The sequence below is a fragment of the Macadamia integrifolia genome, chromosome 14, assembly GCF_013358625.1.
Source record: "Macadamia integrifolia cultivar HAES 741 chromosome 14, SCU_Mint_v3, whole genome shotgun sequence".
NCBI classification, from domain to species: domain Eukaryota; kingdom Viridiplantae; phylum Streptophyta; class Magnoliopsida; order Proteales; family Proteaceae; genus Macadamia; species Macadamia integrifolia.
This window is the reverse complement of record NC_056570.1, coordinates 18,729,729-18,801,817: the sequence shown is the minus strand read 5'-3', so window position 1 is coordinate 18,801,817 and position 72,089 is coordinate 18,729,729. Positions and strand designations below refer to the sequence as shown.

Sequence of the window (72,089 nt, the reverse complement as noted above, 5' to 3'; positions counted from 1 at the left end):
GATCAGTGATGGGCTCCAGGCTTGGGCCTATTGGCCCAACCCCTCTGCTCCCATCACAGATATCAGAAAACTTCTCATTCAGGTCACCACCAAAATATGTCAAAGCGGGTCAATCTTCAAAACGGGTCAAGAATTCGAGACAAACTTAACAGCAGATATTTGTTTGGAGGCCCTTCAACAAGGAGCCATGCCAACAGCTCCTTCCCATAACAATAATAATTATTCCCATGTCAGGCTAATTCTATATATAACACAAAACATCCTAGTGAGTCACAAAAGAAACCAAAATTTGAAGAACAGACTAAATAATTTCCAATGATGCAAAATAAGATTTACCACTCATGACTCCTTCCAGGGTTACAACAAATACAACATTAATATTAATCCAGACTAATAAAGATGCCAACCATCCAGAAAGACATTATGAAGTGTCAAGCCTCAAATTCATTACCAAAAAAAATCTCAACAAATTAACTTTCAACAGTACAACAGTCAGGCAAACCATTTTGCTAGGAATAAGAAATATCACTCCCCGGATAACAGGGAGGAATCAAAAAGGACCAGAAAGTATACAATTTCCAACATCTCCCAATGCCAACCAACTACCCCACCCCAGGAGGGAAAGACCCCTCCAATGCAAACCATCAAGTTGAACAAAAAATTCCCCGAAATCATATAGGGTTGTAATTATAGGCCCAGGTTTTATTTCAAGAAGATAATCCACAACTTCCTTTGAGTTTCAACCAAAAACTCGGTATCATGAGTAGCCTCCAAGAGAGGTAGTTGTACCCAAAGCCACAGGAAGAAAGAGGATGCAACTAACACAATCAACCTGATTCTGTTGATCTACAATTACCCCTAGAACCAGTACAGCAGTAAATAATGTGAAATAATCCAAGAAAACAAGGAAGAATAAAGAGGACGAAATTTATATCAGATATAACACAGAATTAATGAAGAAAATCAGACCTGCAGAATGAACAATACTAGAAAGAGACATATTAGATAGAACAGCATGATGATCTCCAACGAGAGCAACCACAACAACCTTTTTATTAAAACACCAATCTCTATCATTGCAACCTAGTGATCAAAGGTTTGAATTGCGAAACAGCCTCTCCGCGAAGCAGGGGTGATTCTGCCTACATTATGACCCTCCCCAGATCCTACAGTGGCAGGAGCCTCATGCACTAGGTACGTCCCCCCCCCCTTTTTTTTTTTAATTCCTCATTGATTCTCATGTTTGTTGCTTACACTGCAATTTCGAGTCAATCGGTTTTGAAAGAGTTTCCTCCATTTTTTCCTTGCGGTTTACCACTACTAGTAAGTAGGAGCTTCCTCCATTCTTGCCTTGGGGTTTACCGCTACTAGTAAGTATCGTGGGTTGCAGATGATGATTCAACTTCAAAATAAAATATGAAACCCATATGTAGATCAAAGAGGTTCCAGCACAAATATTCAAGCCAAATAGGTTATATGGGTCATGGGCTGGGATTTTTATGTTTTCTATTGTAATGAGACTAATCTGAAGACCCATAAATGAGAGATAAATGGCTCGTACAAATTTAACTAGTTAGTTGTATCTAGTCTTCTAAAGTTGTAAAATCTTGGGGATGTCAATAGGTATTTCATTAATAGTTATGAAAGACCTTGAAAATGTAAAATTAATTAAATTTCTTCAAAAGAGTCCCAATGAAAGTCCTTAGAAATGTACAAACCATTAAGTATAGATGGAAGACCCAATGACAATGAGGGTCTAGAACTCTCCAAACGAGACTATAAAAGGACTGCATGTAAGCTTTTTGGAAAAAAAGAGTTAAGAATTTGAATGAAATTTGGTTTTTACCATTCTTCTATGAGAGACAGACTACAGTGAGATGATGTTCCTGGTGAGATGATAGAGTGGTTAGAGAGAATCTAGCATAGGCTTGGGTGAGACTCTTCAAGTCATATTGATGTAGGGAGGGTTCCTGGACAACTAGGTTTCCTACAAGGGGGTCAATCCACTAGAGTAAGGAATACTCAATAGGTCTTGAATTGGGTTGGGTTCAAAGTTGCTCAGCAAAGTACAGATTTAACATGCAAGATAATAGACTAATTAACAAGGCAGCATCCGTCAATAATAATCTAAGCATGAAAAACACTTAAACTACCTAAGCGTCAAATGGGGGTATGGGGAAGGGAACATGGCAGCAAATATGTATTACGTTTAGCACAAATCAATCAAGACACTAGGCATAGTAAGCAACCCACGCAGTTCTCTAAAATCAGTCAACTAATAAGGTAAAACAGCAAGGATTTTTTTTTAGGATAACAGAAAATAGATGGCTTGAAAAACAGAGATTAATTTCAGGTTTCAGTGAGGAGATAATGGGGATAATAGGCAGTTAATGGATGTTGAACAGGGGGGTTTTACTTACCTTCTTGCTATCCTAATTTGCGGAGAACTGGAGAAGCCGAAGTCCTCCAAAACAGAGGTGCAGTCCACCTTATTTGACAAGGTTCAGCTTGATGATGTAGTGCTCAGCAACAGCCCAACTTGTTGAAGAGGAACTCAGCAGCAACCCAAGTGGGATCTATTCGATGGAGGTGATCTCCAGTTACTATGAACAATGGCTACAATAGTGCAACAGCAACAGAGAGGACAGAAACAGCAAAAGAGAGAGATGAAAGTCGAGAAAGAGAGAGACGTGAAAGGGAGAGAGACGAGATAGAGAGAGAATTGCGAGAGAGGGAGAGACGCTGCTTTTGGCTTTCTTTCATTCAATAATTTTGGAACAGTGGCCAATGGCCTTACATAAATAAGAGACTAATTACTAAAAAGAAAAGAATATTCTAGGAATGCCATTTCATAAACAAAGAAACTTTCTAAAAAGAAATCAATAGGATATTTACTTAGTTTCCTAATTGACTTAAAGACTCAAATAAACAAAATCCTAAGAAATAAAACTACTAACATATCAAATTTGGGTGGGGGCCACACAATCTTGGCAAAATCCTAGGAAATAAAACTACTAACATATCAGATTTGGTGGGGGCTACACAATCTTGGTAAAGAAAGGAAGGAGAGGACTCGATCCAGCGCTGGGAAGGCTGGATCGAGCCTTCCTTTTCTTTCTTTTTTTTTTTTCTTCCTCCTTCTAATCCTCCAACCACAAAGAAGGTTGTGTCTTCTTCTTCCTTTGGCTGTATGTCTTGATGTCCCCATCACATATCTTCTTACTTCTTTCTTTGTGATTAAAATTTCTCAATTCTGGTAGTGTTCTCACCTCCCTAAGATCTGTCTATTGGGGATTTTGATTTGGTTGCAACGACATAACCAAATCCCATTAAACCCTATCTTATTCAATTTGCAAACAGGCCCTCCTTCATTAAATCGATTCTTAATCTTCATCTTTTTATTTTGAGAATTACACCCATTAAAATAATTGCTTCCAATTAGGCTCCTACTCTATTATATTTACTCATTAGGCATCACAATTGTTAATCATATTTACAAAATTGCCACTATCTTTAATTGTTAAACCATTTAGCACTCATATGGGCCCATAGTGACCCATAATCAAGGTTATTGAACCCGGGATAACATCACCTCGCTTTATTTCTCAAACAATATAAACACCACACACTCGGCAACAACAATCCCTTTCCCCCCAATTCATAATATATTCACTTGATTTAAAATTTTTGATTGTGAAAGATTTTTGCTACATAAATACCACCAGTCTCAAATACAAACAACCACATACATAGACGTACATTAATAATTAGTGAACTGGAAATCCAACAGACTATTATTGCCCAGAAAGTAACGATGCAAACATAGGGTCTTCCATCTTTTCAAGCCAAGATGAAAGGAATGGGGAGGGAATGTACTAGAATTAGCTGCCAGATCACAGACTATCCTTTTTTTTTTGTCAATGTGTTGAGCAGCATACTGTATATTGTCATTGGTGCCAATACAAGAGCAAATGCTTGTGGTTCAGTTCATGGGGTTCAGTTATTGGGCCAAGTTTATGTTTAGTTGATAATGGTTCGATGGTTTAACCAAGGGACAATTCAATTATATGGTTCAGCCTAGTTGAGTCACTTTGGTTCAATTATATGATGTCAGCAGCCCATTACCATTTCATCAACTTATACATGAAGAACCATAGACTGCTGCCCAAGTGATAAACGCATGCATTACAAAAAGTGAAGCAAAGCTGATTGGTAAATGATATAATGGAGCAGCAGTACAATGGGAATTCTACATGTGATATTGAATAGAAGTAGTTCTTTACAACAAAGGATATTTTAGCATGGTTCAAGATCTCGGCGAGATCCTTCTAATATCTCGTTTTTTCAAAAAGGTGACGAGATGCATGCCGAGATATAAATTGTACAAAAACTCGACCGAGATCTCGAGATCTCGCCAAATCTCGCCTCTCTCTCTCTCTCTACTTTTTTGAAGAAAAAACACTAAGGAGCAAAGATTTTAATGTTTTTGCCTGAGGATCTCCATTCTTACACTCATTGAAACTTAAAGAGTAGAGAATATTACCTCCTCATCCACATTTAGAGTTGCTTTCTTATATATGATGTCTTTTAAATTCTTATGATTATGTTGTGTCATGTGTTGACTATCAAATGTTGATTGTGGAATAGAGCACACTAGCCTAAGGTCCGAAGAGTCGGAGACTACTTACATAAGGTATGAAGTCAAAGTACAATTTTAGGTTTGAGTTTTAAAAAATTGATGTTTCCATTGTGTTTAAAAGGCCTAAAATAGGGTAAATACCAACTTTCAGGGGGCTACAAAGACCATAGCCGCCGAGACCAACCACCGAGTCGACCGGGAAAAAATACAAGATCTCGGCGAGATCTAGCGAGATCCCTCTTTTTTGAAATAGTAAGATGGGGAGCAAGAGCAAGATTTTAAACCTTGTATTTAAGTCCAAGTATCGGCAACTTATTTGTTCACCTACTAATCGATAGAAGGGTTTGAAAATAAAATGAGATCTTTATATCATTCGTGGGTAGCTATTTCAGCAAGCAAGAAGTTAGATCTCAAGGACTTTGAGCTAGCAGCTAGAGTACATGAAAGAGTAAAGTCCTAAACTAATTACTACGGTTGAAATTGATAAGAAGAAAGGCAGCCAGACAGTTTTGAGTGGGTATCTCTCCCTCACTCTCAGTTGAACCTGGACACCAAGTTGCCGATTTAGGAGTATAGGAGCAGTTCCAAACCATCTGAAAACTCCCTGTGCATGTACAGCTGAGCTGCAAATAAAAAATAGAGAGATAAAGAAGTTTCGGAAAAAAGAATATAGCAGTCCAAGAAGAGAAGAATTTCAGTAGAGATGGGACTTCTCTCTTGTGCGTGAACTCCTCTTAAGAACCTAGTTGGTGATAGAGAATGAGAGAAAGATCAAGAGAGTCGGCTTTGCTGGAATACATCACATGCGATATAAAAGGCCTCCTAGGAGCAGACCCGTTTGACGCTCACCACCAGTTGCAGAACCGAGTTGCAATTGAGAAAAATAAAAAAGGCTGAGAGAGATAGAGCAGCACAATTGAGAGATACTGAGAATATCCAAAAGATTAGGAGGATGCTGCTACTGTGATATAAGAGGTTCTCTATATACCAGAATCAGTTGAGATTATAAAACAGCATGGTTGAAAGAAAAATAGCAATGAATTGAGTCGAAAACTGTTGCTGCCGTACTTCTCTTTCATATTGCTATTTCTGAACACAAGATCAGAATCTTATTGGCACTACCTAATGAAGATCTGAAGCAGGTAGAAGGATGTGCTATGTGTGTTGCTGTTTACGATTGTTTATGCCGTATTATCTCCAGATGTTGTGAGTATATACAGATTTTAATTTGAGTTCATATTAAAGGAGTTACAGCAGGTTCAGGTAAAAAAGTGTGATTCATTATTTTATGCACTTGAGTCAATTTCAGCAAGGTTTATCGGATTTATATATTCTGATTATCGACTACTGTTCTGCGGATATTAGAGTAGTTATCTACATGTCTGAATTTATTGATCTCTTATTGCACTGAAAGGAGGGCAGCAAGGTTGGGTTTCACAGTATTAGTTTATTGTTCATGTGAAGCTGTTCTCTGTAAAGCAATATTACAGGAAGTTGTCTGCTCGTTTTTAGATTGACATCAGTTTACTGGAGCTTGAAGGACCAAGGATTGAGTTGTGGTTGTTATACCTTGTCTGAGAAGGTGTTCACTGACTTAAGACAAAAGAAGTCAGAAAGGGTACCCTATTTTTTGTTAAATATTTTGGTTGTCATTGAATGTAAGTTTGCTCTGGGGGTTAAGAGTAGACTTGACGTTTTTAGGGTGTGTTTGATTGTGTAAATCCCCGGATTTACTTTCCATAGAATCGCAATCTGTGATTTTGTTTGGTTTGCCTAGAATTAAATTCATTAGGGAACCAAGTAATTCCAAAGAATCACCTTTTTTCTGAAAGAAAGTCATACAAACCTGAGCTTATCTCTATACATATTCTCAGATATGAAAGACTATTTTAGGCCATCATATAAAAAGATTAGTTCTGTAATGAATGACAAAAGTCGAGATAGCTCTGTTCGTTTATCCACAGCTCTACCTTCAACCTTTGGCCTACCAAGGAAGCCAATCTCCATCTCCCGGTTTCTCAAGCTCTTCAGCATCTCCTCCAACCGACCTCCTTCAAGGTAGAGTGATGAATCTCTCTCTCACTTGCAGACATCTTACAGAAGTGATATGCTCTTTGCATTTTCAAAATTTAGGTATTTTTCTGATATGAAAGGGCATATTTCTGATAAGAATTACTATGGGGGTTTTCCCCCCCTATTTTAAGAGCTAGGGTTTGGTAGGAGGGAGGATCACAATTCTCTAGTCTCTTCCCCTTCCTATGAGACGTTGAAGCTTTGCCATTGAAGTGTCCAACCAAATCCACAAGACAAGGAAGCTACCACCTAAAGAAGACCTAGAAGCAAAGAGATCAGTTTTGAAGAGCTAACCAAGCAGTTGTCCAAGAAGAATCACTTCACAGAATCAAGATAACCAAACAGTTTTCCAGGAAGAATCATGTCACAGCCTCAAGGTAACCAAACAATTTTTCTGGTACGAAGATTGTTCAATAGAATGTCTCTCAATCGAAAAATGCCCAAATTCGATAATGCGCCAATAGATTTGCGCAACCAAACAAGCCCTTAGGAGTTCTTTGTAAACCTAATTTTCGGTGTAAGCGTTCTAGTGTGGGTGTGTGACAAGCGTAGTTGGGATTATAGCTCCAAACAGAGTCGGTATTGTGTTGAATCTAGTAATGGGGTCGATGTTCCCGTGTAGTAGGTGCTACCAAGGTTATTAAGGCGGTGAGGTGATTGAGGCGTTTGAGGGTCTTTCGGAGCGTTTTGGCGATAAGGCATCACCTTATTGAATGAAGCATTCCTGTGTTATTTTTTTTATAAAACCATTCTATCTGACTCAAATCCTAGTTGAATCTTACTACTCATATCCTGAATAAATATTAAAGGTTCATACTTCATACCAATGCAAGATATTCATCAAGAAAACAAATAAAGTGAATAAACTAAGTTCATCTTCATCAATCATCAATCAACAATCATCATCATAACATATTAACATATAATATAAATACATAATTATGAAACGAAATTATAAATATAAAGAAAATAAGATTTAAAATATACAAGTATTTTGAGAGAAGAAAGGAGAAGATAGAACTCCAATCACTGGTTGAATTGAGAGAAACATGCAAGAACAGAAATATAAAGTAAGGGACAGAAACAGAAGGTAATGGCAGAATTCAGAATTCATATAACTTCATAAAAATTGGCTTTAGTAGTTAGTTCCTTAAGACCTCCATGTCCATTTGTTAAAAAAAAAACGATAGAGCACTGAGCTCTCACCGTAGGATGAAGAAGAAAGAGCTCGCCATAGGATGAAGAAGAAAGAAGGAAAAAAAAAAGTCAAAGCATTGAGCTCTCACCGTATGATGAAGAAGAATGAAGACAAAAGAAGGGAGAAAAATGAAGAAGAAAGAAGAAGAAAAAAAAAAAAAACCAGCACTCACCAGTCACCATAGCATGAAGAATGAAGACGAAAGAAGAGAAAAAAAAAAAATACAACATACCTGGAGAGGGGGGTACGAAGCTTCGCCGGAGGCAGCCGGAGAAGGATCCTTGCCGCCATAGTAAGAATCGAAGGAGGAAGGCTCATCGTTGGCTAGTAAACTATTGAGAAACCCTTGCATTTGTGAATGTGAAATTGTGAATCGTGTTTTTCTTTTAGTTGAGTTTTAGATTTTAGTTTTAATAGACTTGATCCCATGCATCTCAAATGTATTCTTCTTCATACACTTGCCAATCATGAAATAATATTTGGAATCTATGTAAATCAGTTTTAAAAATCAAGTTATTTTTAAAATGTACACAAGGCATCATAAGGCGTACATAAGGCGAACATAAGGCGCATAAAGTGACGCCTTATTGGTTAAGGCGGTCCCCTTATGAACTACAACTAAAGCGGCCTACAGCCTTACCCTCTTGGAACCGCCTTGGCGTCTAGGTGTCGCCGTCACCTTACCAGCGCCTTGGTGCCGCCTTAATAACTATGGGTGCTACAAGAATCTAGGGGTGGGTGCTCCTATGTCGTAGGTGCTATACGAATTGGGGGTTAGTGCTCATGTGTAATGGGTGCAATACGACTTGGAAGTTGTGCTCTTGACCATGGGTGCAGTCGAAGGAATTGTCTTGTGCATTATACTAAGGCCGGATCTAGGTTGTAGATCAAGACATCATTTGCACCGTGGATGTAGGCACATTGCTAAACCATGTATTACCTTGTGGTATTGTTTGTTATTTTTCAAATAGTGACCAACTAGTGTGTACGAGAGTGCACATGAGACCCCCCCCCTTTTACGGATGCATTGTGTATAAAATCAGGCTTCAAACAGCACAAAAACCACATGCTTGACCAACTGGAAGGGAACAAATTTCATTTTCATGCAATATGTACAAAATTCAAAATTTAAAAGATGAGACATATACCACAAATGCAATAATATACCTTCTTGTAAAGACGTTGGACAAGCTCCCGTGATGAAGGAGCAGCCAAGCTATCCATCTGAACAGTCATCATCCATCAAATATATGCACGATGCAGTTTTTACCTGCAAAAAAAAAACATTTAACACCCAGCAAATATCATTAAATCCTGCACAAAACATGCATTCATCACAAAATCTCAAATGAAACAAAGGGTAAGGAAGCAAAAATTTATGTGCACACAAATGGAAAACATGCAAGATTTTTGAAATAATAATTATTGCCCTATACTTATTGGGGGGACAACTGATGATGACTACATGTGAGATTTTTTAGGCATTTACACCTAGAAGACAACTGCTGATGACATGGAATGTATTGAAGTAGCAGATCATGGCAGTTGGCCAATGTGCTAAGGAAGATCCACCACTTACATAAGAAGATATAGCTTGACAATCTCATTCTAAAGCATTTTCTGCCATAAAAGCAAGTACTCAGACTTACTTCTTTAATGAATATTGTCATCGATCTTGTGGAACCAATCATTAGTACCTTCCTATTATTGCTAAAGTAGCAAGAAAGAGATATTGTTAACTTATGAGGGAGCTAAACTCAACTTCCAATGAACTAAATACCTTAAAGAAAATTTTTCTCTTCCCTGACAACCCCGAAAGGATAGAAAAAATTTTCTACGGCTTCATCATATCTGTCACAATTTCAAGCAGTCGATATTCAGATAATGGCTCCCACTCCCACAGCTACATTCCCAATTGAAAAGGTATTCCTCCGAAGGGGTTAAATTTGCTTTAATTATAGTAAGATTTGTATACACACATACATACATACATATATATATATACATACATATATATATATATGATACATGGCATATTCCTTTGACATATCAGACAAGAGTTTTTGAGTAGTTTCTCTTTTCCCCCACTTGCATATTTGGAATACAAAATTGATTCCAAAGCAACCTATCTTCCTTTTACAGTTCAACATTTTTCCATATTAGATGATACACCATATACATCTTTTACTCTACTAATACCCATTATCCATGAAAGATCCAGATCAGAAGCAGAATAAAGAAAGAACGATAGAAATTAATGCTATATAACTTCTTAAAGCCTTGTCCAACCTTAATTAGTCTGCTACTGAAATCCTATTTTGCCATTACAACTCTATTAACAATAAGAGTTTCGACTAGATTATTTTATCAAACCTATGGCATCAAAATTGTACAACGATTTCCTAACATACACAACCAGACAGGCTTCACCAGACAACATAATTTGAATATGATTCAGCCAAATATGATAATCTGGATAAGGTTCAAATAATGATAATGGGAATAATGGAGATCTTTTTTTAGCTGTGGAATGGTTTCGATCAAGGAAACGAATAACTATCAGCTAGGCCATGGTCAAACAACAAAATTCATCTCAGCCCAGCAGAAATGGATCCAAATCGGAAAAATACTGACCAAAAACCAGTACTTAACAACAAATTTGTACAAATAGAAAACTTTCAGAAGAATTCAAAAGGCAAGGTAACAAATTTACGGCTCGATGAAATTAAACAAAATTAAATTTGATATTTCAACGTTTTCTTTTCTTTCTTTTTTCCCCCTTCATTTCCTAGCGATGTTGATTTCCCCAAAGTTCCTAAACACTGTCAGGTGGGAGTGGGAAAAAGAAAATCAATAATCCTACAAATTTCCTTCAAAAACGAAAATCCTAAAACGTAGCAAACACTAGATCGGATCCATTGCAACAGTTATTTATCTAAGCCTTAGACGAGATAAAAGAGAGATCGAGGAAGAAACTCACCTTTTGAGTCAGATCTACGGAGATCTGCAACTCCGGTGCAAAGGTCGATCGATTCCTCTGCCGGTCGAAAAGCTTTTTCTTTCTTTATTTTCCTGGTTCCTCAGAGACCAAAAATCCCCGAGGGAGAGATTGAATTTGGGGAACGAATCTAGGGCTTCAAGGTGTTTTGTCCATTGATCCACAAGCTTTTCTCGCTTTAGGTCCAGGCGGCGACGAGGCGACCATGACTGGCTGACTTATCTATATTTAATCTTTTTCCCTTTTTTTTTCCCCTTCTCTCTCTCTCTCTTGATTTATGGGACGAGAAGAGTCGGACTTCTCAACAGGAGATGACTATGCAAGGGTATCTTCGTAATTTGAGAGTTCGATGAAGTTTGAACTTTGACCCTTGTGGAGTCCGCTAACACAATGTCCAGCTTGTTGGGCCAATGTAACACGTAAGATGATCGTCAGCATAGTTACAAAAATCGGATTGAATCGGGTCGGATTGGATCGGATTGGTATATTTCGAGATTTTTTTTTTTTGTTAACCGAGGTATCGGGCAGCAACTTATTGTCACGATTTCCACTTAAATTGTAGATTTATTGATGGAGAATCAAACTTGGGATCAAACATCTATTCACATAATCCCCAATTCGTCTTATTCATCTAGGCAACGTATGGATGGATGATCGATCTTGACCGTCTAATGTGGATCCATTGATATGATAAGGTAATGGTTTGAAATACAAATTTTATTTTGAAAAACTGGGTAAATTCATCCGATATCAGTTTGTATCAGTATTGGTATCGATTGAGGGGGATTATAAGTTTTAAAACCTTGATCGCCAACTGCTTTTCTCAACGGTGACCGTTGGATTAGGATAAGTTGCGCCGATTAGAATATACAGTCCTGGTTGACTTTAAGAATAAAAATAAGAAAAAGAAAAGAATAAAAATGGCTGGATCTTCACTCTTGAGGCTTTTTCTTTTTTTAGAATCAAAACCGAACTGATTCAGTGCTTCGGCCATATTTTTATATCTTCATCGAGAAAAAAAAACCTCATTTGTTAGGTTCATGACCTATCAAAAAAATTTCAAATATTAAAAAATAGTAGAATTTATCATCACATCCACATTGATTAAAATAATATAATTTTATCGGGTTTCTTTTGATTACAAATAATAAATTTGTTCGGTTTTAGTAATGAAATTAAAATCAAACCAAAAAAAATTCCAAGTTTTTAAATCATAACAATTCAATTAAAACGACCAATTTCAATTTCGATTTTCGATTTCACTTGTAAATTGACACCCTTATTAGTTAACGGTTTAGGAAAGCAAAACTATTACTACATGAACATAGGAATTAACTAGGGATGGGGGTAAGTGTTGTTTTGTTTACCCTAATTTTGGTTGACATAATCAAAGAAACATTATTGGTATTTAGGGAGGAGGTTAGGTATGCCGCCGACTTTTCTGGAGCTAGCTGCTTAACCAATTGTAGCACTGAATGGAAGAGACATAAGAAAAGTTTCTAATGAAAGTAAGAGGGAGAGAGAGAGAGAGATTTGGACATATCGCTAACATACCCAGCCCTGTCCCTTGGATTTATTAGAATTAAAGTTTAAAAGGTTTAGCGGACTAAAATTGATGACTTGACAATCCATAAATAAGGAGGCAACTTGGAAGATAATTCCAAAGGGTTCAACGTCGAGCCACATCAGAACCAATTGATTTGTATAACAGAGAAAAATAAATTAAACATATTTTAATTAAAACCCTTATGAGATGATTAATTCTTTTTTATTAACTATTAAGGTTAGTTTGATCTTACAAATATTTCAAGAACATTAAGGCTTCTCACAATCAATTGGGTTGAAGAAAAGTCTATAGTTTTGTACTTTTATTTGAAAGGAAAGTAGTCATCACCAAGGGGGAGAACAAAAGAGCTAGATGACTTGATGGTAAAGAAACCATTGGGATTACCTACATGGGGTTGGGTTTTCTTTACTAATTATCGGGTTTGATCATCTCTAGATTGTTACATGTGTTAAGATTTTTTTGACACCACTCGTAGTAAGTTGACGATTCTTTAGCATACGCTTTGTATCTTCCTACCTCATTTTTGTTTTATCCTTCACAGATTAAAAATTATAAGCTATTAGGTTGAATAGGCACATATATTTTCTATAAGAATTTTGGACTAACGATACAATTTGGTGAGGCTCCAAATCATTATATTTTTGCAGTGTGTGAATTAATGATCATTCCCCACATGTGTAGTTATCCAACAATATCTGGATACACTTTGCACACTGCACACCCTAACACCAGTACTTTCGACACTTTTCTAGATCAAATGCATTTGCTCAAAACACATCGTTATGCTGTCATTTGCACACAAACTCTTCAAAATATATTGTTATGTTGTTAGATTGAAGTCCATCCTTTTTTTCATAAAGATATGTCATTATGTTGCCCAGTTGCACATAACCTTTTCAAAATACGTCGTTGGGGCTTGGGATGCTGGATTTAAAAATCGACCTTTATGCTTCAAAACAATCCGTTGTGTTGTCCGTTTTTTGCAAAAGTCATTTATGTAAGCATTTATGCTCCCAGAACGATTTAAAAATACCTAATTGCACATGTTGGGGATCTTTTCAAACATTTATAATGTATTTAATGCATTTTCTTATATGTTAGGAGCATAAAGTTTAGGAAAGATCAGCTTCGATCAGGCGGACTAAGTGCCTAACACTTTCTGTGTCTATAACCGAAGACGTACCCTATCTGTAGTTGGATTCACGTCTATCCATTATGAGTTATTTTATTTCCCCCATAAAAAGAGGGACAATTATGTATATTAGGCCTCTCTCTCTCTCTCTCTCTCTCTCACTCTCTCACACACACACACAACATGGACAAATAGTCAGCCATGGGAAGAGGACGGATACACATTTGATCCTAATGATCATTATACCTACAATAGTACCTGGGCTGGGCCGGACCAAACATAGGTAGGGTTTTGGGTTGAGCTTGCCCCGACCAACCTGACCCTAGATAAAAAGTATATAAATTATAAATACACACATATTCCACCCAAAATCTTAAATTTTCAATCCACCAACATCACCCACACTCTTAATTTTTCAGTCCATCCACACGACTAACACTTTTTACGTGTCTATGTTTTCTTGATTTATTATAATAGAGTTAATAATATTTTCTAGGACAATTTACATCCCCTCCCCTGTGTTTTCAAAAATTATGAACCCCTCCCCTGTGTTTTCAAAAATTATGAAAACCTCCCCTGTCAATTAACACTGTTAATGGACCGTTAGATTTGAGTGTTAAAATGCAATTTGCGCTTTTGCTCTTGACCCATTTTCCCCATTTTACCCTTTTATCCTTATCCCTTACCCTCAACCACTCTCGTACGACCCTTTCCATTTTTTCACCCATTTCCATCGCCGGCGATAGGGAGGAGTCCAGGTGAAGACGACGGCGACGACCGCTGCTTCAGAGAGGGCTTTCGAACTCCCTGCAAAATCAAAACTTCACAGCCAAACACCTTCCTGGGTTCGTCGAGAAGTTTAGTGAATTGACGGCCAAGGGTATCGATACCATCGCTTGTATTTCTGTGAACGATGCTTTTGTGATGAAGGCTTGGAAGGAGGATTTGAAGATTGGGGATGAGGTTTTGTTGCTTTCTGATGGGAATGGAACGTTCACGAAGGCGATTGGGACTGAGCTTGATCTTAGTGATAAGCCTGTAGGGTTCGGGGTGCGGTCCAGGAGATATGCTCTTCTTGTGGATGGTGGGGTTGTGAAAGTTTGGAATTTGGATGATGGAGGACTGCTTCAGAGACGGCTTGCCCTTTGTGCTTCAAAGAGGGCTTTCTTGCCGTCGTCGCTATTCGCCAATCGGCGTTCGCCGTCGTCGCTGTTCGCTGATCACCTCAGACGAGCTCTGCAAGGGGCTAGGTTCGACGGTGAGAGAAGATGAGTCTTAACTCTCTCCACTCCTTTAGTTATAATAATATGGGTATAATAGGTAATTCACCTACTTCAGGGGGTAATATGGGTATTTAAAAAGAAATCTTAATAGCCAAACTATGACAGTGTCACTTTTTTTGTAATATTAATTAACTGCTAGGGGAGGTTTTTGTAATCTTCAAGAACACAGGGGGTGTAATAAATGTAAAACACAGGGGTGGGGGATGGAAATTGTTTTATTTTTTATAAGAATGATTGGTGTTGATAATATTTCATTTTCTCTCTTTTTTTAAGTGCATGTAGGGACATAAATGCTAAAATAAGGGACAATCAAGATTAATAAGGTCCAACCGACCCTAAAAGGACAAAAAATAGGAGTGCTAAAGGACAAATGCTAATTAAAGGGACAATCAAGATTAATCAGGGCCAACTGACCCTAAAATCAGGTCCACTCTCGTCACGTTCTGTTTTTTCATTTTCCAAGAGCATGATGGAAGGGGTTTAGGATAAAGGCATGGAACCACATTGTTTGTTTACATTCTTTTATACATCAGGTGCATAGTGGTCCTTAGATTTGGTGTTGACTGTTAACCTTATGGTTCTTCAAGTGGTTAAAAAAAATATATATATATATATATATATATAGAGAGAGAGAGAGAGAGAGAGAGAGAGTGTGTGTGTGTTTTTGTGCATGAGAACTAAAAAATCAAAAAAAAAAAAAAAAAAAAAACTAATTAATATAAGGGAAAAAGAAAAGAATGCTAACGGGATACAAAGGTATTAGGAATGCTAGCATTTATTGACTGTTAGATTAGATAGATCAGATCTATGTCATTGATTAAATATAGTGTGTATCTAATTTATTTATGTTGTTCTCTTGCAACTTCTTTCATTCCCCTTCTTCTTCTTCTTCTTCTTCGTCTTTGTCTCTCACGCTACCTGGAAAGATGAGTTTGACAATTAGTTTGAAAGGGTTAGTTCAAAGAATGTGATAATAAAATGGAATTTTACCCTTGGATTTCAAGAAACTGGGTCTTGAGTTCGTTGGCAACCCCAATTGCATCCAACACACTCCTTGTAATTGCGTCCTCCCAAACTCATATCTTAGAATGCAACTCCATAACGCAGATTGGGTTTTGCAAGTGAACAATTTAAGAAGCATTTGGTTTCCTTCTTTAATCATTATCTTGTAATTTTCAAAGATAGGGAAGAGGGTTTTTCTTTTTAACAGAATTCTATGACATGGTATTACATTACACACACAAAGAATCGAAACTAAACGACCATAAAGGATTGAGCTGAGAGACAATGATTTAAGAAGATTTACAGAGCTTTGAGTTCTTTGGCCTACCTTGGTATCGTTATGAATACCATCCCCTTTCGCTCCAAAATCGAACACATAAACAACTCCTCTGTTGCTGAATCAGTTTCTAGTCTCACGAAACCAAGGGAGTTGAATCAGAGAATATCAAACCCTTCAATATGAACGAGACTTGAACAGAAACAGAGATAAATTAGAAGAAGAATTAGATCACAAGTAAAGACATCTGAAACCCTGAAACCCCATGGACATTGCTTTCCAACATGGCTGAAGTAGCATTCTGGGAGCGTTCGACAACGTTCCGAAACTCTAAAACCCTATGAACGTTGCTTTCCTGTGTGGCCGAAGCAACATTCTGACAACGTCCGGTAGCATTCTGGCATGGCTGAAGCAGTGTTTCGACAGCATTCCAACGTGGCTTGAATCATCAGACAGAGGGTGGAGATGGAATTAGGGGAGAGATAAGGTGTAGCAGCGGTGGATTGAAGGTTTAGACCTCTTTTTTCAATCCAATGGTTATATTTAGGATGAACAAAATCCTACGGCTAATATCCCCGGTAGCATTCCTATACTGCTTCCTAACTTGTGCATGCAAACAATTAAACTATTTTATTAATCTGTAATTGATTAATAATCAAAGAGAGAGGGAGAGAGAGAGAGAGAGGGAAACATGGGAGTTGGCTGATAAAGATGGACAGTAATGATTGCGTAACATCAATTTATCGGCCTCACCATGGAAAGTGACTTCCAATTGCCCGAAAATTCTCAGCTATATGGGGGGCTTGGATGGTGAGCAAAAACAATTGATCAGGAAGTTGGCCAATTTTATCGGCCTCGTCATTGAAAGCTTCCAATTGCTTGGAAATTCTCAGCTATATGGGTGGCTTAGAGGGTGAGCAAAAACAATTGATCAAGAAGTTGGTGAACCAAGAGTCAGATGTGCTTCTTACTAAGCCAAGTCTAAGGAAGTTCCACTCCAAAAAAAAAAAAAAAACCTCTAAAGGAAGAGTCATCAGAATGAGTTAGATCATGGCAACTTTCCCAAATTTTATAATACATTTCACTGTAACGTTTAAATTTTCCATTTGGACTCTCTTTGTAATATAATTTCAGAGTTAATAGAAGATTAGGCTCATATGACTTGTACATGTAAAGTGAAACTTTAAAAACTTAAAAAGAGGCAAAAGATTTTTAAGGACCTGTAAGTGCAAATTTCACCAGCTTATGAACAGCTTTATTTGCATCACTAGGAGTGTAGCTCATTATCCTCAGTGCAGTAGTGGAATCCCTCTTCACAATACACAAGAATCACCAAGAAATTTTAAAGACCAACTTGGACAGCTAGACCCTGTAAGGGTGTGTCCTTCAATTTGACAGTTGGGAAATAGAACAAGCTCTTCCATGGGGATATTACTCGCTCATCGAAGCTAGTGGCCTAAATATCAAAACTTGCTGAAGAAGCAGAAATTCTGCAGTAACAAACTGATCCATCTCATCATGAATAACAATACTGCAAGCATCATGATGGTAGATTTTGTCCCATCAGCATTGAGGATTTTTTTTTTTGGGGAGGGGGGGGGGTTTGTGAGGATGAGGCCTGTTCTTGGTCACTAGCTTGATGTGTGGAAGTTTAGGAAGGAGTATATTCATCACTTTTGTGGTTTATCTGATTAAATTGCCATGACTGTTCAATTCTATGTTTTCAAGAACTGTTTCACATCAAGCCTTCCAGAAATTGTATAAGACTGTGGAGCCATAATAGAATGCAGAACAATCCTTCTTGTTACATGGGTAGTGGTGATAAAAGAAAACCCAGTCCTCAATGAATTGATTTTTCCACGAGTTCATAGTATAGTGAGACTGAAACAAGATTGCTTTGATGAAAGGATAGAATAAAAGATGATCTAACACCTCGCCTGATCTAATGCATTAGCTTGACTTAGACCAAGAAGCACACAACGTATTCCCAATTATGCATCAGAACATGGACTTCTTACTGAAAAAGCAATTTCATGCTTTGTAATTTCTACCCCAGTAGGCATCAGTATATGGATTGACTGTCTAGTCAAGGGCAGTTCCATGCTTCTGTTGAAATAAAATTTTCTGGATGACTTCAATCCACTAGAGAATAATTATATGCAAAGTACAATGAACAACAAAGAAATGAATTATATATCAAACTAGATTACAGCAAGAGATTTCAAGATTAGTAGATCGAAGACGAAGTATATGATGTGTAACTTTAGCCAATCTATGATGGATAATGGGGAAAGAGGAGATAGAGATTATATAAAGTGGCTTTTTTACATATTTAGAGTCAACTATAATAAAGATGGTGATATAGAGGATGATGTTTCCCAGAGAATTAAAGTAGGGATGGATGAAGTGGAGAGGGGCATCTAGATGCTATTTGACCGGCATATCCCTTTAAAGCTTAAAGGAAAATTTTATAGGACTGTTGTGCATCTAGTTATGATGTATGGGGCGGAATGTTGGGCAGTTAAGAAGTGCCATATACAAAAGTTATAGCGGAGATGAGGATGTTAAAATAGATGTATGGCAAAACTAGGAAGGATAAAGTGAGGAATGAGCATATTAGAGCTGACTTGGGAGTTTCCCCAATCAACGACAAGCTCGTGAAAGTCGTTTGAGGTGGTTTGGCCACATTAAAGGGAGGCCTGAGGACATCCCGGCAAGGAAGTGTTATTTGATTCAATTTCAAAGAGCTAAAAGAGCTAGGGGCAGACCTAAAATAACCATAGACGAAGTGGTGAGGAATGACATGCTTAGTCTCGGCCTTGTCCCAAGTATGAGAACCTATTGGAGAGCTAGGATTCATGTTTCCGACCCCATTTAGCTGAAATTCTCTTGCCTCTTTGGGCTGGGCCTCTTTCCTCTTACTCTCACTAGTATACTCTCATCATTTCGCCTCCCCGTCTCCCCTATTTCTTTGTTTGGCCCCTTTTTTCTCTGTTGTGTATGGATCCATATAGCTGACACCATTAAGTTGGGATAAGGCTGAGTTTGTTGTTGTTGTTCCAGTTCCATTGTTCAATTTGTTAGATTATGAACCCTCCCAATTTGCTGCTACAAAATTCTAAAATCAGGAAAGGCTCCAACTCAACAGCCTAGATATCATAGCTTGTTCATGTTCAAATGAACAAACAGATAAAATAACAGTCCAAGTCAATGAGCTGGAAGTTTTATTTTTTATTTTTTTAGAGCACACCATAAGTTTTAACCCAGACACATTTTATCTTTGGTACTCTGACCTAAATAGCAACTTCCACTTTAAGGTCTCTCTAACAAAGTTTCAAATGAAGAGACTTGTTGAAAGGCTCATGATCTTTGTTCATGCCATCCCACTTCTTTGAGATGAACCACACTATTGTACTGAAAACAACATCCTCTTCTTTTAGGGGTGAGAGATGGAAAGAGAGGATGTAATATGTCCAGTTTTGGAGTAACCAACTTGTATATTACAAGAAGGGGAAAAGACCTATTTAACCAACAGAAAAATGCCAAGAGGAGACTTTCAAAGACAAATGATGATGAAACAAATGGTCTCAGAACCAGAACACAATTTTATCCACAATAATGTCTAAAATGAACAAAGTCTGAACAGCATCATGAGGATAAGTAAGATAAAGAAGAAAGCTGTCAGAGTACAATCTGTGCTTGGATGATTCTGGTACAATGAACTAAAGAGTTTTTTTACCTTTTCCATTTTTTTCTTGCTTAAGATAAAGCTCAAGGTGATGTCCATTTTAATGTAATCATGAAGAAACTAAAAAGCAAGTCATGCATAGTTCATTCTGCGTAAAGAAACATAGGACAGAGGAATGGTTCTTATCAACTCTCAAACTCAGATTAGGAGATGATAGCTTTGTAGCAATATGGAACTTTCTAAACTGCTATGTCATTCTTCTAAAAAATGGTCTTTATTGTATTTTCATGATCATTTTCATATCGTAGACAAGTAGTATGAGCCTATGAGGTGAGCGCTCATCTCGGTTTGCTTTGAGTAGACCACAATGGTGAAAACGTTTGATATTAGTGCTCTTGTAAGTGGTGGATGCTATCAATAGTATCCAACACCAAACTTGTTATCTTATGCAACATAAGCACTTGCTGCATGTAGCAATAAGAATTAATTATGCATATCAATTCTATCTGATTTAAGTATATGATACTAATGGGTTTTAGTAAGAAAATGAATATTTTCACCAATGATTTATTTATTTTCTTTTCCAGAAAGTTCAATGTATAATATCTAAAGAGCTACGTTGTGTATTTCTTCTCATCCTCTGATTTTTAGACATTTCACTACGAATTGGTAGTAATTGATTTTTTTTTCCTTTGCCCAGGGGGATATGCCGTACATTTAAATGTACAAGCTATTACACATAGACAGGAGCAGTTTTTGAGCTACTTACGGGGATGCTATGTATTACAGTATCATGATAGCATTGATGAATTGCTATTATTCAGGTTAACCACTACATTGGTAAAAATATGTATCTGAATGACAAAATTATTTCTTTTGTTGTCCACTTGTCCATATCAATTGATCAACAGCCATTAACAAATGGGTCTTCAATGATGAAGGTACATTGTTCAGATTGTTAGGAAGTTACAACATTATTTAAGAAACTTTTAGATCATACTGATGATAACTACTTAGCAAAATCATAATTTGATTGCTTTACTTGTTGTAAATCACTTAAAATTCTTTGGCATCAAATTAAAGGTGGCAAATTAAATAGATAAGGCCTTGGAACATGTGAAAAGGAAAACAGAACAATCAACAAGGACACATACCAGTTACCACCAAGGATAAGAACCTAACTACAAGTAAAAGAAGAAACATTAGCATATGAATCATACAAAGGTTTCTGAAGGAACAAAGATCAAAAATCATTTTTACTTGCCTTGGAGGCTTGGACATGAACATGAATGGAAAAGCCACACTTTTTTTCAATCTATTCTCACAGGCTATCATTGTGTAGTGGGTTGAATACCTTTAATTCTTCTGAGGTCATATGTCACTTCCATCATAGTAGACCTTTCCTTAGGATACATTTTGACACATTTCAGAGCAAGCTCTGCCCATTAACTGCTCTCCATTTCTTTCCTTCAGGATATTTGCCTTTAAGTACCTTTAGATCATTTTCACTGTCCATAGCAGTATATTTGGAATCCTTTCCATTCTGCTCAACCAATTGGTCAACATTCATTTCATCCTCAACCTCAACCTCAACCAACAGTTCTGATTTGTTTGATCTAATAATCAAAACAGAACTTTTAAATTCCACCAATTAAAAAAAAAAAAAATCCAGGAATTCAAAGCCACCTTAGCCTTAATCAAAAGTGACCATTTTATGATGTGTAAAGATTCTAGAGGTGATGCTAAATTGAGAAAAAGATGATAGATGACAGTCTACAGCACATATCGCAGATTTCTTCCTTTGACCACATCCAGAACAAAGGGACTAATTGGCACCATCAACCCCCAACTCAAGCATTAATGCAACGCCTCCCTCAAAATAAATTCCCTTTACAGTTAATTACAATCTTTCTCAGGTCAAAGAAATGCATCCATTGGACTCACTAGCCATCCCATTAAACATCTGATCACCTGCAGCTATTTTGTGTGTTCTGCTAGGGCTAAAGAAACCAAATCAAAGAAAGTTCCTGCAGGGAATGGATATTGCAAAATCCTTTCCCTTGCTTTGTACAAGAACATAGAATGGAAAAACAACAAATTTTTCTTTGCATCATTGTGAAGAGTGTTGAATACCTTTGATTCTTCTGAGCTCATATGCCACTTCCATCATAGTAGGCCTTTCCTCAGGATTCACTTTGACACATTTCAGAGCAAGCTCTGCACATGCCATTAACTGCTCTCTGTTTCTTTCCTTCAAAATATTTCTCTTTAAGTACCTTTCGAGATCATTTTCATGGTACATAACAGTATATTTGGAATCCTTTAAATTCATTAATTGTTCAGCCTGGTAAGATCCTGGCACACCATCAAACACCTCCTCGAATATATGACGAACCCTCCTACCTGTCAAAATCTCAAGTAATACAGCCCCAAAACTATAAACATCGCTCTTCTCTGTAAACCTCCCAGTGGAGACAGCTTCAGGATCAACGAACCCAATAGACCCAACAACCTCTGATTCTACATATGTTTTACCCAAAGGAATTGAAATGGAGAGCCCAAATTCAAATAGTTTTGCAGCAAAGTTTTTACCTAAGAAAATATTTCTGGGTTTGATTTCCCTGTGGATGATGGGCTTAGAAGTACCTGTGTGGAGATAGGTTATCGCATCTGCTACCTCAGTCGCAATCCTTAACCTGTTATCCCACGTTAATGGTGGATGATGCTTCGAAGGGAGCTCCAATTTCTCGTAAATATGATCAGACAGATCTCCATTCTCTGCAAATTCATACACCAGTGTAGGAACTTGTGTCTCTAAGCAACAACCCAAAAGTTTCAAAACATGCTTGTGATGATTTATCTGAGATGCGACTGCGACTTCATTTATATACCAGTGGATATAACTCTCAGCATCAATTTCAGTATACCTCTTGACCGAAATTTCACGATTTTCTAGGGTTCCTTTATACAATTTATAGGTCAAATCACTGTGAAGAACTCCGCCTTGAGCATAATTGTTGGTTGCAATCTGGAGTTCTTGCTTGGAGAAGGTACGAACGGGAGTTGATTTTCCACCAAAGGAAGAGATTAGCTCTTCTAATATCCGACCTCCATTCTCTAACATGAATGATTCCTCTTCTGTTCTTCCCTTTAAGAATCTAAATTGTTCCTGTTCTGGGTCTTTCTTCTCGAGTCTTGTTCTAGATTCATTTCCTGTTGGGTAATTTAAAGCATGACCACATGCTTGCTTGTGGGGGAGACTGAATTTAACCTGCAACTCCTGTCAAAATAAACCTAATCTGAAGAAAGAAAAGAATGGAAGCAATCAAGAACGTGTTTGCAAGGAAGAGTTGAAGATCAACAACAGCAAGAAGAAGAAAATCAACAACGACTTCACGAGAGAACAAGAGTACTCGGATCTGTTTTTGAATGCTCATAGATTAGATATTATGTTTTTGGGAAAATTTACCGCGCCACCTTGGAGAATGCCATAATAATAAAAAACATCCATTATATTTCATCAAATTATTCTCAGACCCCCTACCTTCAGCTAATGTTAAACGTGAAAATTATACCCTTATCATTAATAAAATTGATGACCTTAAGCAAATGGTGTAAGGAAAGTCGAGACAATGGAATAACAAATAATTGAATTTATCTTTTGTTCTTTTAACACCCAACAATATGGTAAGGGCTGATCCTCTTTTACTTTTCCAAGATTTTTCTTTAGTTTTTTTGTTCGTTTAATCCATTTTCTTCTTCAGCAATGGCCTTCGCAGATGTTGAGTTCAGATGTTTCGTTGGTGGCCTTGCGTGGGTAACCGATGACCAACCTCTTGAGAGGGCTTTTAGTCTCTTTATTTTTTTGGGGTAGAAAGAGGGCTTTTAGTCAATACGACAAGATTAATGAATCAAAGGTCCGTTATTACGAGGAATCGTCTTCGCAGATGCGTAGATTGGATCATATCAGAACGGATCGATTTTACCTTCTTTCTTGCTCTTTTTTCTGTACTACCTAGTTCTCTGTTCTCTAATCGATCATCAAAAATGGTATTTTTTTTCTTCATTTTTCAGGAGACGTGGATCGATCGGTTTGAGTTTAGATCATGTATTAATCGCCCTTTCTCTCAAGGTCGTTGTTCTTCATTGATGCCGCTGCTACTGCTACTATGAACGATTGTTGGTGGTCCAACGGCGGCAATTTGAGAGAAATATGAAATAGGTCTTGGAATGGGCTATTGATTTGGGTAAAGAAATGTTAACCTATGGTAAGGGTATTTTTGGTACATCCTATTTCATAAGGGCATTTTGGTGTTTAAAATAAAATATATCAGCAACTATAGTATATTCCTTAACAGTGACTAACGGTAGGGGGTTTGAGAATAATTTGGTGAAATAGGGGGGTGGTCTTATCATTGTGACATTCTCCAGGGGTGGCACGGTAAATTTTCCTATTTTTTAAGATGAAGAAGAACAACAGGCCAATCATGCACCAAGGTTCTAAAACTCGGTAACGGTCGAAGCCAATATCATTTCGAGACTAGTCTAGATCGGATTGGATTGAATCGAATCGAACATATCTTTTTTTTTTTTAATCAGCTTTTATTACCATTTTATCCTTAGATCATACGTACATGTGTATCAAGATCGAAAAGGTCAAGATCAAGAATCGAGAATCCATCAAGATCAATGCCATTCCAATCTGATTTCCAGTTTTAAAACCATGATCATGCCGAAGTTTCAGAAAAATGAAGCCATAATATGCTGATGCCGATCCGAATAGACTAGAATCATCAATTGGAAATAGAGTAGAATGGAAGGGAATTAGCCAGAGTTAGACTCGATCAATCACGATCAACTCTGATCCAACTTGATCAATTCACTAATTTAATTTCTAATTCTTGAAACCATGCTAGATCTTGTATTAATTCTATCATTCTAGGAACTAGATCCTCTCAAGTATGCTAGTGTATCCAATGCACATCCGACAACTAAGAGTGCGTGTTTGGGTGTTGCTAGCCATCTAATGTGCATTAGTGCATAGGACAATAGAGAAGATCCAGGCCCATCATTCTAAGTCCACATCTTCTGCAACGAGCGGTGAGGTGCAATGAGCATCAGACGGTTGAGAGCATTTGGGTACACATCCCAAGGGGCTCTCAGCCACTCGATGCTCACTGCACCGATGCAAAGATTGCAGACGATTTTCACACCATCATTTTGCTTCTCCATGAGTTGTGTGCAAGGAGGAAAGAACCTCTCAAGGGTTTAAAAACCAGGCTCAAGATCGAATCAATTCAAATTGGATCGGAACCCACAACCCATTTTTTGGGATAGACTGCTAAATATTTTTTTTTTTATTAACAAAAAAAAAAACCATTACATAGAAAGAGTACTACTCACTCCCCTTTCTCGGTTACATAAGGTTTGTAAATATAACATAGGAATGTTAGAATTCCTACATTTATACAGAGACTTAAGATGCCCAAAAGTCTTATAAAGGTCCCAAAATGCACCAATACTGTAGAAAGGCCAGCTGTGGTCAGAGGGCGTCGGAATAAGCTGAAGTAATGCCTTGGAAGAGAACCAAACTTCAGAGATAGTCCAACCCTTTTCCTTTGCCAACTTCAAGCCATGCAAAATTCCTTCAACTTCTATTTCCTCCAAGGACGAAAATAGGGAGGGTTGTTGGGCAAGATTCTGAAATCTACCTTGCAAGAGAACACCACATATCCCAAAAGAGTCTGATCTCAAAGAGTTTGTAAAGCCAAGACATACTAATATATTAGAAGGCAAAATGGGTAGAGAGAAATCCTTGCTCAAGACGATCTCTGAATGATCTATAACAAAGGAAGAAAGATTGGAGAAGTTAGTATCCATGCTTAATTAAAGATCAACAAACCATCGGGAAATATGCCGTACAAGTGCGTTAGGATTCGGATTTAAATGTCAAACCACCACATCATTTCTGTGGGCCCAAATAAGATAATTCACAATAGCCACCATGCTAAACAATCGACATTTCTCCTGATTGGAGAGGCACGGATCAAAATAGAAGAATCTGGCAAATTCAACCACAGATGAACAACATAATCCACTTAAATGAAGTCCAAGCGGGCAAACAACCCAAATCGTTTTAGTGAAGTCACATTCAAGGAAAAGATGGGTAATGGATTCAGTGTTAGTATCACAAAACACACATGAGACATCAAGGGTAATCCATTTACTTAGCCATTCCTAAACAGGAATACCATTAAGTAACAATCGCTAGAAGAAGATTTAAAATTTAGGGTTCAAATCCAGTTTCCAGAAAAAAGTCCACCAATGAGGAGGAAGCGATAGGTATGCGGAAGGGGGTAGATCCCCGAAAGGGGCAAACCTATTGAGTTTGAATAAATTGATAGAAAAAGTACCAGTAGAGGAAGCACGACATTTGCACACATCGGGGCGGGAAGAGATTGGGATTCGGCAAATATGGGAACACATATTAGGAGGGACAATGTTAAGAAAAACCTGGGTATTCCATCAACCATCGCAAATAAAGTCACTGACACAAAAAAAGGAGTGAGAAGCAGAGGTGGAGCCTGATACTGAAAAGTCCAATAGGGTGGGGACCCAAGGATCGACCCAAAAGAAAGTAGAGGAGCCAGAACCAATCGACACAGAAACCATATGCTTAAGAAGTGCTAAAATGGATGCGAGATTGTTCCAGACCCAAGACCGCTTTTTGGAGGAGATGGATGAGTCAAAAAGAGAATTCTTTGGGAAGTATTGTGCCTTAAGGGTAGAGGCCCAGAGCGAGTTGGATACATTGAGTAATCTCCAGCCCAATTTAAGGAGGAGGGCTTTATTATGAGATTTGGCATCATGAATCCCAAGATCACCTTGCTGAAGAGGGGAACAAATCCGATGCCACGAAATAAGAAGCGATTTTCTTTTGAAATTGCCACCGGTGCCAGGACATTGCCCATTTCAGAAGCGGGCACAGATAGAGTCAATCTGGTGACATGTACTAAGAGGGAGATCGAAACAAGACATCCAATAAGAAGGAATTGAGCCTAGGACCAATTGAACAAGCACTTTTCAACCAGCATAGGAAAGGAGATTAGATTTTCAAATTGACAATTCCTATCCATCCGATCAATAATGTGTTTAAAGGTCCTGACCCGAGAATGGGAAGGAGACAGGATAGTTCCCAAGTAGGGTATGTCATGAGACAATTCATTAATACCCAGCATAAAGCACAGCTGGACATGATCACTCCGAGCCACATTGGAGCTAAAAAAAAGCCACTTTTGGTGAAATTAGCAGGAACTCGTGACACTAGTAAGGGGAAATAGGAAAATCAACATAGATGTGGTGGGCAAAGTAGCACTGAAATTCCCATAGAGGCATGGGTGTCATAGAAGATGATGGAAGCTTGAGCCATGGTGGAACGAATCGTGGGAGCAGTAGAGACAAGCACATATCGACGGATTTGAATTCTTTTCAACTCTGTCTCAACCTTTCACATACATGCAGTCTAACAAGTGGTTGACAAGTAACATAGGTGTGCATGTGAGAGGTTGGAAGAAGTTGGAGAGATCCAAATTCCGTATCAACCTCAGAGATGACAGTTGTGATGGAAGTTTTAACTTTGAAACATCTTACAATTGTTTTGTGTTGAAGTAGGATAGGGACTTGCTATCATTAGCATATTATGGCAAATTAGGCTAGGGTAAAAGAATAGAGAATTTGTATTTATATTATTTGTCTTCTTTCCTCTTTAATTGAAGTTTTGGGAAAATTACAATTGAGGCACTCTATGTTGAAAAAAACTATGTTTGTAATATCGTATTTTTCAAATATTATGTTTGGGTTTTCTTGTTAACTGCTTCAACTCAAAACAAAAGATATTTCCAATTTTTCTTTAACCAATTCTCCCACCCCCATCCACCTTCTACCCCCATCTTCGCCCTCTAACTTCTCCTTCCCTTAGCCATCCACCATTTTGCCTCCCTTCCATGCACCACTTCCCTCCTTGCCAATGGACCCCACCCTACCCCTATCCCTGCCCCCTCCCTCGCCTCTCCCTCCCCTCCGTACTAGCATACCCCAACTCCCGCCTCGCTCCCTCTTTATAGCTCCTTCCACATCCACTCAACCTGCAACTCCCGCATCAACCCCACTTCTGCAAACCCCACCCCCACCCCTATGTGCCCCCACCTCCTCTTCTTTCCCCCTCACCTATCCCCTTAAAACATCTCTCCACCTTCCTCCACCCACCCTTTCCCTCTGACCATCCTATAAGTTATAGAATCTAAATTTCTCTCCCTCTGAAATTTGAGTTACATAATCCTTGGCTTCGAAGGCTATAAAATCCCTAATCCATTTCACAAAGCTTAGTTTAACAAGTGGTAACTACTGGAGTATCACTTCAGTAGAAACTAAATACGCATCATTTGATTGTCTAGTGCTCCTCCTCCACACCCAAGCCATTGGCATGGGCCATTGACTGCTTCACAAATGGTGCATCTTTGTTCTCTCTCATGTTTATCTCTCTTTCATCAACATTGCACCTCACCAGACATGCATTGAAATTCAAAATGATTTCGTTAAAGAGTGTTTAGAGAAGTAAAAATATTCACAACTCATCTTTCACCACAATCATAGATAGAAAAAGAGGAATAGTTGAGGCATAAAAGCTAATGGCCTACCACTGTCGTCAATGTCGCTGCCACTACCGCCACCGCCATGACCGCTGGTGCTCGATTTGGGAGAAAGGTATAATAACTATCGATTTGAGGATGATACTTCTTACATGGGCATTTTAGGTACTTCACATTTAGTAAGGGCATTTTGGTATTTAAAATAAAATCTAGTAGTTTACATAAGCATATAAGATATATTTCTTAACAGAGACTAACGGTAGGGGCTCTAGTCTAATTTGACGAAAGAGAGGGGTGTTCTGGAAAGAGGTAAAATGCATAAAATTGGAACAGAAGGGATACAAAATACAAAATCTGAAGCTTAAGAAAACTAAAACTAGGTTATTGCACATATTGTGATGGATCGATCGCCATAACGGATCTCTGAAAAATTAATCTCGGTGAATACAAATGTATTGTCAACATTAAGCTTCCTCATATCCACGAAGAACACATCGCCCAAGTTCACTCCAACCTTGAAAATTGCAGAGAGATTTGTGACATCAGAAAAGCAGTCCTCTTTTTCCTTCACTTCCCAAGCAACGTTACCAGACCGGATATCCCATAACCTGATGTTACCAATCACGTCCTGAATGAGACCCAAATGCCATAACCAGATTGTAACCCGAAACCCATTTCAATTTGGTGGCCGGGATGCCGGAGTCGAGATCGGCACCATAAATCTCAAAGTGGCCAACCTCCGAAACAGGATAGAAGCTTCCCTGGAGATCAAAAACCATAATTGAATTTGAATTTCGTCACCCAGATTCAAAACTGGTGAAGGGGACCTAAGGGGAAGAACCAATCGCTTAGACAGTGGAGCTGGATTTGGTTGGATTCTCCCAATTTAAGGTTTTTCGCACAAAACCCTTGTCAAGGTAGAGGATCTGGAGGCTAGAGATGTTGGTGGTGCCAGTTGCTGCAATCGAAGGTGATAGAGCGAGAATTGAATCGATAGCATTGAAGCGATTAAGAACGGTAGATTTTCACCGCAACGATTAATTAAAAGAAGTAATCTTGCTGCCATGCGTGACATGAACTAACCCATATGCGGTGGTGGATATGGCAGAGAGAGGATCCCTACCACCAAGAGGCAAAATCAAAGACTTTTCGAGATTGAAAGGATTGAACTGAGATGGGTTCGAGAGAGACAAGATGAGGAGATTCTCAATACCGTAGAATTGGGCTTCAAAGACCAAATCCTGAAGATCAAAATCCTTAGCCTTAGATGGAAGATTATCTATCCTTTTTTTTTTTTTTTTGTTCTTATTTTTATGGGTTGTTCGCTATGCCTTTCTGGTCTTGGAACTAATCCATTGAAAGAATCTAAGACAGAGAAACCCTAAAACCGGAGAAGAAAAAAGCGGATTCATGGGTTAAAGAGAGAGAGAGGAGAAGCCCATGATTTACATTTAGTGCCAAAGGGAAAGGCCAACGATCAGTAAGGAGAGATGGAAAGGAACAAAATGTAAATCTGAGATTCATTTAGAAAAATTACCCAAAACTCTTATAGGGTCAAGCCGGCGTTTGGATATAACGTAGTAATTTCTTGAGGACCAAAGGAAACTACAATTAGTAGAGAAAACAGAGACAAAGAAAGAATGGTCCATTCTTGATAAACCAGATGAAGAAGTGAAAAAATTATGAATTAGATTTGCGAGATATAAAGCATGGAGTTACCAAACTCTTAGGCCCGACATTCTTGCTGCCCAAAGTCTTTTAGGGGCCGTTTGATAATACTTCTATTCCTGGAGAGTGTTCTTTTATAGAAGTGTTCTATTTCGATTCCATGCTGTGAAGACACTCTGGCGGAATAGAAACAGTGTTTGGTAAAACTATTTCAGAAATGTCCTTAGAATAGGAAAAGAACAGAAACAACGTTTGACAAACACTTCTATTCCTGGAGAGTACAATAATGAAAATTCACTTTTGAACAATGAAATCAATAATTACAAACATGCTATTATGGTCAAATTTAACTTAAATAAGGAAATAATTTGTTTATGAAATTATCTTTTAAAATACTATTACTTAAAGGAAATAATAAAATATAACCAGTTTCCACATTTATCTTAATAAGAAAACAAAAGTCTACTATTCAAGTTTATAGGAATTACAAAATAAAAATCATAGCTGCAAATAGGTGTCTTGAAAGTTTATTACATAAACAATCAAATCAAGGGGTAGCCCTAATCTACTGCCATCTGATTTGCAATTTGTATCCTTAGCTCATTCATTTGTCTTCCTTGTACGCATTGACTGCCCTGATGAATTGTAGTAGAAGTACTAGCAATATCACCATCTTCTTGTTCTCCGTGAATGTTGATTACCCTGACTCTCTCTTCATTAGGATCATAGTAGTCATCTTCCCCAAATTGTTGAAAAAGTGCATTTGCTATTTGTTCAAATTTAATATAGTTATGAAGTCCACAACAAGCTATCACAATATAACTTTGGTAACTAAGTGAGAATTGAGGCATGTTTTTTTAAAATAGGGAATCTTGATTTTAAAATCCCAAAACAACGCTCAATATGATTCCTTAAAGAATAATGTCTATAATTAAACAATTTCTTAGTACTTCTGGGTTGTCTTCTTCCTCCATTATAATTTGGTATATGATATCTCTCTCCTTTGAATGGTGTCAAGTATCCATTCCTACTCGCATATCCTGAGTCTACAACGTAATACTTCCCTACAATATGATAAAGCAAGACATTAAAAGCATACACAATAATCATTTGCATACATGATAATTTGGGAATTGATATACCTTGGGGAGGATGAGAAAATCGCAAGGTAGGATCCTCTAGGGCTCTATTGAATACACGATAATCATTTGTACTACCTTCCCAACCCGCATATACAAAAGTGAATTTCATGTCAAACGAGCAGGCACACATCACATTTTGGGTTGTTATCCCCTTCCATCCTCAATTTGGGATCTGTTTTTCCTTGGGAACTATAGCAGTAACATGTGTACCATCTATGGCACCAATGCAATCCTAATTAAAATAAAACAAAAAACCAACCAAAAGCACTATTATGTGAAACAAAAAACGATCATAAGTTAAAAAATGGTGTAAACTTATTAGAAAGAAATTTTCCATTTTACCTTAAAATATGGCCACCATTTGTTGTTTGCAATTATTTCCATAGGAATCTCATCAAACGATGGGGCTTTGATATACTCCTTAGAAAGCTTAAGCACCCTTGCAATACTTTGCCAAAGTAATAGCTGACAGTCTGTCCTGAATGCTGGAATCTCTCCTCAACTGCTCTATTAGTAGGACCTACACCTGTTATTCTGAACATGAACATTGTCAATTGCTCATCTACCCTAATTTTGCGACTGTCTTGTAACCAACCACAATGTCTCATTAGTAGGCATAAATTTAAGAACACATGTCGTTCCATGCCAAATTCTTCGTAACAGCGGTTTGTATGCCCATGCAACACCTTATGTACCCATGCTGCCCCTGTGAATGCACTATCCCTGCGTGGTTCTCTAGTGTATAAATCTCTGGAATAATGATATTGTACTATGAACAATGTTGCGAGAATCAATTCTTCTCCATCGTCGTCAGTGGAGGAGATTATTGGAGTATTATTGACATTTGCCATAACTGATTCAATATAAATTTTAAACTTGTTAATATCATACAAATGTTTATCCCATGATAAATGTACCAAAAGATCTATAAAACTATAATCATCCAACATGCATAATTATCAGATGATGTAATAAGTATTTAAAACAAAAGACATCCAACAGAATTTTTGCTACAATAATAGTAAAATTTAACTGGCATATTTAGAAAAATAGCATAAAGTATAAATATCCATAGTACACTTTTACATCAAGTGTACCTAACAAAATATATCGATCCTATTACAAAAGGTCTTAAATGTATTTCATTACAATCATCCATATTAAAAAAAAAAGGTTAGATTATCATCCATCAATCTAACACATCAAAGGCCAATTGTTTCGTTTCATCTTTGACAGTAATGAATAATTCTCTCCATTCCCGGTCCACCAATATCCTCTTACACGCCTTAATATGCAACTCTCTTGGGATATCATTCATGGTTTCCAATAATCTAACACAAGTAGAAGTGATGAAATCTGTGGTATTTGGAGTGAGACCCATTGGAGTTGAGCTAGGGGTTGTAGTATTCTTGTTTGCTACTGACTCAGCTAGGGTCTGTATGGCGCGTTCAATACCAGTTGTCCTACTCTTCTTCCTATATCCTGTAGGTGTCCTATCAAGTGTTCTGTTGACTCTAGGACGATCAGTTCCTGGATCTTGGCTTTCATAATAACCTATTGGCAAGGTATTAGCCAATGGAGTAGTTGGAATTACATCTACATCTGCATCCACCTCATCATCAACACCTCTCGATTCCTCTTCAAACCTGAAATCATATTCATTCCCGAATCCTCCTATCCCACTAGCATATGAATCCCCAAAAATTATACATAGTTCAGGCCAATGTGGTAGCCCATTCCCCCTAAACTTTGACCAATTAGGATTTGCCTGAAAATTTTACAAACTAGCTATTAGATAAAATTACACCCAATATTAAAAAATCATATAAAAGTACAGTATACCTTAATTTGTACATCCCAAACACTCTCATCTTCAACTGTACAGGTTCTCGTCACAGAATTCCAACCAAAACCTGTAGTATCCAGTAGTTTCTTGAAAACGCTGTAATCAAATCGCATTTTATTCATCTTATTCCTTAATTGAACCATCGTAAATGATCGATTAGCTTTTTCCTCAAGCCCCTTCTTGATATTGTTCCACCCACCTTTATTGAAAGTGCTGGAACTCTTATTACCAACTTTCACTTGTTCAATCATTAATTTCAGGAGATAATCTTGTTCGCTTTGAGTCCATTTTGCTGCCTCGTTATTAGCTCTCGAAATGGATGCCATTTCTCTAAAAATAGAAACACATCTCATTATAGCCTACAAATAGAAATACATGTTTTTTCTGGTGTTTGTTTACATCATGCTCAAGAACTTCAAATTGATATTTCCATCATTCTCATCAAAATAGAATACTCTAATCATAATAAAAGCCCTCTTCCAGCTCCAAAATATCAATATCATTAAGCACTGAAATTTACACAACCAACCTTCATCCAAAATATCAATCTCATTAAGCATTGAAATTTTTCTTCCTTGCCACATTAATATAAATAGACAATCTTTGCTGATGACAAAATTTAACAGATAAATAAATAAGAATCTTAAGCTGAGAATGATGAAATTTGCTAAAATGAGTATTTTTTAGAAACCCATCACGATCGATCAAAGTAATCAACTATGAAACTTGAGCAGTCAAGAACAGAGATCACCATAACTAGACAGAAATAAGAAATTTACCAAACACATTTTCAGACTTAACAAAAATCACAATATCAGAGCAAGAAAATCTCCCAAATCACTGCAATTTACAGATGTCCCAAAATCCAAGCAAGAAACGAGAGTGAATTAAGAAACACATATCAAGAAAAGAAGAAATGCTCAAAGATTTTACCTCTATTAATTACTTGGAATATAAAGATGAAAAAATTAATCTTCTCTTCAAGCAAAAACCCAGAAAGAAAAAAAAATCTTCTTTTAGCATGCGAACAAAGAGCGACAGAGAGAGAGACAGAGAGAAAAGACAAGTAATTAATGGCTGAAAACCCCAGATTAAATTGGTTATTCCCAAATTTTTCTTTCTAGGTTTAAGATGAATAAACCCAGAACTGAAAGAAGAAAGAAGAAGAAAACGAAACCGGAGTTTCAAAACCTCCTAATTTAGAGATAGAGCTTTGTCTGTCTGCATAGATGACAACCATGGCAGAGATGCTACCATCTCTGTTGCCTCTGACTAAAAAAAAAAAACCCATAAAATAATTCCAAAATTCAAAGAGAAGATGAAATTATAGTAGATTATTTGGAAATTTTGTCTTCTTAAATTGTGAAATTTTTTTATTAGTTTTTAGAGTTTTATTGTATACTTGAAAATTTCAGTAGAGAGAAAGAATAGAGGAGGGGGTTTTCTTACATAGCAGTATTTGTTTTGCTAACAAACAAATTGATTGTTGATTATTGATTATTACCATTAATCAATTAATTCATGTGGGTTTTTTACTTGAACCCCAAAAAGGAATTGATTTTGAACTTTGAGGTCATGGGGGTCTCTCTGTTGAATTCTTTCTTTGTTTATTAAAAATGCAAACCTACTTTGTTTCCTTCTTGTGATAGTGGCTTCACCGTCTCTAGTAGCTTTCGTCCCACAGAGAGAGAGAGAGAGAGAGAGAGGGCTGAAGCTCTAGTTTTTGCAAGGAGGGTTGAAACTCGAGAGTGAGGAATGGACTTGTAGACCTCTGTTTTCGCAAGGAGGGTTTCACCGCCTTGTTCTTTCTTCTTTCAGTTTTAATAGTGAGGAATGGGGAGACGGTTTAGGGTATTGGCTGCGTGAGTTTAAAAAGGAGTTGTGGTTTCAAAAACCAAACCACTTGTGATTTTTTAAAAAACAAGGTGAGACAGTTTTGAGGAAAGCTGCTGCAGGGAAGAGAGAGAGAGAGAGAGAGAGAGAGAGAGAGAGAGAGAGAGAGAGAGAGATTGTGAGAGAGAGAGGGCGAGATTGTGAGAGCGAGAGAGCGAGATTGTGAGAGAGCAAAAGAGCGAGAGCGAGAGAGATAATACCTGCTGCAGGGAAGCGGCGACCGAGAGAGTTGCAGGGAAGCGATGACTGAGAGAGTTGCAAGGAAGCGACGACCGAGATAGGCAGGGAAGCGGCGACCAAGAGAGACAGGGAAGCGGCGACCGACCTGTGACCGAGAGAGAGGCAGGGAAGCGACGATGGAGAGAGACAGGGAAGCGGCGACCAAGAGGAGAGACCGTTGCAGGGAAGCGGCGACCGAGAGAGAGCGACCGTCGCAGGAGAGCGACAGTTGCAGGGAAGTGACGATCGAGAGAGTGAGAACCTGTTGCAGGGAAGCGACGGATTTGGGGGTTTTTGATCGTGAGTTGCAGAAAAGGGGTTGTGGGGTTTTGAATGGTTTTGTTCTTTTAAGTTTGTAAAAGAATAGAAAAGTAACTTTTTTGTACTCTTGCAATGTATTCTTTAGTCATTCTTTTTCATTGGTTCATTCTGGGGGAATACAAAAATGAACCGGACATGCCAAACATATTTCTGTTCTATTTGCATTCCCGTAGAATAGAAGAACACCAGAAACATTCTCCCAGAGTGTTATCAAACAGCCCCTTAGTAAAAGGGTAAGATATGAACAAATGCCAGTCACGTTCTTTTCCAACAGAACAAAACATACATCTTCTATCAATATTTAAGAAATGACTTATTCTATGCTTAGTGGCAATACGATCCTCAAGAAGTTTTCACATAAAAAGTCAAAATTTAGGTTTATTTTTAAATTTCCATAGTAAAGACCAAATATTCATCCTTGATGGATTAAGATCCTCTCCAATTCTCCCATTGTGCAATTCCATGCAATTCCACCCACAACATGCGATATGTGTCCCTAGTGACATGGACGACTAAGGAAGAGAGAGAGAGAGGCTTCAACTTTTAACGAACTACTATTGCCAAACCAGATCCATATCCTCTAGATCCACCATCTCCCGATCAAAAGCCCCCTTTCAATTTGAAACCACAAAAACAAAAGGATGACCTAGGTTTCAACTCAGGTGGACAAAATCAGCAGTGATTGACTCTTCCTCTTCTCTGGTGGAAGCAGCAATTACTACCGCCTAGGTTGGGCCCTTCTTCTCCAAAGGAAAAAAAATCTATATATAAGGAGTTTGTATATGAAACCTGAACAATTACATATAAACCCTTTCTTCTTCATCATCATCTCTCTCTCTCTCTCTCTCTCTCTCTCTCTCTCTCTCTCTATATATATATATATATATATATCTTGGCTGTAACTTTCTCGTGTAACTGTTTAGAGGGATTGCATTGGTTTTTCTAGTAGTTTTGGTAGACGGAGATAGGATTCTAGTAGCTGATTTTTCTACCGTTTTGGAGAACTGTGGATGCTGTTTTTTTTTTTTTTTAGTATCTTTCTGTTTGCAATTTTAGAGAGCATAAAGATTAAGCAATGTATGTTCTCTGGTATAGTTTCTGTATGCTTGCATTTTTTTTCTCACCCACCATGGTATCTTTCTGTTTGCAATTTTAGAGAGCATAAAGGTTAAGCAATGTATATATATGTGTGTGTGTGTGTGTGTGTGTGTGTGTGTAATTGTTTAGAGGAATTTATGTTCTTTGTTATAGTTTTGGAGGTCCAAAAGGATTCTGCTTGAGGTTTAGCTGAATAGGTGCATAGGCCATTTTATGAATACAATGATTTCAAATTTCTTCACACAACTATGGATTTTAATGCATTTCCAAGGCCATTTATGAGGTTGCTTTTTGTGGATTCCAAATGAGGTTCTGCTAGATTCTTGACTTGTTTTTCCTTATTATTCTATTTTATCTATAGAGAGTAGGCCAGTTTAGTTTAATTTTCATACACCTTCGGTACCCTTATAATCCATCCATATTTTAGTAAGGTTGATGTGATTGTAACTCCCAAAATATTTTTGAGTTTTTTCCACACTTTGGCCTTCATGTATTTGGTTATTTACCTACTATGGATCTTTGATTTGTTATACTGACTATAACAAACTAGAAGTATCTTTTAGTTTTTAGTTGTGATGATTGGTGATTGCAGTAGTTATGCCCTACTTTAGTTGGAAAAATTATGTTAAATTTTCATTTGTATAAAGTGCAAGGCATGTCCATTTCTATTCTTTACTTGCTTTTTGCATTCTACTTTATTGTAGGTGTTATTGGTTAGAAAAGTACACCAAAATCGCATTCTACTTTATTGTAAGTGTTATTGGTTAGAAAAGTACACCAAAATCATTGAATAATGGAGAATGTTGGTTTATTCCATGAGGTTGAGCAAGGTGGAGATCTTGAGAGTAAACTTCAGGTTGGGATGTTATTAATCCAGAGGATGAGTCTTATGATTTCTACAACATATGTGGATGAACTACATGCTTTAGTCTTATGAGAGAATTTGTAAATAAAAGCAAAAAAGACAAGACAACTATAACTTTATTGGGATTTATATGTTTTAAAGCTGATTGTCAAAAAGACATGCGAGACATTCATACTAGTAATCCAAGAGTCGAGACAATGAAAAATACGAGTATCATGATTTAGAAGAACATAATCACATTCTTCATCTTCCAGCTATTGTTCAATGATGCATTCAGAAATGAACATGTCCAATATGCATCAATATGAAATTGATTTGGTGGATGACTCGGGGATCAGACCTAAGTCCATATTTAAGTTCATGGGTAGACAAGCTGGTGGAAGTGAGAACCTTAGCTACACGACTGAAGATCATAGGAATTATCTCTATACTAAAAAAATGCATGCCCTATCTTATGGTGAAACAGGTAGTTTGTTGAAGTAATATGTAAAGCAAAGTACGAATAATCCTTCTTTTATATAAGCATGTAGCTAGACAGTGATGAACAAATAACTAATATATCTTGGGCTGATCTGAAGATGATAATTGATTATGCACAATTTGAACATGTAATTAGCTTTAACACTACATTTTACACAAACGAAGAGTGTATATCATGTAGGATATTTACTGGGTTTAATCATCATTGATGATGCACTATATTTGGGGCTGCACTTTTATCCGATGAGACGGTCGAATATTTTAAGTGGTTATTTGAGACAGTCACTAAAGCACATAATGATAAAAAGCCTATAACCATCTTCACGGATCAAGATATTGCTATGGCAAAAAAAATAACATGAAATGTGGCCTGAGACATGGCATGGGTTATTTACATGATAAATAATATAAAATGGCATTAAGTATTTGGGCAGCATGATGAAGAATGATTCGTGTTTTCTTAAAGATTTTAAAAAATGTATATTTTAATATGAGGAGAAAGTTCAATTCAAGGATGCATAGTTGGAATTATTTAGTGAGTATAAAGTTGAGAATAATTCATGGTTGCATTGTATATATAGACTTAATAAATATAAATGTGTTAAATGTTATATGAAAAACACATTAACATTAGGCATTCAGAGTACATAGCTTAGTGGGAATTTGAAAGTGACTTGAAGAATTATTTGAAATCAATTTTGGATGTTTTGCAATTTTTTAAACACTTTGAGAGGGTTCAAAATGATAAACATGCTAATGAGTTAAAAGCTGAATTTGAATTAGGAAACAAGATGCCAAGACTCATGTACTCAACTTTATAGTCGTATTTGTCTTGAACTTGTTAAGATTACATCAGAAGCTTCAAATACAGCTGAGGAATACGCTCGGGCAAAGGAGGTTGTTACGGAATTAATGTTGAAGCTTGCAAGTATCAGTATCACTACATCTAATGACCCATATATGATATCAAATCCTGCACCCAACATTGCACCGTACATCCTAGAATTTTGAATGTCGAATCTACCAGATGATGCACAACAGATGGTGAACAGTTACAGAAGCTTCACTTCACTTATGGTGAGTAATTTCGAAGAGTTTTTATGCTTTCGAAACAGCTCTAGTGTAGGTTTCTTTAAAAGCAGCATACCTGAAGCTTCTAATATTTTTTCCAACATATAGTTTGTGCAAGGTTCTATCAATTCTCTTTCTTATTTTATTCTCTCGAGCATCAGAAATTCATCACTCCCAAGATGAAGATTAGATTTAGATTGACTATCATGGACTTTGATTGTGCTATTATATACATTCATAATTTTCTATTATGTTACATATAGACTATACTTTATTGATGTTTTCTATGTTATTCCTTTCAAACTTAGTAATATTTATTTAGATATGTCTCTCTTTTTTTATGCTTATCAAAATTGTCCTAACAATTTTTTTTTATAGGTAAGGAGTCTTCACTTCAAAATGGTAGAGTACCTAGGGCTTATACTCAGGGTATGGTGGCTCGAAGCCACCAAGACTCATAAGCCTTTACCAAGTTTATGTCATTCTATTTGTTGTCAGCATAAATTTATGTTCATTGATATTCATAATATAATTAAGATTAAATTGTCTACTATTTGATGTCAACACAATTAGTTTTTGTTGTTATTAGCATTCATAATGCAAAACAAAATAGCATTTTATGAGTCTTGGTGGATTCAAACCACCTTACCTTAGGTAATCCCCAAGTGCACTACCATTTTGAGCCAAAAACTCCTCACCTAAAAACAAAAATTGTTAGGATAATTCTGATAATTGAAAAATAAGATTAAAAAAAAGTGAACTTGATAGTTGTGCAATGTCATTAGATACAAGAAAGTACAAGATGTATTTTCAATCTCGAACAATTATAGTGTTTACAAAGGCGTTACATAGAAGACATGACACAAAAAAACTAACACCCAAATGCACAGAAAGATTATTACACTATAATTATTGAGCAAGGACTAGTCCACAAGTATTGGTTATGCACTTGTGGGGTATGGGGTGATTGGAGAGTAGCCGAATTTGATCTGTGCGTTTCTATTAATACTTTTATATGAGTAATGCCCTTGTGTCTATAGTCTCTGATTCATTCCTCAATTTTGGATTCAACCATATAAAAATGTTTGGATATCTTTCATTGAATGGACATCTGTAAAATAGTCGCCTTGGATTCTTTTGCATAGTGAAGTCCGGATGACCATCATCCCTCTACCATAGCAACATATCGGTGCTTGTGCATCCATATTTGTATCAACATTATTAGCCAATATTGGTAATGAAATGATGCCATACAGATTCCTTAAACTATCTAATTTCATGAATAATGGAACATGCCTATCAATGGGGTTTCCAAAGGCTTCACATGCCATGTTTAGTAATTTTAAATCTAATAGAAGGGGAAAAAAAATTTCATGAATAATGGAACATGCCTATCAATGGGGTTTCCAAAGGCTTCACATGCTATGTTTAGTAATTTTAAATCTAATAGAAGGGGGAAAAAAAAAAAAACAGAGGCTCTATGTCTACTTTACATTTCATGATTAAAGCCAACTGCTCTACTGTATTGTTGTTCATTGATTTAATTAGGTAACACTTATAGTTTTAACGTTCTGTAATGGAAAATCCGACATTTTATTTGATACAAAAAAAGTGGACTTGATTGATCTTAATGTACAACTTAAAATTTGTTTGAAACCCACAAGAAATCAGAAAGAGTAAAAGAAAGCCAAAAGCTAAAAATTTCTAACTTGCACAGCAATTGAAAATTATAAGAAGGTGCCAACAACCATTGTACATGAATACCCATCACAAGCCATTACCAAAGAAAAAAGAATACCCATCACAAGCCTCTTCTTAGCCTCAATGGCTTATTGATTGTGTACTCAGCCTTGAGGTCGAAGGTTCCAGGCTTATGTGAAATGGTGAAGCGAAAAAAGGAGGTCAACCTATTAATTGCATCTTCATTTCCAAGTGTCTTTGTCTTTCTAGCTTGATCAAGTGTTATTAAACAATACCCAACCTCTGCTCTGGCTCATAGAGCCTCATCCTACCGTGTAGGAAATGAGTTGTGTTGTTCTTTCAAGAGGCAGTAAAATAATAACCTAAAGGATCCCCCACTTCTTTCTCTCTATCCTTCTTTAATTCAAGGGAGAAGGTTTCAAATGGCCCAACAAAATCCATGAGAGGTTGGAAAAGTGGAATAAAATGGATAAAATAGAGCAAGCAAATGAGAAAGAAGATCTTCTTAAAATTTTTGGAGATCGAGATTGAGTTATACTTGGCCATCATTTACGAAGTAGAGGTGTAGAGGGCAATGTGAAAGCAACTTAGATTGCAGACAACACTAGTCCAATAAACTCTTCAATGTATGACCTCAGCCTTTCTGTTCTCTGAAATTGGAAACAGAAAGATACTCCAAAAAAAGTCGTCATCCACAGCTCTCCAAAACTGAAACATAGTACATACATTCCTCTAAACTCCTTATATATGCAGTTTTTTCCTTTGGAGAAGAAGGGTCCAACCTAAGCGATAGTCGCCGGCAACTGTTGCTTCCACCGGAGGAGAGGAAGAGTTGATCGCAGTTGATTTCATCCACTTGAGTTGAAACCTATGTCATCCTCTTGTTTCAGCGATTTGAAAATGAAAGGGGGAATTTTAATTGGGGGATGGTAGATCCAGAAGATATGGAACAGAATTGGCAGCAGCAGTTTGCCAAAAGTTAAAGCTTCTCTCTCTCTCATCCCTAGGGGCATGTGTCGTACATTAAGGGTGGAATTGCTCCAAATTAGTGGTGATGAGAACGTGGATCTACCGCTGTAATCTGTCACATAATATCATTCGGTAGGCAAAAATCCGCATTTTCAAATTTTCAAAAAATTCTAAGAAATATGCTGATTTAGTGTCGATGAGAACCTAGATCTATTGCTGTAATCAATATACTTATGGTTTAACTTGAGTTTAATATTTTTTGAGGTTTAAAGTTTGAGGACTATATTTCTATGACATGAGAAATTTTGATTGTGGGGTGATGTAATACATCGCAAGATTTTTCATGCCATCGTATAGAAATTTATCGTAGGATTAATGGGTGATGGAATACTTTGAGGTTATATTGTGCCATTTGTCAAAATTTTTATCACTTACATTAATTTTAGGTTTTTTAAAATTTATTTCATTTATTTATTGTATTTTAGATATAAATTTACCACAAAATAAATAATTTTAAGGGTACTTTCCTAGGCATTATATAAATTTTTTTTCGTCAATAATTTTTTAAAGGGAAAATTACATCCCTTCCCTGTAGCTTGTTGAAATTATATATGGATCCAAGGGTTTGAACAAATTACGTCCCCCTTCCCTAAGTCTAACGGTGTTAGTCTACTATTAATTTTAAAAGTCAAAAGACCATTTTATCCTTTAACCATAAGATTGAAGTGGCCTTCTTCTTCGAGTCTTCTGGTGATAGTCCAAGGCGCAAAGGACGATCTCCATGTATTTCTTCCATCGCTGGACCTGCTCAATTCCATCGCATGTAGAGTTGCAAAAGCTTCTCTTAAAAAATTCGTTGATCATGTGATCCAGGGGAGGTTTCGATCTAAGGGCCGTGTTATTGAAGAGACAATCCTAAAATCCTCCTGGCAGCTGAGGAATGCATCAAGAAGACGACGAATCCATGACAGGGAGAGTAGATCTTGACCGGGAACAGCGTGAAGATCATTGAATCGATCGGTACTTGTTTCTGGATCCCTGCCAGTTTCCTGATCCATGGCTAAGAAATGTTCAAGAATCCGTTGTACACATTTAACATTGCAAAGCGTTTCCATGGAATAAGAGAAGTTGTGCATTAAGAGGTCTTCCAACGTAGCTTGGTCCAGTTGCATTCCAATCTTTTTCTCCATGTTTGATATGCAAGATGGGCTGGCATGAAGAATCATGGATGTACGAAGCATCCCAAAAAGGAAATTGGTTGAGGTTTGACCCTTTTGCATGGGCAATAATCGATCGGGAATAGTATGAATGAACTTGATCACGCACTAATGCTCAATATAAATGACCTATCGAGACGAAAGATTCATCAATGGTAATCCGTTGCAGGCATTCTATTCACATGCGAAAACAAATCCTACTCCTCTGTTTTTGGTTCAAAAGTCTGCAAATTCTCTTAAAATAACCCTCAAATTCAGATTTCCATCCACACAACCAGGAGAAGATCAACACAATTCACCACAAAACCTGAACTTTATAGATCGAAAAGATACCCAAATCAAATAAAAAATCCACCCAAGCAACCTAAATCCCGTTTAATTCCCAGAGATCAAAGGAAATACACAAACAAACACCTCAACAAAAGAGAAATTTTGAAGAAAACCCTTTCAACTCTTTGGTTCGCTTCGCTTCGCCATTAATAACCTCAGACGCTTCCTTTGTTTCTTCTAGTCCCCACTGCAACTAAACCATGTCCAAGCCCTGTGGGCTTCTCCTTCTCTTCACCTTTGTCCTCCCAGCCAAGTCGCGTCTTTCCTCAAACAGAAAACTGTGTAGATCAGCTCATACGGATTTTCAGTAGCAACAGATTGGTGCCGTCTGTGGAAACAACAGTAATGGTGGGAAAAACCTACAATCGTAAGAAAATAAGAGCAGCGCTGAGTATAAACATGGATGAGGAGGAACCATCAAGAGAGCTCCCTCCCTCGACGGAAATCGATGAAGAATGGGGAAACGATGATCGGGAAGGTTCCACGAGGGACCAGCATTTGGTCAGATATTCGGTGCACGGAGATAGTAATCCTCCACCCCCTCCTAGGGAGCAGAAATATGTGACACAGGAGCAGTTCGAAGCCCTTCAGGAGAAGTATGACCGAATGGCCAAGGCAATGAAGGAGGTCTCCAAAGCCGTCTCTCAGAAGACCAGCAGAGCACTGCAAAGCCCCCATATCCAGCCAGAGCGAGCTCAAGACAAGGACCAGAGTAGTACAGGATTGATAAGGTCCGATCAAAATCCTCGAAACTGAGCAAGGAAGAAAAGAGTGGATTATTGTCTAACCACCAGGGCCAGATATGGGGAACCACGCCAAGGAGATGGACAGAGACATGAGGACTGGGGGTTGAAGCAGATGATCCTAGACCTGAAAGACGAGATCTGGAAGGTAGCAGAAAACTAGACAAGAACTCGTGAGCCAGACCTCACTAATGACACGGCTCTAGCTGATGAGGTCATGAGGGACCCGCTCCTGGACGATTTTTGCCTACCCAAATATGATACTTATGACAGGTCCGGGGACCCCATCGATCATCTGGAAGGCTTCAAGGTTGCTATGCATTTCGATCGAGTCTCAAAAAACATCATGTGTCGTGCCTTGCCTTTGACATTTAGAGGAGTGACAAGGTAATGGTACAATCCCTTGCCGACGAAATCGATCCACAGCTTCAACGATTTGAGTTACTTCTTCATGAAGGGATTCTCCAGTAGCTAACCCCTTCAGAAGACCACGTTGAACCTGAACAACGTCAAACAACATGAAGGAGAGTCACTGCGAAACTACATAAAGCGCTTCCAGTAGGAGAAGATCACGATTAGAGGTCTGGACTCGAAAGAAGAGTTCACGGCCCTGCTGGGAGGCATCAAGGATAAAGAGCTAAAAAGGTCTTTGACGAAGCATACACCAAGGAACCTAGCCGAGTTGAGGGCTTGGTGTGATAAGTACATCCAGATGGAAGAAACCCTTCAAGCCGATGAAGAAGCCAAAGAGAAGACGAGGAGGAAAAGGATCTCAAAAGGCGACGACAAACCTTCCGAAGAGGGCAAAAGACGAAAGTCCAAACGTGGTCAGGAACCCAATCCACTGAAGAAGTTTGAGAAATACGCGCCCCTGAACCGGAAACGAATGGATGTGCTAATGGAGTGGCTAAGGAAGATGGGACGACACCCTGAGAGACGCAATATGGACAAATATTACCACTTCCACAGGAACCACAACCACGACACCAAAGATTGTTGGAACTTGAAGGGGGAAATAGAAGGAATGATCCGAAGAGGATATCTAGGCTGATTCGTAGACAGTGAAAAGGAAGATGCCTAAGATGATAATAACCGCAGGGACAATCGTCGTAGAGACGACAGAGGTCGCCATGAAAGAAGGGGGCCAGCCCGCAGGGGCAATCAGGAATGGAAAAGGGACAGGACACCCGAGGAAGCTGACCATCACCTCTGGGACGATCATAAAAGCCCAACTAGGGTTATAGCGACAATCTGTGGAGGCCTAGCCGCTGGAGAAAGTTCAATCTTGACCAAGAAAGCAAAAGCTTATGCGAGAAGCTTGCATGTGGCTGAATGGTCGAACAAGAAGGTGAAGACGGGGATGGTTATTTCCTTCTCAGATGATGACTTGGAAGGGGTGCACATGCCACACGATGATGCCCTGGTAATCACCATGACCATAGTCGATTGCAGAGTAAAAAGTATCTTGGTGGATAATGGCAGTTCAGCTGATATCCTGTTCCTTGAGGCTTTCTAGAAGATGGGCTTGGACGAGGGAAGGCTAAAGAAGGTCAAACACCCATTGCAAGGATTCTCAAGTGCCTCGGTCAAAGTGGAGGGATCGATTGAGTTGCCAGTAAGAGCTAGCACCAAAGACCGCCAAGTAACAGTCATGATCAACTTCCTGATAGTAGGCATTACTTCGGCGTACAACGCCATACTAGGGAGAGTTGGTTTAAACCTACTAAAGGCTATCATCCCCACGCCACACCTTAAGATGAAGTTCCCAACCAAGTATGGTGTCAGTGAGTGTCGAGGCGATTAGGAGGCATCCCGGATGTGCAACGCTACCACCTTATGGGGAAAAGAAAAGGCGGGCGAGGCACTCCCGATAGAAGATCTGCGCGATGACACCAATAGTGCAATAAGTCCAGAGGATGTTTTTTAACTCTTCTGCCCATAACCCCTTAGCATCATCTAGTCTCTTCTTTATTCCTTGGAGCAGGGTACGATTGGTTACCTCTGTCAGTCCGTTGGTCGATGGGTAACTGACAGATGTTTTCCTATGGTTAATACCGAGGGCATCACAAAACAAATCAAAAGTCAGGTTGGCGAACTGTGTTCTATTGTCTGTTACTACCACCCAGGGGATTACAAATCGATAGACTACCGCCTTCTCGAAGAAGTCCCTTACATTTTTTTCAGTTATAGTAGCCAATGCTTCGGCCTTTGCCCACTTCGTGAAGTAGTCTACCGCCACCACAACAAACTTTCTTTGCCTCATCGCCAGGGGGAATGGGCCTAGGATGTCTATTCCCCATATGGCAAATGGTACCTGGCTTGATAGGGAGAAAAGCTTAGTAAAGTGCTGCCGATGGACGGGGGCGAACATCTGGCACTTAATGCACTTCATGATGAACTCTTCTGCATCCCTCCTCATGGTTGGCCAAAATAGGCCCTGCCTCAGCACTTTGTGGGCCAAGGCCTGGGCTCTGAGATATTGGCCATATATCCCTTCATGTACTTCTCGGAGTGCGTACTCGATGTCGACAAGGTTCAGGCATTTAAGGTATGGTGTGGTAAACCCTATCTTATATAGCATCTTATCTTTTAGCATGAAGCTTGCTGACCACATTCGTATCTTCCTTGCCTCGTTCCTATCTTTGGGGAGTACACCTTTTTTTAGGTACCTGATTATGGCATCCATCCAGCTGGTCCCGTTCTCGCCAACTGGTAACACCTCTTGGGGTCTTTCGGTACTTGGTTGGGGTAACACTTCAAAATACACCGATCGTCCAAGGTCCATGAAGTCAGAGGTGGCCAACTGTGACAGTGCATCTGCACTGGCATTCTCTTCTCGTGGCACCTGCCTTACCTCGAACTCCTTGAAGGCTGTTATTCTCTCTCGCACTATCTTTAAGTACTCATCCATCCTTTATTCTTTGGCTTTGTAGTCTCCATTCACCTATCGTACCACGAGCTGTGAGTCACTATACACCACTAACTCCTGTACCATCAAAGCCCACGCCAGATTAATTTCGGCTACTAATGCTTCGTACTCTGCTTCATTTTAACCTACGACACCGAAGTTGTGCTCCTAGTGGAGGTAGGAGCCATGACCCATCGGATTCAGTATTACGATGAAGAAGAAAATGACAAAGGACTCCGAGCTAATTTAGACCTCTTGACTGAAGTCAGAGACGCCTTGCAGGAAAGGATCGCCGCCTACCAGCAAAAGGTTACGAGGTATTACAACTCTAAAGTCCAAAGGAATGAGTTCAGAATGGGTGACCTCATTCTCAGAAGGGCAGAGATATCAGATCCGAGGCATCAAGGAAAGCTAGCTCCAAATTGGGAAGGTCCTTATAGAGTCTCAAGGATAATACGACCAGGGTCCTATCACCTGGAGATTACGGGGGGAGAAAAGGTACTCCGATCATGGAACTCGAAGAACTTGAGGAAATTCTACCAGTAGTGAAATAGCAAGCACACTTACATTTACATTTTGTAATTTTTTTTGAATCCCTAAGCACTTCCAAGTTGCAACTCCCCATCCCAAGCTCTCCGGAGGATTTTATTTACGAAAAATATAAGTTGGTTTAAGGCAGTTGACTAGAATATTCCTGTTTGGTGGCTCGGGCTAAGGCCAAGGGACACAACCGAAGGTCCTTACTTCGGTTGTTGATCAAGGTAGAGCCAGGGGGATTTGCCGAAGGGACACAACCGAAGATCGTCACCTTAGAGGTAACAGCCGAAGGAACACCCCTCGGCTGGATGTTTAGCCCAAGGCTGGACAGGTCAACAGTTCCCCCCGATCTCCACACATAAGGAGATCCCCCTCAACTGGAGATGAGGGGGAACACAACACTTAGTGGAATCCTGCTTGTCCATGATCTCCCTTAAAGACCATGGCCCTCGAATTCGTCGATGAAACAGGACCGAGCCTCGTACTAAGACAGGTAGAGCCATATTAATCCTGGGGCTGCCAACAAGGCCTTTCAACTTTCGTGCACCAACCTATGGCTAAAGATCCCTTAACTGAAGAAGAAAATGGGAAAAAGAAAAAGGCAAATGTATTCGAAGAAACTGAAACATTCATTCATTGAAAAAGCCCGAAGGCTGAGATTACAAAAAAAAAGAGCCCGAAGGCTGAAGTAAAAAAAAGAAAAAAAGGCAGCTTCAGGGGGCATCCATCGGGTTCACAGCCTCGTCCTAGGCATGGTGGAGGGTCACCAGATCGAAGCCATCGTGACCAGGAGTCAGAGGCACCTCGCATTGTAGCTGAACCTCACCTTCCTCGCTACTGCCTTCGTCGTTGGCATTGGCCACCTCAGTGGCTGTCAGGGTTGCCTCAACACCCTCCTCTTTGAAAATGAGTCCGATGTCCTCAAAGGAGATCTCTGGGTAATGCTCGAGGACCAAGTCTCAAACCTCAGTAGCACCCATTGTGAACCCAGGGGCGATGGCATGCCTTACCTCCTCTTGAAAGTCCTCAGAGGCCCTATACTGCTCGGCCCCTCGGACCTCGGCCTCCTGAACCCTCGCCGCCATCTGGCCTTTAGCTCTGCAAGCTTCGGATTGCATTCCTGGGGAGTACGAAGAAGGTCCACTTCCAGGTGCTCCACCTTCTCGAGGAGGACCAAACGCTCATTCTCGAGGGTAGACTTCTCGCGTTCGGAAGTCTCGAGGCCTCGGGCCAAGGCTTTGGCCTGGATAGCCAGCTGACCCACTTAGTTTTGGGCCTGTGTAAGACACTGATGGTCAGAATTTTGTAATGATAATAAATTAAGGTTTTGATGTCCGAAGCTTACCCATTCCATGAAAATGCAGGCGCTAGTTATCATGGCCGCCGTTCCCTGGCGTTGTGCTTCGGTGGCATCTCGGGGGAGACTGCCCTTCTGTACCAGCTCATGAGCTACACGCCAGACGGACAGTGTCATCCTCCTTGACCGACCACCGAGGGACGAATCCAACCTCGACTCGGATATTCATGACCCTCGGGCTTCTGAAGTCAGCCACCAAAGAAGCATCTCGGGTAGACAAGTTATGGCCCAAAATAGCGAGGGCCTGGACTGCTTCGATGCTGGGTCCTTCAACCCTGGCCCTTTTCTTCGAAGGGGAGCTTCGAAGGAGGGGGCCCCTTTCTTCTTCTCATTCCTCTTCTGCTTTTGTTGCTGCTGTGCATCCCGCACCCTGGCCTCCCTTATTTGGACCTACCCCTCCGCAGCTGCAGCCCTAGCCTCGGCCCTGGAGATTTGCACTGCATGAAGACATGAAGGAAGTTAATATGAAGTACGAAGACCCGAGGTAAATAAACTTGGGCTGGCCTTAGACTCACCCGGGCTAAGCCCGAATCTGAATAAAACGGCATCGGACTTAAGGTTGTCGGACTCAACTAGAGGGAAAGTGTCTTGACGCCTTGTCATCGCCATCGACTCCGTGTCTGTCCCAAAAAGGGTTGGGGCGGAATTCACCATCCTCAAATCAAGGATATCCCAGATAGTGCAGAAGGGCACCCCCTCGGACAACCTCACGAAGAAGAATTTCTCCTTCCACTCGTGGATCGACGTTGGGTAACCATTCAGCAACCGAAGGTCTTTCCGAGGGCTGAAATAGTACTAGCCCGAAAGTCCCTTATTGGCCTGGAGGAGGAAGCAATTGACGAAGAGTGGGAGGGAGAGAGGCCTTTGGTGCTTAAAGAAGAGGACGACGAAGCTGAGCATCTACTGCCATCCGTTCGGCGTTAGCTGGGTCAGACAAATCCCGTAATGCCGAAACACTCGGGCAAAGAAAGGGTGGAAGGGAAGTCAAAGGCCGACCTTGAAGGCCTCCTTGTATAAGCACAGCTCTTCGGAGTTTCAATAGCTGACTCAGTTGGTCGGTTTTGATAGTCGGAGCTCGAAAGCATCTGAAATACTGAAGGAGGCCCTTAGTTCCCCAAACTTCAGCTCGTCCATGGTAGAAACGATGTGGAGAGCTTCCACCTCAAGAGGGGTCCTGGGTCTGGGCTCAGGATTCAAGCACCCTCTCTCTGAACCCCTCACCGTCTGAGCCACCCTCGGACTCAGACGGTGAGGCTGCTGACGATGAGTCGCAAGATGAGGGCGTATCGAGGGAAGAGCCCGAGGACATCCCTGGGATCCCCCCAGGGCTTCGATCCCTTCGGTTGGACATTGTCCTCTCAGAGGACGAGGAGCTGTACCCAGATGAACTGGACATTGTACTTACTTTTGATTTAAACGAGATGCCAAAAAAAAGGAAACTGAGACCGAGGGGAAGCTCTCCGAAAGAAACACCTAAACCAAAGGAAGGCTCTCCGAGGGAAAAACAAAAGTGGCTCACAAATGGGCCCCCACACTTTATAAATGGAAGAAAAATGATACGACTGCCTACGCATTAATGGCGCTATCACGTCATCAATCACAGTCCTTGAGGTTTGAGCCAGAGCGGACCTGACCGAAGGTCCTCACCCTGGTTGGGTGCTCAGGCAAAGGCCGAGTGGACCTGACCGAATGTCCTTACTTCGGTTGGTGACTTAGGCCCAAGCCAAGTGGACCTGACCAAAGGTCCTTAACTCGGTTGGGTGCTCAGGCAAAGGACGAGCGAACCTGATCGAAGGTCCTTACCTCGGTTGGGAACTCAGGCCCAGGCCGAGCGGACCTAACCGAAGGTCCTTACCTCGGTTGTGAGTTCAAGCCCAGGCCAAGTGGACCAGACCGAAGGTCCTTACCTCGGTTAGGGGCTTAGACCAAGGCCGAGTGGACCTGACTGAAAGTCCTTACCTTAGTTGGGAGCTCAGGCCCAGGCTGAGCGGACCTGACCGAAGGTCCTCACCTCTGTTGGGGGATCAGGCAAAGGCCGAGAGGACCTGGCCAAAGGTCCTTACCTCAGTTGGGAGCTCAGGCCCAGGCTGAGCGGACCTGACCAAAGGTCCTCACCTCTGTTGGGGGATCAGGCAAAGGCCGAGAGGACCTGGTCGAAGGTCCTTACCTCAGTTGGGAGCTCAGGCCCAGGCCGAGCAGACTTGACCGAAGGTCCTTACCTCGGTTGGGAGCTCAGGAAAAGGCCGAGCGAACCTAACCGAAGGTCCTTACTTCGGTTGGGGGCTCAGGCCCAATCCGAGCAGACCTGACCAAAGGTCCTTACCTCTGTTGGGTGCTCTGGCAAAGGCCGAGCGGACTTGACCGAAGGTCCTTACCTTGGTTGGGAGCTCAGGCCCAAGCCAAGCAAACCTGATCAAAGGTCTTCACCTCGGTTGGGTGCTCAGGGAAAGGCCAAGTCGACCTGATCGAAGGTCCTTACCTTGGTTGGGAGCTTAGGCCCAGGCCGAGCGGACCTGACCGAAGGTCCTCACCTCAGTTAGGTGCTCAGGAAAAGGTCGAGTGGACCTGACCGAAGGTCCTTACCTCGGTTGGGGGCTCAAGCAAAGGCCGAGCGGATCTGACCAAAGGTCCTTACTTCAGTTGGGGACTCAGGCCCAAGCCAAGCGAACTTGACCGAAGGTCCTTACCTTTGTTGGGTGCTCAGGCAAAGGCCGAGCGGACCTGACCGAAGGTCCTTACCTCGGTTGGGAGCTCAGGCCCAGGCCAAATGGACCTAACCGAAGGTCCTTACCTCGGTTGGGGGCTCAGGCAAGGGCCGAGCTGGCCTGACCGAAGGTCTTGGTCGTGAGCGGCATAAAAGTCGAGGCCCAAGGAATAAGGCCTAAGGGACACATGAATGAAAAAGAAAATGACGAAAGACATGATTACTCCCACATGAAGAGCCTCCTAGTGGAAGTAAGGGGGCTGCTGATACGGCCAAATTAATTACCCAGTCAGGTAAAAATGCGTGGTATCCAAGGGAAGGACACATGTCGCCCACCTGATAGAGGCCGCAAGGATTCTAACCATGTAAACCACGTGAAGAGAAGATACCGAAGGGAGAATATTCCCCACGAAGGGGATAAGACGTATCCGAGTAGGACTCAGAAAGGGAAAAAGGCGGACCCGAGGGGGACTCCAAAAAAGAAACCCTAAACCCTAAGCATTATAAAAGAGAGCCCGAAAGGAGGGGAGAGGTAAGTGAATAGACTCACACCATTACTCCTGTGAAAAACTGTTCTGTCGGTCTTTAACTTGGGCATCGGAGGACTAATCCCAAAAATACCTCCGGCCCTCTGCCTTCTGTGCTTGTGTAGGATTAGCTCATACTGAATTTTGGCAGCAACACTGCCAACATTGCCCTTTTCACCCACAAACCCTCATCAACAGCATCGCCGTTGGAAACGCCACATATGATAAATACCTCATTGCCAAGCTCCTTTCGGCCATGAAAACCCTCCATAATGCTCTTACACTCACCAAGATCAACGACATTCAAGTTTCCAGGGTATCCTTTCCGCCTCTAAACCACCTATCACCAGTAGATTCCGTTGTGGGTACAACAGAGTAAGCACTACAAAACCAAAAATCATATTAAGGATATAGAGGGAATCTCACCATAGTAAGGATATTTTGGGCATTAAATGTTATGTTATTAGGTGACATCATCAACTAACAGTCCCAATTTAACAGGAACTAACAAATTGGACCTAATTGTAAGAATCTTAGAAAATCCAGGGGAGGGAGAAGTAATTCGTTTAAACCCTTGGATCCACGTGTAATTTTGGCAAACTATAGGGGAGGGGATGCAATTTTCCCTTTTTTAAATTACCACAAAAAATTTCTGATTTTTTTAATTGTTGATTAGATTTTTTTCATTCAATCATTTCAGTAGTCTATCCTAAAAAATGGGTTGTGGGTTATGATCCAATTTCAATTGATTTGATCTTGAGCCTGGTTTTTAAATTCTTGAGAGTTTCTTTCCTCCTTGCACACAACTCATGGAGAAGCGGAATGATGGTGTGAAAATCGTCTGCAGTCATTGCATTAGTATAGTGAGCATTGAGTGGCTGAGAGCTCCTTGGGATGTATACCCAAATGCTCTCAACCGTCCAATCTTCATTGCATCTCATTGCTTGTTGCAGAAGATGAGGACTCAGAATGATGGGCCCAGATCCTCTCTAGTGTCCTATGTGCCAATGCACATCAGATGGATGGCAACACCCAAACACGCACTCTTAGTTGTCTGATGCAGATTGGATGCACTAGCATACTTGAAAGGATCTAGTTCCTAGAATGATAGAATTAATACAAGATCTAGCATGGTTTCAAGAATTAGAAATTAAACTGGTGAATTGATCAAGTTGGACCAAAGTCAACCATGATTGATCCAGTCTGACTCCGACTAATTCCCTTCCATTCTACTCTATTTCCAATTGATGATTCTAGTCAATTCGGATCAGAATCAGCATATTATGGCTCCGTTTTTTTGAAACCTGGGCATGATCATGGTTCTAAAACTAGGATTGGATCGTCAGTCTGATTGGCATGGCATTGATCTTGATGGATCCCCGATCCTCGATCCTCACCTTTTCAATCTCGATACACATGTATGATCTAAGGATAAAATGGTAATAAAAGCTGATTGAAAAAAAAGAAAAAGAAAAAAAAGAAAGATAGATCTGTTCGATATCGTTTCAATCCGATCTGGACTGGTCTGGAAATGATATCGGCTTTAACCGTTTCCGAGTTTTAGAACCTTGGTGGCCTGTTGTTCTTCTTCATCTTCAAAAGTGAGATCTAATCTATGAGCATTCAGAAACAGATCCGAGTGCTCTTGTTCTCTCGTTAAGTCGTTATTGATTTTCTTCTTCTTACTGTTGTTGATCTGCAACTCGTCCTTGCAAACACGTTCTTTGATTGCTTCCATTCTTTTCTTTCTTCAGATTAGGATTATTTCGACAGGAGTTGCGGGTTAAATTCAGTCTCCAGCAAGCATGTGGTCATGCTTTAAATTACCCAACAATGGAAGAAACCGAACAGAAAATGGATCTAGAACAAGACTTGAGAAGAAAGACCCAGAACAGGAACAATTTAGATTCTTAAAGGGAAGAACAGAAGAGGAATCATTCATGTTGGAAAATGGAGGTCGGATATTAGAAGAGCTAATCTCTTCCTTTGGTGGCAAATCAACTCCCTTTCGTACCTTCTCCAAGCAAGAACTCCAGATTGCAACCAACAATTATCCTCAAGACGGAGTTCTTCACAGTGATTTGACCTATAAATTGTATAAAGGAACCCTAGAAAATCGTGAAATTTCGGTCAAGAGGTTTACTGAAGTTGATGCTGAGAGATATATCCACTGGTATATAAATGAATTCGCAGTCGCATCTCAGATGAATCATCACAAGCATGTTTTGAAACTCTTGGGTTGTTGCTTAGAGACCCAAGTTCCTACACTGGTGTATGAATTTGCAGAGAATGGAGATCTGTCTGATCATATTTACGAGAAATTGGAGCTCCCTTCGAAGCATCATCCACCATTAACGTGGGATAACAGGTTAAGGATTGCGACTGAGGTAGCAGATGCGATAACCTATCTCCACACAGGTACTTCTAAGCCCATCATCCACAGGGAAATCAAACCCAGAAATATTTTCTTAGGTAAAAACTTTGCTGCAAAACTATTTGAATTTGGGCTCTCCATTTCAATTCCTTTGGGTGAAACACATGTAGAATCAGAGGTTGTTGGGTCTATTGGGTTCATTGATCCTGAAGCTGTCTCCACTGAGAGGTTTACAGAGAAGAGCGATGTTTATAGTTTTGGGGGTGTATTGCTTGAAATTTTGACAGGTAGGAGGGTTCGTCATATATTCGAGGAGGTGTTTGAGGGTGTGCCAGGATCTTACCGGGCTGAACAATTGATGAATTTAAAGGATTCCAAATATACTGTTATGGACCAAGAAAATGATCTCGAAAGGTACTTAAAGAGAAATATTTTGAAGGAAAAAAACAGAGAGCAGTTAATGGCATGTGCAGAGCTTGCTCTGAAATGTGTCAAAGTGAATCCTGGGGAAAGGCCTACTATGATGGAAGTGGCATATGAGCTCAGAAGAATCAAAGGTATTCAACACTCTTCAGAATGATGCAAAGAAATATTTGTTGTTTTTCCATTCTATGTTCTTGTACAAAGCAAGGGAAAAGATTTTGCAATATCCATTCCCTGCAGGAACTTTCTTTGATTTGGTTTCTTTAGCCCTAGCAGAACACACAAAATAGCTGCAGGTGATCAGATGTTTAATGGGATGGCTAGTGAGTCCAATGGATGCATTTCTTTGACCTGAGAAAGATTGTAATTAACTGTAAAGGGAATTTATTTTGGGAGAGGAGTTGCATTAATGCTTGAGTTGGGGGTTGATAGTGCCAATTAGTCCCTTTGTTCTGGATGTGGTCAAAGGAAGAAATCTGCGATACGTGCTGTAGACTGTCATCTATCATCTTTTTCTCAATTTAGCATCACCTCTAGAATCTTTACACATCATAAAATGGTCACTTTTGATTAAGGCTAAGGTGGCTTTGAATTCCTGGATTTTTTTTTTTTTTAAATAGGTGGAATTTAAAAGTTCTGTTTAGATGATTAGATCTAACAAATCAGAACTATTGGTTGAGGTTGAGGATGAAATGAATGTTGACCAATTGGTTGAGCAGAATGGAAAGGATTCCAAATATACTGCTATGGACAGTGAAAATGATCTAAAGGTACTTAAAGGCAAATATCTTGAAGGAAAGAAACGGAGAGCAGTTACTGGGCAGAGCTTCCTCTGAAATGTGTCAAAATGTATCCTAAGGAAAGGTCTACTATGATGGAAGTGACATATGACCTCAGAAGAATTAAAGGTATTCAATCCACTACACAATGATAGCCTGTGAGAATAGATTGAAAAATAGTGTGGCTTTTCCATTCATGTTCGTGTCCAAGCCTCCAAGGCAAGTAAAACAGATATTTGATCTTTGTTCGTGCAGAAACCTTTGTATGATTCATATGCTAATGTTTCTTCTTTTACTTGTACTTAGGTTCTTATTCTTGGTGGTAATTGGTATGTGTTCTTGTTGATTGTTTTGTTTTCCTTTTCACAAGTTCCAAGGCCTTATCTATATAATTTGCCACCTTTAATTTGATGCCCAAGAATTTTTAAGTGATTTACAACAAGTAAAGCAATCAAATTATGCTTTTACTGAGTAGTTGGTTATCATCAGTATAATCTAAAAGTTTCTTAAATAATGTTGTAACTTCCTGACAATCTGAACAATGTACCTTCATCATTGAAGACCCTTTTGTTAATGGCTGTTGATCAATTGATATGGACAAGTGGACAACAAAAGAAATAATCTTGTCGTTCAAATATATATTTTTACCAATATAGTGGTTAAACTGAATAATATGCAATTCATCAATGCTATCATGATACTTAATACATAAATCCCCGTAAGTAGCTCAAAAACTGTTTTCTGTCAACGTGTGATAGCTTGTACATTTTAAATGTACATCATATCCCTAATGTAGACTAGGATTGAGAGTCTAACCAAGTCTCAACTGCAGGAACTTTTAATCAAAGAACAACCAATAACAACTAATATAAGACAATAATTCCACAAACCAGAAATAATGAAGAAGGATTTCTCAGCAGTCAGATCGATCTCCAAAACTGATACTTTATCAATTCAGAAGACAGAGCAGCTACTAGGACTAATTCAGACACAACAATAAGTCCCAAACACAGCCCAACCAGAATAACAATCACAGAAACACTGGAACAGAAAGGACCCTATCGGTTCTGTCTTCTGTTCAGAAATCCACTACAGGAAAAAAAACAATAGAGATTTTAAATAACCAGAGATTGGCTGACCAGAATAGGCTCCAGGTTGGATCGAGTTTCACCTTGGTAGAGGGGAAGACTCAACCAAAGATTCAGCCACAACCGAGGCTTCTAGCAGCTACAGGGGCGGGGCCGATTGTACAGATTAGGGTAATTTTCTGGGCAGAATTTGAAGAATAAATACCTGATCTGTATAGCAGTGTTAAAGCCCTTAAACCACCTTGAATACTTTAGAAACGATAAGGGAGATAGCTTGTAGAAACCTCTTGGACTTCACACCGCAAAGAGTCAGCGGATCAAACACCAGTCCACCACTTTGATTACACACAAAGCAAACTCATAAGTGCGAACAGCAACATAGCTTTTTTCATTCATAAATCGTGGCCTGTAGTGTGAGAGCCCTCCTTTATTTATAATAGTGATGGTGGTGATTACAATTTAGAAACTCCAAAGTTACTAAAAAAACTGAAATAGGAAACTACTAAAATCTAGTTACTAAAACAGGAACTAGAAACTGGGAAATAAAACAACTGAAATTAGAACTAAATAGTGCTGAATATTTAGAAACTAAATAACCCCATCACAGCCCAAACCGTGGGCCTATAGGCTAGATCTGGTCGACCTCTACTAGCCACTGTCGACCCTCTTCTTCCTCCTTGAATATGTCTTCAATTCTGCATCAATCCCTCTGGGCAAAGGAAAAAAATCAATTAGTACCAATTCATAGTGAAATGTCTAAAAATCAGAGAATGAGAAGAAATACACAACTTAGCTCTTTAGATATTATACATTGAACTTTCTGGAAAAGAAAATAAATAAATCACTGGTGAAAAGATTCATTTTTTTACTAAAAGCCGTTAGTATCATATACTTAGAACAGGTAGAATTGATATCCATAGGACCATAAGTAATTCTTATTGCTACATGCAAGCGCTTATGTTGCATAAGATAACAAGTTTGGTATTGGACACTATTGATAGCATTTACCTCTTACAAGAGCATTGTTATCAAACATTTTCACCATTGTGGTCTACTCAAAGCAAACCAAGATGAGCCCTCACCTCCATACTACTTGTCTTCAATATAAAAATGATCATGAAATTACAATAATGACCATTTTTTAGAAGAATGACATATGGCAGTTTAGAAAGTTCCATATTGCTATAAAGCTATCATCTCCTAATCTGAGTTGAGAGTTGATGAGACCCATTGCTTGGTCCTATGTTTCTTTACGCAGAATGAATTATGCATGACTTGATTTTTTAGTTTCTTCATGATTACATTAAAATGGACATCACCTTGAGCTTACCTTAAGCAAGAAAAAGTGGAAAAGGTAAAAAAACTCTTAGTTCATTTTACCAGAATCATCCAAGCACAGATTGTAGTCTGACAGCTTTCTTTTTTATCTTACTTATCCTCGTGATGCTGTTCAGACTTCGTTCATTTTAGACATTATTGTGGATAATGTTGTGTTCTTGTTCTGAGACCATTTGTTTCCATCTGAAAGAAAAATTATCTTTGGAGGTCTCCTCATGGCATTTTTCTGTTGGTTAAATTGATATTTTCCCCTTCTTGTAATATACAAGTTAGTTACTCCAAAACTGGACATATTACATCCTCTCTTCCCATCTCCCACCCCTAAAAAAAGTGGATCTTGTCTTCAGTACAATAGCGTGGTTCATCTCAAAGAAGTGGAATGGCATGAACAGAGATCATGGGCCTGTCAACAAGTCTCTTCATTTGAAACATCGTTAGAGAGATCTTAAAGTGGAAGTTTCTATTTAGGTCAGAGTACCAAAGGTCGGATGTTTCTGGGTTAAAACTTATGGTGTGCTAAAAATAAAATAAAATCTTCCAGCTCATTAACTTGGACTGTTATTGTATCTGTTTGTTCATTTGAACATGAACAAGCTATGATATATAGGCTGTTGAGTGGAAGCCTTCCCTGATTTTAGAGTTGTGTAGCAGCCTCAGAACAAAGAAGTTAGGAGGGTTCATAATCTAACAAATTGAACAATGGAACTGGAATTAGTCTAATTTTATATATATTTTATTTCTTTGTTGCTCATTGTACTTTTCATATAATTCTCCTCTGGTGGATTGAAGTCTTCCAGAAATTTTTATTCCAACAGAAGCATGGAACTGCCCTTGACTAGACATTCAATCCATATACTGATGCCTACTTCGGGAGAAATTACAAAACATGGAATTGCTTTTTCAATAAGAAGTTCATGCTCTGATGCATAATTGGGAATACATGGTATGCTTCTTGGTCTAATTCAAGCTAAGGCGAGGTGTTAGATCTGCTTTTGTTCTATCCTTTCATCAAAGCAATCTTGTTTCAGCCTCACTTATACTATGACCTCAGTGGCAAAATCAATTCATTGAGGAGTGGGTTTTCTTCTATCTCCAGTCCCCATATAACAACAAGAAGGATTGTTCTGCATTCTATTATGGCTTTACAGTCTTATACAATTTCTGGAAGGCTAGATGTGAAAAGGTTCTTGAAAACATACAATTGGACAGTCATGGCAATTTAATCACATAAAGCACAAAAGTGATGAATATACTCCTTAACTTCCACACATCAAGCTGGTGACCAAGAACAGGCCTCATCCTCAGCGCCATCCCCCTCCCCCCCACCCCCCCAAAAAAAAAAAAAAAAAAAAATCCTCCATGCTGATGGGACAAAATCTACCATCATGATGCTTGCAGTGTTGTTATCCATTATGAAATGGATCACTTTGTTACTGCAGAATTTCTGCTTCTTCAGCAAGTTTTGATATTGAGGCCACTAGCTTCGATGAGTGAGTAATATCCCCATGGAAGACTTCTTCTACTTCCCAACTGTCAAATTGAAGGAGACACCTTACAGGGTCTAGCTGTCCAAGGTGGTCTTTAAAATTTCTTGTTGATTCTTGTGTATTGTGAAAGAGGGATTCCACTACCGCACTGAGGATAATGAGCTACAGTCCAAGGGATGCAAATAAAGCTGTTCATAAGCTGGTGAAATTTGCACTTTACAGCTCTTAAAAAATCTTTTGCCTCTTTTAAGTATTAAAGTTTCACTTTACATGTACAAGTCATATGAGCCTACTCTTCAATTACCTCTGAAATTATGTTACAAAGAGAGTCCAAATGGAAAAATTTTAAGGTTACAGTGAAATGTATTATGAAATTTGGGAAAGTTACCATAATCTAACTCATTCTGATGACTCTTAAGTTCACCAACTTCTTGATCAATTGTTTTTGCTCACCATCCAAGCCCCCATACAGCTGAGAATTTCCAGCCAATTAGAAGTTTTCGATGATGAGGCTGATAAAGTTGACCAACTTCTTGATCGGTTGTTTTTTCACCATCCAAGCACCCCATATAGCTGAGAATTTCCGAGCAATTGGAAGTCCATTCGATGATGAGCCCGATAAGTTGATATTGCATGATCTTTACTGTCCATCTTTATCAGCCAACTCCCTTGTTTCCATCTTTCAATGTCCCATGGTTTTCAACTAAGCGGCCTGTGTAGTAGGTAACAACTACATACTATACACAGACATTCAAAGCAAAACAAAAAGAAATGTATCTCACTCTCTCTCTCTCTCTCTCTCTCTCTCTCTCTCTCTCTCTCTCTCTCCTCCCCGACCTTCCTATCGCTCTTCGATCATCGGCAGCTGCGACTGTTCTTCACGAGTGCTACTACTTCCTCCTTCCGGCAAAAACCAATAAATGGCAGAAAGCTTTCCCTATAATTTCACACAAACACACACACACACACACAAATATGATTGCTATATTGTATTTTGGATGATACCGTCTACGTGAATTTTTTATAATATATATGATAGATCCATTTGTAGATATATACTATTTGTATGTTAGTATAGAGTATAACTACATTGTATCTCATAAAAATACATTTCTTAATTTCCATTGTCTAGATTTAATGATTCTATTGTGGCGGACCCTAAAAAATCTGGCTGAAAGAACTCTCCTACTGTGAAGGGAAATTCGGTCCTTACGCCAATATGGCTTCGTTTCTCTGTGTGTGTGTATGTATATATATATATATATATCTATTGGTAGATTTTCTTTTACATTATTAATCTTATAAAAGCGGGGCTGCAACATTAATGAAATCATGAGGAGTGGAAGTAGAAGGAGTTCTGGAAGGTTTGAAGAAAGATAGAACAGAATAATGGAATATACATGAAGTATGGATTTCCAACAAGAAACTACTTCGCCTCATTCCACATCCGACCGAGGATGCTTGACCACTTTTACATTTCGTTACTTTCCATAAGATATAGGAATTATCTAGGTCCATCGAGTTTGTATATAAAAGAGAAAACAACTCTGCTATGGCTTATAATATTATTACTGGAAATAGGAAGGATCATATAGACTTAGGAGCTGTACATACTCTTATTTAATACTGCTTTGTTTGCTTAATTAAAAAAAAAAAAAAAAAAAAAGATTAATAAAATAGTTTAACTATTTGCATTCACAAGTTAGTTTTTCTTATTTTCTTTTTTATTTATTTGTTTAGTTCTCATGCACAAAAGTTCTCGATTCTAAATTTTTTTTTCTACCACTTGAAGAACCATAAGGTTAACAGTCAACACCAAATCTAAGGACCACTGTTCACCTGGTATAAAAAAGAATGGAACTAAACAATGTGGTTCCATGCCTTTATCCTAAACCCTTCCACCATGCTCTAGAAAATGAAAAGAAAGAAAAAAAAAACCGCATTGGAGTGGACCTGATTAACCTTGTTAGCTTCTAATTTTTGTCGTTTCAGGGTCGGGTGGCCTTGATTAATCTTGACTGTCCCTTATTTTATCATTTGTGTCCCTGCATGCACTAAAAAAAGGGTGGGGGCGGGGGGAGAAAATGAAACATTACCAACAATAATCATTCTTATAAAATATTATTAACTCTATTATAATAAATCAAGAAAACACAGACAAGTAAAAAGTGTAAGTCATGGGGATGGACCGAAAAATAAAGAGTGTGGATGGTGTCGGTGGATTGAAAATTTAAGTGTGGGAGGAATGTGTGTGAATTTATAATTTATATATATATATATATATATATATATAAATTGGGTCAAGTCGGCTTGGGCCAAGCTCAACCCAAAACTTTACCTAGTTCCGATCCAGCCCAGCCGAGGTCCTATCGTAGGTATAATGATCATTAAAATAAAACATATATCCGTCCTCTTCCCATTGCTGACTATTTCTCCATGTTGTGTGTGTGTGTGTGTGTGCGCGTGAGAGAGAGAGAGAGAGAGAGAGAGAGAGAGAGAAGCAAAGCCCCTAGATGAAGGTCTAGGATACGTAAATATCACACTTTTTACAAAGAGGAAAGAAAATAACTCATAATGGATAGGCGTTAGTCCAACTTTAGGTAGGGTACGTCTTCGGTTACAGACATGGAAAGTGTTAGCTAGGCACCCATTTGCCCAATCGAAGCTGATCTTCCCTAAACTTTGTGCTCCTAACATATACAAGATGCATTGAGTACACCATAAATGTTTGAAAATTGTTCGAAAAAATCCCTAACATGTGCAATTAGGTATTTTGAAATCATCATGGGAGCATAAATGCTTACATAAATGACTTTTGCAAAAAATGGGCAACACAACAATGGATTGTTTTGAGGCATAAAGGTCGATTATTAAATCCAGCATCCCAACGACGTATTTTGAAAAGGTTATGTGCAAATGGGCAACATGATGACATATCTTTATTAAAAAATGGACTTCAATCCGGCAACATAAAAATATATTTTGAAGAGTTTGTGTGCAAATGGCAGCATAATGATGTGTCTTGAGCAAATGGATTTTGGATCCATAGTCTCTAATTCATTCATCAATTTTGGATCCAACCATATAAAAACGTCTGGATATCTTTCACTGAACGAACATCTGTAAAATCGTCACCCTGCATTCTTTTGCATGGTAAAGGCCAAATGACCATCATACCACCACCATAGCAACATATCAGTGGTTGTGCATCCATATCTGTGTCAACATTATTAGCTGATATTAGTAATGAAATGATGTCATACAAATTCCTTAAACCATCTAATTACATGAATAATAGAACATGCCTATCAATGGGGTTTCCAAAGGCTTCACATGTTTTGTTTAGTAATTCTAAATCCAATAGAAGGGGAAAAAAAAAAAAAGAGGCTCTATGTGTACTTTACATTTCATGATTAAATCCAACTGCTCTCTTGTATTGTTGTTCATTGATTTAATTGGGCAACACTTATAGTCGTAACGTTCTTTAATGGAAAATCCAACATTTTATTTAATACAAAAAAAGTGGACTTGATTGATCTTAATTTACAGCTCAAAGTTTGTTTGAAACCCACAAGAAATCAGAAAGAGTAAAAGAAAGCCAAAAGCTGAAAATTTCTAACTCGCACAGCAACTGAAAATTACAATAAGGTGCCAACAACCATTGTACATGAATACCCATCACAAGCCATTACCAAAAAAAAAAAACAAAAAAAACAAAAAGAAGAATACCCATCACAAGCCTCTTCTTAGCCTCAATGGCTTGTTGATTATGTACTCAACCTTGAGGTCCAAGGTTCCAAACTTATGTGAAATGGTAAGCCAAAAAAAGAAGTCAACCTATCAGTTACATCTTCATTTCCAAGTATCTTTGTCTTTCTACTTGATCAAGTGTTATTAAACAATACCCAACCTCTGTTCTAGCTCATAAAGCCTCCTCCTACCATGCAGGAAAAGAGCTGGGTTGTTCTTCCAAGAGGCAGTAAAGTAATAACCTAAAGTATCACCCACTTCTTTCTCTGTATCCTTCTTTACTTCAAGGGAGAAGGTTTCGAATGGCCCAACAAAATCCATGAGAGGTTGAAAAAGTAGAATAAAAAGGATAAAATAGAGCAAATGAGAAAGAAGATCTTCTTAAAATTTTTTTCGAGATCTAGATTGAGTTATACTTGGCCATCATTTATAGAGTAGAGGTGTAAAGGGCAATGTGAAATCAGCTTTTAGATTGCAGACAACACTAGTCCAATAAACTCTTCAATGTATGACCTCAACCTTTCTGTTCTCTGAAATTGCAAAAAGAAAGATACCCAAAAAAAATATCGTCATCCATTGCTCTCCAAAACTGTACCATAGTACATAAGATATGGATCGGAATTAGCAGTAGCAGTCTGCCAAAAGCTGAAGCTTCTCTCTCTCTCTCTCTCTCTCTCTCTCTCTCTCGTCCACATCCCCAGGGGCACATGTTGCACGTTAAGGGTGGAATTGCACCGAATTAGTGGTGATGAGAACCTAGATCTACTGCTGTAATCAATATCACATAATATCATTTGGTAGGCAAAAATCCGCATTTTCAAAATTTCAAAAAATTCTAAGAAATGTGCTGATTTAGTGTCAATGAGAACCTAGATGTACTGTTGTAATCAAAATACTTATGGTTTAACTTGAGTTTTAATATTTTTTGAGGTTTAAAGTTTGAGGATTATATTTCTATGACATGAGAAATTTTGGTTGTGGGATGATGTAATACATTGCATGATTTTTCATGTCATCGTATAGAAATTTACTGTAGGATTAATGGTGATGGAATACTTTGAGGTAAATTTTTATCACCTACATTAATTTTAGGTTTTTTTAAAATTTATTTTATTTATTTATTGTATTTTAGATGTAAATTTTTAAAATTTACCACAAAATAAATAATTTTAAGTGTTTTACTTTCATATTCAAACTAACATTTTCAGATTCCTCGGCATTTATATCAAATTTTTTACGTCAATAATTTTTTAAATTACCACAAAAATTTCTGATTTTTTTAATTGTTGATTTAAAAAAAAAAATTCATTCAATCATTTTGGTAATTTTTTTTTTTCATTCAATCATTTTAGCAGTATATCGACGCTATAGTTCTTGCAAAGAAAAAAATCAGCGGAAAACCTTTCTTTCTCCCCGTTTGATAACGTTTCTGCTGTCTCTATTTCAAGAAACGACAGAAAGGGAACAAAAGCAGAATTTTGGGTGTTTGATAAACCTTGTTTCTTGAAACTCTTATTAGCGGCCATACGGGTCTCTATGCATGTGGTTAAACCCAGGTTTCTGGTTCAACACCTACATTCGAAACAAACACCAGTAGCTCTGATCGAGAACGACAGACTTCTCGGTTTCATTGCTCTCCAGACACATTGAGAGATACTCAACCCCATTGACGGAACTCTGGTAGACACTAATCCGAAGATTATATTCCCCAGCAGGGAAAACAGGGCTCATTATCTTCTGGGTTTTTGATCATCTCCTTAAAAAGACTGAAATTGCGAACCCTCCAAGTGAACTTCCCACTCAATACATCAGAAACAGGACATGCGACGACAACTGAGGACGACGAGGAAGAAGATTGTACCTCATTGTTATCACGGGTGAAGGAAATGGATTCATTCAATACGAGGATATCGGCAGTGATGAGAACAGAGTCGTTATTGAAAAGGAAACCAGCTTTGGGATCAAGAATTGTGGAAGAGGTTTACCAACAAACCTCAAAACTATATGAAACCCTAGATTACCCAAAGTTTTAACACTTACCAAGGCTCACGGTTCCTAGGAAAAAGAGAGACAACGAGCATGCGAGAGAGAGAGAAGAATGGGACAGAGCAAAAGAGAGACAGAGAGAGAGAGAGCATACCTGCAGGTTTGAGCAACAACAAGGACGGTGGTTGTCTGCTTCGTGCAGCTTGGGACAATGGAGTCGCTAGTCGTGACTTTCAACTGAGGTCCGACAATTTGGATTCTGGATGAAAGAGATGAAGGGCCTCCCGGAAGATCAAGATTCAGAATTAGGTTACGATTTACCGGAGAAGTGGAGAACTAGGGCAAAATTTGGAGTTGATTCCTCATTGATTGGGGCCTTGCAGCGGAGTGCCGCCGGTAGATTGAGATCCAGAGTTCGATTACGATTTACGAATGTAAGAGGTAGGACCTGAGGAGTGGAAGATGCGGCGATGAACCTGGCCGCCCCCTTCGCTGGACCCAAAGGTTTCTTCTGCAGCAGATATCGATAGATAAGCCATTTTCTCTAATGCCGTCGATGATGATGTTGTCGCCGAAACCGCTAGCGGTTGCTGTGGTGGGTTGGAAAACGCTGTAGTGGACGACGATGAAGCTGCTTCGGATTGGCTAGACTTCATCGGAGACGAAAAAATACAGATATGCGATTAAGGAGTCTAGTAGCTTCGTCTTCAATATCGATTTTTTGTGCCCCATTTTTGTTTTGAGAAATTAGCGAAACAAGTTTTATTTGTTTCGTCATTCATGTTTCTTGAAGCATAAATTGTTATAAATTTCAATTTATATTTCAAGAAACAAGTGGAACAGAACACTTTTACCAAACGGTATTTATGCCGTTTCTTTGTTTCTGAGAATAAAAAAACACAGAAACACGTTTCTGGTTACGTTATCAAACGGGCCTTCTTGAGTTCTTGTCATGCTTTTCCCTATAGTGCTTCCCTTAGTTTTTCTCCATTTTGTTTCCTCGTCTTCCCTTCACCGTTTGAGTCCTTAGTTTCTTCTCCTCTTTTCCGGTCTGGTGCCGTATCCTTCCATATCCCTGTGGGTGTTTTTCCTTTCATTTTCTTACCGATGTATCACCTGTATTCTTTGTTTTTATTCCTTATCGTTTTCTTTTTCTTTTTGCTCCACTCCCAGCGGGCCTTCCCCTCCTCCTTTTTGTACGTACGAGTTGTGGTAATCTTATACGTTTTTTTTTTTTTCGATTTTTTCTAGTTTCGTATCTACGGTTTTGAGGTGGTTTTTTCCAACTGTCGATGCTGGTTTTCTCCTTTCTCCTCAAGGGTCATGTCATTTGTCCGTTTCCTGTCTCCACACCATACTCTGTATTTTCTTGGCTCGTTCTATGGCGCTGGCTGGGGTGTGAGTTTTTCTCTGATCTTCCTGTTTTCCCCTCTTGAGGTTGATATTCCCTGGGTTTCCTGTGTTTGCTTGTGTTTCGGTTGATTCCTTTCTTGACTAGTACTGCAGTCTCCTTGGTGTGGGTTTCGGTAGCTGTTTGTGTTCTGGATTCACTGTTGGCTGTCGTCGATCCTGCCCATTCATGGCGCAGTCTTCTGCTCCGGGCATCATCGGCTCATCTCCCTCCTCCTTGCCTTGTGAAAGCACCATGAAGATCTCTCATGCCAGTTCCGAATCGGTCCACCCTCGGAGGGCGTTGGGTCGTTCTAGGCCCCCTCGTTCTATCTAGAAGGCTACTCTCTGCCCTTCGTGGCTTGCTTTGGGTGAGGCTGCGGGGCCTTCATCGTTGATCAAATTTGAGAGTGGTTCGTCCCAGGTCAGGTGTTGTGTTTCCTCCCCCTTCTCTTTCTTTGGCTACATTATGGGACATTCCAAGCCTGGTCTTGATGAGTTACGAGATTTTCTTTTCTCCTTATGGGAAAACAAGGGAGTCTCCTACATCTGTTGCTTTGAGCAAGGTAGTTTTTTTGTGGAATTTTGGAACTCTAAGTTGAGGAATATGGTTTTTGATGCTGCTCCTTGGTGGTTTCACCAGTCCTTGATGCATATTGTTCTGCATGCCCTGGATGAGGTGTCTCATATGTTGGAACAAGATTTCCTGCCTTTATGGGTTCAACTGTTTGAGGTTCCAGAAGAATGCTTTTTGGAAGAGAAAATTAAAAAGGTCGTGGCCAAGTTTGGTAAACCTTTAGAGGTTTTTCTTAATCCGGTTGAGTTGGGACTCCCCCCCTTCACTACTAGAGTTAAATTGATGTTAAAAAAAAGGCTACCTGTGTTTGTCTCTACAAATATTCGTCTGTCTGATGGCTCCTTGGGGTCGGTAGTTACCAAATCTGAACTCTTTTCCATTTGTTTCATCTGTGGTCGCATTTATCATGATACTATCCACTGCCCTTTTGTGAATGGGTCCCATGGAGTTCCGCTACCTCCATGTGGTTTTTATGATAATGCTCTTACTCCCCCACTAATGGTAAATTTTTGGAAATGGACTACCGATGTTAGCTGCGGGGCGATGGACGGCCATCCACATGGTTTTTGTCCCTCTCTCTCTGCTGGTAATAGCAAGGGGCTGGAAATTCCAATTATGTCTTCGGGTAAGGGGCTTCTCGATGATTGTGAGGATTTTGTCATGGCAAACCTTTTTCTGTTCAAAGCTTCGGACCCTTCTTCTGCTTGCTTCGAGGATATGGATGGACCTGTATTTCCTTCTGCAGTGTTAAGCGATGCAATGTGCAGTCACACTATTATGTTCCGTTCCCTCCCACCTTCGGGCTCCTCTGAAGACTTACCTCCCTTGGTTCTGGGCATGGTGCAAGGAGTTGCCCACCAAGTCCCTTCATCTCAGATGTTTCAAAATTTGGATTTGCTTGGGGTAAAGATTGATCACCAGTTTCGGTCACTATTCATCAGCATATTTACTCTACTGGGAAAGAATCTTCTGCCAACCAAGTGATGACGAACTCTTCTGACAAAGATGCTTCGTTTGCTTCCTTGGGGTGTAAGACTACTGACGAGCCACTTGATATCAGAGCTGCTACAAGCCATGATCCGTCTGCTGGGGCCAAGCTATGGTTCTACAAGAAGAGAAAGTTTGATGATTCATTGGGTGCTTCATCTGAGCTGGAACTCACCACCACTAAGAACCTTATCACTGATTGTATCTCTTTTTCTGCATGCCCGGTGTCTCTTCTCTCTGCTCACAAACTTTGGATTGCTGAGGTGTCTTCTTCCTTGGAGGCCCTTCCTTTTGCCTCTGCTGATACATCGGTCAATCGAGCTAATGAAGGTTTTGACTCCATAGGTGATATGGGGGATACTCCCGTGCCAGACCGGGTACCACCTTCGTTTAAGCCATTAATTGGTTTACTTTTCATTTAGGTAGTTATGAGTGTATGTGTGGCTAGTTTTTTGGTGTCTCTTTTATGTGCTTTCTAGTATTTTTAGTTTGAGGTTCTCCAGCTAGTTTGCTGGTTTGTGATTGATCATGAGTATATTAGCTTGGAATGTTCCTGGCTTAAATGGGTCTTTTACCAAAAAATGTTTATCTTTAATTTGTAAAAAATGGAAACCTGATCTTATTTTTCTCTATGAGACTAAATGTTTGAACCATGACTCTTTGTCTCCCCCTAAAAACTTAGATGTTTTTTCTTCAAGATGGTAAGTGAATAGCTTGGGTACTTGAGGCAAAAAGGGGGGGTTGTTTCTTCTCTCGTCTAACCTTTCTAAGTCACACCTCACCTGCATAAAGCCGATCCGGTGACCGAATTAACACCGGTTAACTTACAAACATGTCAGGATCAACAATGCAGTAACTGTAATACAACATACATCTACTAATCTAGATAAAACCTATATTTTCAGTGGAAGACCTGTTCATAATAATACCTGTAATTGTTTTCCAAATACTCAATACCCAAATTTAGTTATAAAAATTACATACATTTGGGCCCGAAGGTATGATATATATACAAAAATCTAACAATTTAAACATCAAGTAACAAAAAGAGAGTATGTCAAAAAGAATAAAAAAGAATCACTCAGGAGTCACAGCTGCCATGCAGTGCAAACCTCGCACGTGCAATCGGCACGGTGCTCGAGCTCGTTAGGGGCCCACTAGTCCTCAGATGGAAACTCCACAGTGGAGCCCACCTCCTGATCGCCAGGTGAGTAACTGGCAAAATCACTTAAAAAGAGTTGTGTACGTGGGATGAGCTCACTAGCCCAGTAAGTGGAAAGGAAGACTACATAAAGAAAACCACACAAACAGTCACAGCACAAATGCGCCTATATGCAATTCCTTTTAACCCTATTAGCCTAACAACATTACTAGGTCATAGGTTTTGTGCTACTCACAACCACAGTGTGCGTATACCCCGGGTACTAGCCACGACCCCTCCCGCAATACACCCATATGGTTGTCGAAGAAGACCCACCGTTGGTACCAAAATTTAAAATGTAAGACGACTCCCAACAAATGACTCCACCAGAAATAAAAGCAGTATGATTGGCCCTCTGAATATACCACTGGAGTTACTGATTGTCCTGGCGATCAGCCATGCATACTTCTAACAGTTGTAGGATTTTGACAATCGTAACCCAATGCTTCTCCCGAATGATCCCCCAACACGTAAACCCCTGTTGGGAAGGGTCGTAGCACAAGGGAAAATCACATCCTAGCCACATGCATTTATATGAGCATAGTACGATTACAGAATGGTGCTACATCCCATACCACAAGCCACCATGCACTCTTTTCTAAGTCGACTACGACATCTAAAATCTAGCATGCATATCATAACACAAAGCATAGCATATTATGTAAATGTACATTCAAATGCATGATATGCCATATGTGATGTCTAGTCTACACATAAGTGACATAATGACATGGTTAGACTAACATATGTTAAATGATGCATAACATTCCGAAATTAAATCAGAGTCCACTCTCCACTTACTTGTATATGTACACGGTGCTTGTACCCGGTACGGAAAAGATCCGATGTGTGGGTATGCGTATATTGAGTGTAACCTATCATAAACATAATGGTTTATCATTTCACTATTTTGGGTTCAAAATCATCATATTTTAACACTAAAATCGGGTTTAGAATCATAAATGGGGGTTACCCATCAAATTTGGACCAATTCTGGGAATTCTGGAAAGACAGGTGGGCTAAAGCCAAAGACCGGTGGACTATGTAGCCCACTGGTTTCAACCCACCGGTTACTCCAGAGCCTAAAACTAAGGGCCCGTTTGATAACGTTTCAAGAAACGCGTTTCTATCGTTTCTGTTTCCAGAAACAGTAGAGACGAAGCAAAAAGCGTTTGATAAAACTGTTCTATTTCACTTATTTTTAGAAATAGAAATATAAATTTTTACTTATTTATGATTCAAGAAACGACCCAGGCGAAACAAGTTCAACTTGTTTCGCCGTTTCTGGAAACGACTTGTGGTAATTCTTTCACTGTTTACCATCGACTTCTAAAAACATGACTTATCAAACACCTTCAATTCCGTTTCTGTTTCTAAAAACGGAAATTTATGTTTCTGCCGTTTCTTGAAACAGAAACAGTAGAAACGTTATCAAACGGGCCCTAAATTCTGAGAACTCAGGTGGGCTAAAACCAGAAGATCAGTGGGCTATGTCGCTCGTCAGTTTTAGCCCATCCATTTCTCCAGAGCCCAGAAACTGAGTTCTGGGAACTCAGGTGGGCTAAAATCAGAAGAAATATGCGGTAAAAATACCCCCCAGTCATTAAATGAAAATTTTCCAACCTCATTCCCGAATTTCCTCCGGCTTAAGGAACTTGTTTGGGGACAATCCAGTGACTCAAACCACTTATCTAAGGTCCAATCATGTATCCTAAACCTAGATCTAAGATCAAAACAAAAGAAAAGGAAGGTTCTTACCTTTTTCTCAAGAACACTTATGAAATCCCAAATTTCACTTCTTTTGCTCAAGAACCTCTAAATACTCTAGATCTTCACCAACACTCCTACCAAATCCTTCAAAATCATTATGCACACCTCCCATTAGACCTTAGATTTGATTATCCAAGTAGGATTAGCAAGATAGCAAGATCCAAGTGAGTTCTTTCCCAAAAATCGAAAAGAGGGTATAAGAAAGGGATTTTTCTAAGAATCTTTGGAATGTGTACAATACCTACCTCAATTCAAAGACCTCGGCAAGCTGTTCATTAATCGGGGCTCAAAATATAAGACCCAGCTCTGGTGAAGCTCTATGGTCAACTTCCCCTTCTCATTCTTTCTTCTTCTTCCACTTTTCCTTTCTTCTTCTTTCTTTCTCTTCTTTACTCTCTCACCGACCAACTAACATTAATGAGGGAAAATACTATTAAGGTCTCCCCTTTTATACCTAGGCCCCCAAAATATCTTCTAAATCTCAGGTGGGCTAAATCTCAGGTGGGCTATCTCAGGTGGGTACATCTCAGGTGGGCTATCTCAGGTGGGTATATCTCAGGTGGGCTAAATCTCAGGTGGGCTATCTCAGGTGGGCACATCTCAGGTGGGCTTCAATGGGAATAAGCTCCCACTTAATATTAGATTACATTTGACACTCACAAATACTAGTACATATCTTTACTTTTTGTGCATAGCCTCGTGGTGCATGCAAGTGCAAGGCTTGGGCGCACGTATTACACTTGGTACCCGCTTGGTCATGTCTGGCCAACCCGAATTCAAGGTCACGCTTGCTACCATATTCCATATGATACCTGTGTTGGTTCTCTTTGGTTCAGCCC

The 72,089-nt window shown here is 39.2% G+C and overlaps 4 protein-coding genes, 1 long non-coding RNA gene and 1 pseudogene across 8 annotated transcripts in view; 2 read left to right on the top strand and 4 right to left on the bottom strand.

Moving 5' to 3' along the window:
* The window catches only part of LOC122060553 (protein SMG7), a 19,721-nt gene extending 8,556 nt beyond the window's left edge, over positions 1-11,165 (bottom strand). For 2 of the 3 annotated variants that reach the window (XM_042623684.1, XM_042623685.1), the window contains exons 1-2: positions 10,891-11,165; positions 9,078-9,180 (exon numbers count right to left, since the gene is read on the bottom strand). Coding sequence is in view for 2 of the 3 variants with exons in the window: in XM_042623685.1 (XP_042479619.1) it covers positions 9,078-9,149 (72 nt within the window). In the remaining variant the exon portion in view is untranslated. The remainder of the gene's footprint in view (positions 1-9,077; positions 9,181-10,890) is intronic. The other variant, XM_042623683.1, reaches the window with a different exon arrangement.
* Positions 11,166-14,184: 3,019 nt separating this feature from the next.
* On the top strand, positions 14,185-15,133 carry LOC122060579 (peroxiredoxin-2E-1, chloroplastic-like). Its single transcript, XM_042623714.1, has one exon. The coding sequence runs from the start codon at positions 14,532-14,534 to the stop codon at positions 14,877-14,879; it is 348 nt and encodes a 115-aa protein (XP_042479648.1). The 5' UTR covers positions 14,185-14,531; the 3' UTR covers positions 14,880-15,133.
* Positions 15,134-20,922: 5,789 nt separating this feature from the next.
* LOC122061183 (putative wall-associated receptor kinase-like 16) lies at positions 20,923-23,283 on the bottom strand. Its single transcript, XM_042624392.1, has 2 exons — positions 21,991-23,283; positions 20,923-21,473 (listed from the first exon to the last, which is right to left on the bottom strand). The coding sequence occupies exons 1-2, from the start codon at positions 22,979-22,981 to the stop codon at positions 21,424-21,426; spliced, it is 1,041 nt and encodes a 346-aa protein (XP_042480326.1). The 5' UTR covers positions 22,982-23,283; the 3' UTR covers positions 20,923-21,423.
* A 5,598-nt stretch (positions 23,284-28,881) lies between these two features.
* LOC122060688 lies at positions 28,882-30,244 on the bottom strand (annotated as a pseudogene).
* Positions 30,245-30,725: 481 nt separating this feature from the next.
* LOC122062086 lies at positions 30,726-41,794 on the bottom strand. Its single transcript, XR_006134800.1, has 3 exons — positions 41,348-41,794; positions 39,758-39,806; positions 30,726-30,875 (listed from the first exon to the last, which is right to left on the bottom strand). It is a non-coding gene; the product is annotated as an uncharacterized LOC122062086 (long non-coding RNA).
* Positions 41,795-53,609: 11,815 nt separating this feature from the next.
* On the top strand, positions 53,610-59,280 carry LOC122061088 (non-functional pseudokinase ZED1-like). 2 transcript variants are annotated; one of them, XM_042624273.1, is made up of 2 exons: positions 53,610-55,032; positions 58,919-59,280. In XM_042624273.1, exons 1-2 carry the CDS (start codon positions 53,907-53,909, stop codon positions 58,936-58,938), a joined length of 1,146 nt encoding a protein of 381 aa, XP_042480207.1. In that variant the 5' UTR covers positions 53,610-53,906; the 3' UTR covers positions 58,939-59,280. The 2 variants fall into 2 exon arrangements, 1 of the variants encoding a protein (XP_042480207.1); XR_006134558.1 differs by having other exon boundaries at positions 53,611-55,806.
* Positions 59,281-72,089: the final 12,809 nt, after the last annotated feature.

Bases quoted from the DNA above. Each gene is read 5' to 3' on its own strand.
- LOC122060579 (XM_042623714.1), top strand. From the start codon at position 14,532: ATGAAGGCTTGGAAGGAGGATTTGAAGATTGGGGATGAGGTTTTGTTG.
- LOC122061183 (XM_042624392.1), bottom strand. From the start codon at position 22,981: ATGTTAGAGAATGGAGGTCGGATATTAGAAGAGCTAATCTCTTCCTTT. The intron at 21,474-21,990 runs GTATTCAACACT...TTTGATTATTAG, and splicing joins TGAGCTCAGAAGAATCAAAG to ATCAAACAAATCAGAACTGT.
- LOC122061088 (XM_042624273.1), top strand. From the start codon at position 53,907: ATGTGGTCATGCTTTAAATTACCCAACAATGGAAGAAACCGAACAGAA. The intron at 55,033-58,918 runs GTATTCAACACT...TTATTCCAACAG, and splicing joins TGAGCTCAGAAGAATCAAAG to AAGCATGGAACTGCCCTTGA.